The 70044-nt window shown below is 53.0% G+C and overlaps 2 protein-coding genes across 9 annotated transcripts in view; both read left to right on the forward strand.

The window, feature by feature from the left end:
* The first annotated feature begins 11715 nt into the window (after positions 1-11715).
* Positions 11716-33683, forward strand: WNT9B (Wnt family member 9B). The gene is made up of 4 exons (XM_058703966.1): positions 11716-11834; positions 29597-29853; positions 31762-32027; positions 32869-33683. Exons 1-4 carry the CDS (start codon positions 11758-11760, stop codon positions 33340-33342), a joined length of 1074 nt encoding a protein of 357 aa, XP_058559949.1. The 5' UTR covers positions 11716-11757; the 3' UTR covers positions 33343-33683.
* Positions 33684-68087: 34404 nt separating this feature from the next.
* Positions 68088-70044, forward strand: part of GOSR2 (golgi SNAP receptor complex member 2) — a 16230-nt gene continuing 14273 nt past the window's right edge. For 4 of the 8 annotated variants that reach the window (XM_058703176.1, XM_058703181.1, XM_058703177.1 and 1 more), the window contains exon 1: positions 68088-68218. In XM_058703176.1, the coding sequence (XP_058559159.1) occupies positions 68190-68218 (29 nt within the window). In that variant the 5' untranslated portion in view covers positions 68088-68189. Of the gene's footprint in view, positions 68219-68309; positions 68477-70044 lie in introns of those variants that run through there. The other 4 variants (XM_058703178.1, XM_058703175.1, XM_058703180.1 and 1 more) reach the window with 4 other exon arrangements.

Below are 70044 nucleotides of genomic sequence, written 5' to 3' on the forward strand. Positions count from 1 at the left end.
TTGGCATGGGGGTCTGGGCAGGTCTGGGCAGTTCATAAGGGGTGGTTTCCTTTACTAGTGAATTTCGAATGAATTTCCACGAGTTTCGAACATTATTCTTTAAAAATTTTTTAATGCTTTATTTTTTCAGAGACAAGGACAGAGTGTGAGCAGGGGAGGGGCCGAGAGAGAGGGAGTCACAGAATCGGAACCAGGCTCCAGGCTCTGAGCTGTCAGCACAGAGCCCCACGCGGGGCTCAAACTCAAGAACCGGGAGATCGTGACCTGAGCCAAAGTCGGACACTCAACCGACTGAGCCACCCAGGCACCCCAACGAACATTATTCTTTATAACAGTGTTTATTAAATGCTTATGCTATTAGACATGCAAATACATCCGTGGCCATGCTTTACAGCACATACCCTGTCCCCATGACCACAGCCAACTGGACCAAGTGTGGACACCTGACCCTCCGGCGGCCAGTCCACCATGTGGCCAATAGGCCTGACAGGTCCAAGCAGCACCAGCGTGTCTGTTTTTCTCAGACACTGCAGATGCCACTGGGTTCCGAAGCTGAATGGCCATAGCATTGCGAGGGTGTCATGCAAGCCATCAAAGGCCCTGTGCTGGCTGTAAGTTCTAGGAAACAGGAACCAGGAGTTAACAGACAGAAGCAGCAGGGGGTGTTGAGAAAGAGTGCAGGGCGAGGAAGCCAGCAGAAAGGGGAGCGAGAGAGGCAGACCCAGGTGCCTGAAAGTCACGTTCACCGTGGCTTGATTACCCTGCACTGATCAGCCTTTCCTGGCTTCTAACAGCAGCCCCCTTTCCTGGGGCCCTTCCCTGATGCTGCTCACAACAGTTTGGAAGGTTCACATCCAAGAAAGAGGGTGCCAGATAGAGGGATGAGGCCAGCCTCAGGCTCCTTGGAAATCTGACTAATCAACCCTGCCAATGATTGAGCACCTACTATGTTCTAGGCACATTTTTAAACGTCATTTCATGTAATTCCCACAACCAGCCTGTTGAATAGCTTTATTTCCTATTTTATAGTTGGGAAACTGGGGCTCTGAGAGATTTAAAGTGACTTGCACTAGGTCACAGGCTAGAAAAGAAAGCCCCAAAGCCAGATAGACATCCTGGCCGTCAGCGCCTTAGACACTGCCGGGCTGCTTTGCAATGGGGAGACGAAAAAGACATTCATCAATGTGTATCACCGAGTGTGAGTTTGGCCCTGTATCCCGTGGTGGGATACACGCTGGTGCTGCTTGGACCTGTCAGGCCTATTGGCCACATGGTGGACTGGCCGCCGGAGGGTCAGGTGTCCACACTTGGTCCAGTTGGCTGTGGTCATGGGGACAGGGTATGTGCTGTAAAGCATGGCCACTGGGTGCGGAAGAGTTGAGTGGATGAGTGGAGGATCCAGATGGAGGATGCCTCATCTCTGGTCCTCAAGATCATGCCAGCAGGCTGACAACGCCTCGCCCGGAACTGAAAGCCATTTAGACCTGCGGCCCCCGGAGGCAATAGGGCTTCGGAGCAGGGGGACTTCTGGAGCTGCCGGGCGGGACGGTTCCGGGAGGAGGTGGGCTGGTGGGGCGGGACAGGACTGGGGAGGAGGGGAGGAATGAGGGCTGGCCCCGCTTAGGGAGGGAACGAGAGGCCCTCTGGGCTCGGGAATGCGGGGTAGGAGTGGGGGGGAGGTGGAGGGCTCTGAAGCGGAGGCGGGACGACTGGGAGACCCGCATCCCTCCCCCCCTCCCCCCGCTCCTGCCCGGGCCGTTCCTGCTCTAGCTCCGGGCGAGGGGGTGGTCTCCGGTCCTCTAGACACAGACCCTCCAGCGCGGAGCGTCCTCCGGGAGCGGCAGCACCGGTGACCAGCAGGGGGCGCTCCTGCAGAAGGCTGGCAAGCAGCGGCAGCCCTCCGCTCCTTTGGCCTGGCCCTGGCCGGGGTGTCCGGCCAGGGAGGTCCTCCCTTCGTCCCTCCTGGCCCGCTCGGGTCACTTGCCTTTTCACAGTGCCCCTTCCCACTCATGTTCTGGAATTAGCTGGCGGGGAGGTTCTTGGAATCCAGGTTCTTTCTTGGGCAGGCCGCTTAGCTTCTCTGTGCCTCAGTTTCTCCATGTGCAAACTGGGCCATGCGAAGAAGAGATGGGTTAATTGGGTGGGGGAGGCTGGCCTGCCGCTTTGTCCCTCATCATTTTCCCAGGGCAGAGGATGCTGCTTTTACTGCTCTCCAGGGAGAGCTAGAAGTCCTCCCCGCTCCCCCATCCAGTGTTACAGTCGGCTTTAAAACTTTTATTCGAAGTCCTTTTATACGAAGATAGAAATAATTTCTGGGTTCCATATGGCACCTGGCAAGATGAGTGATGCTCAAAAGGTGGTTGTGAAGTGACTGGTTATTTGAAATCATCTGGGCAGGAGCTGCCTCTTCTGAATCACGCTGGAAGGTGTCCACATTCATCCTCACAATTGTCACCACTGTTCTGTGAGGAAGACAGATAGCAAGTGTTGTATCCCTTTTGTGGACGAGGAAATGAGGTCACAGAGGAAGCCAAGGAACAAGGTTAAGGTAGGACCCAGAGTTCTCGCCATTCGACTACAGGTGTCCCATCCTCTCGGTAGTCAGCGACCCCTATTGGAGACACGTGGCATTACATCCAGGTTCTAGTAGACACTGAATGCCCCCCAGGCCGTGAGAGGAAGAAAGGTAGGCACTTCCTGGGTGCTGAGCCCAAAGAGAGACTAGGGTAGACCTTGATTTTGGAGCTGGAGGGTCTGGTGTGAAAATGAGATTCCACAGTCAGAAATACAAAGTGGCAAGGCTCAGCAAATCTCAAAGGCATTTCCTATTCTAAAGTCCCCAGTACCCTTTCTTTTTTTTTCTTTTTTTAAAAAGTTTAATTATTGGGGTGTCTGGATGGCTCAGTTGGTTGAGCGTCGAACTTCTGCTCAGGTCATGATCTCAGGGTTCATGAGTTTGAGCCCCACATCAGGCTCTGTGCTGTCAGCATAGAGCCCCCTTTGGATCCTCTGTCCCCACCCCCACCCCCGCCACTGTGCTCTCACAAAAATAAATAAACATTTTTTTTAACTTTATTTATTTTGGGGTACCTGGATGGCTCAGTCGGTTAAGCATCCAAATTCCGCTCAGGTCAACATCTCACGGCTTGTGAGTTCGAGCCCTGCATCGGGCTCCGTGCTGACAGCTCAGAGCTAGAACCTGTTTTGGATTCTGGGTCTCCCTTTCTCTCTGCCCCTCCCCTGCTAACTCTCTCTCTCTCTCTCTCTCTCTCTCTCTCTCTCTCTCTCTCCCTCTTTCAAAAGTAAATAAACAAAAACATTTAAAAGTTTATTTATTTTGGGGCGCCTGGGTGGCGCAGTTGGTTAAGCGTCCGACTTCAGCCAGGTCACGATCTCGCGGTCCGTGAGTTCGAGCCCCGCATCAGGCTCTGGGCTGATGGCTCGGAGCCTGGAGCCTGTTTCCAATTCTGTGTCTCCCTCTCTCTCTGACCCTCCCCCGTTCATGCTCTGTCTCTCTCTGTCCCAAAAATAAATAAAAAACGTTGAAAAAAAAATTAAAAAAAAAAAATAAATAAAATAAAAGTTTATTTATTTTGCGAGAGAGAGAAGGAGAGAGAGCACGAGCAGGGGAGGGACAGAGAGAGAGAGGGAGAGAGGGAGAGAGGGAGAGAGGGAGAGAGGGAGAGAGGGAGAGAGGGAGAGAGGGAGAGAGAATTCCAAGCAGGCTCCATGCTATCAGCAGAGCCCCAGGCAGGGCATCATCTCATGATCTGAGAGGAAACCAAGTGTTAGACGCTTAACCAACTGAGCCACCCAGGTGCCTCCCCCCTACCAAGTACCCTTTCAATCTACTCCTGGCTCCAAAGGTGGACTCAATATAGCAAAGGAGGGTCATCCCTTAGACTTGCAAGGACAACCGCTGGTAAAACTTGACTCCTACTCAAACATTTATGTGGCACACTAGGATGGGTGGTTCCATTTGGTAAAGTGCAGGAAGATGGAATGAAAAAGCCACTCTGAGAGATCCAGCTCAAATATAACCCACCCTGGTATTGTCCTAGACGCCCCTCCCCTGAACAATGAGTGAATTGTCCTCTGGCCACTTCCCTCTCATTTGGGACTTTCTACTCTTTACGGCAGCACAGTGTTGAAATTCGGAGCCTCGGCTGCCAGCTCTGTGGGTTCTAATCCCGAGTCCAAGCTTCCTAGTTGGCCAGCTTAATCTGTCTGCGCCTGTTTCTTCATCTGTAAAATGTGAGGATTACATGAGTTGATATTCCTAGAGGACTTAGAACAATGCTTGACACGTCGTAAGTACGAAGTTATCAGTTTGCACTTAGAAAGAAATGTCAAAATGCTGTATGTATTTGTTTACATATCTTTCCCAACAAGCTGCCTGCTCCTTCGGGACAAGGCCTGGCTTAATCATCTCATACTCCCCGGGCTCCACACCAGAGGCTCAATCAAAGTTGGCTAAATTGAATATTATATAATCACACTTTATATGAAACGCAAATTTTTCAGTAAAATGGAGTGAGTCACTTTTTTTTTTTTTTTAAGAAGTAAAGTCTGAGCTTACTGTTTCCCAGATATAAGTCAAGGTTTGAGTCCCCTGCAATCTTATTTGTACCTGTGGTTGTGAAAACGCGGCCTGGAGGAAGCGGTCTGTGCTGGCTTTTCCTACAACCGCAGGGGAAAGTGGGCCTCGGGGCGCCAGAGGCATTGAGAACTTCGCGGCTCTGTTCCCCTCACCCTTCCCTTCCAGACAGCAAGAATGTACCCAGATGACAACCAACTAAAGAGAAGATGTTGACAATGTCTCTGTTCGGAGTCAAATCTTTGGAAGGTTGTTTGTAACAAATTCTGGATTATTTTTCATTTCTATTTGCTAAGAAAGTTGACTTTGTTGTTGTTGTTTTGCCTTCCTCTTTCCTTTCTTCCTTCCTTCCTTTTTCTTTGAGCTGTCTCGGTAGCTGTGCCTTGTGTGGAACACCTTTTTGTTGTAAGACATCCCAGAACAGAGTCTCTCATTGGTGCTTTGTCCACAGGAAGTCCCTGTAGGGGATCCACAATTATCCACGACAGAATGGATGCTGCCTGTGCCGCTTGGCCAGTCATCTTGCTGTACCCTAATGTTTCTAGAAGCGGGGACCCAGGGGGGTGGGTATATTCATGGTGAGTTCAGTGTCCAGGCAAAGCAGGGACATATATGTCACTTAACGGTTATGATTTACATATGGGCACAATGGAGCAGGCATTAAAATTTTTTTTAACATTTATTTATTTTTGAAAGACAGAGAGAGACAGAGCATGAGTGGGGGAGGGGGAGGGAGAATGAGGGAGACACAGAATCCGAAGCAGGCTCCAGGCTCTGAGTTGTCAGCACAGAGCCTGATGCGGGGCTCAAACCTATGAACCGTGAGATCATGACCTGAGCCAAAGTCAGATGCTTGACTGACTGAGGCACCCAGGCACCCCTGGAGCAGGCTATTCAAATTGGGATTGTCCTTTCAGATTATTATCTGACTTCCTAGCCACCCACCTACCTACAAACCTGTGATCCCTCGACAGAACTGGACTGATCAGAATACGCACCCCCTGCCCCCAGTTCTAACCATGCTAGGGTTAGGGTTAAGGCTAGGGTCAGGGTTTCGGGTTAAGGTTGGGGTTAGGGTTAGGGTTAAGTTTAAGGTTGGGGTTGGGGTTGGGGTCAGTATGGAGTGCTGAACATCTTGTCTCTTATGAAGATTATAAACTCAAGGGGAGATATGTAGCTATCATTACGTCAGGTTTGACCTCTCCACGGTCCATCGTTTATTCATTTACTATTTCAAACATTTAATGATTACTGCTGGCTGAGCTTAGGATATATAAGAGGAGTAGGAGCCTATGTCTTGTACCTTGAGAAAACTGTAAGCTACGCATAACAGGTGCATCTAACATACCTGCTCACCCAAACTCAGAGACAATGTGCATAAACGTCATTAGTACAATAGAATTAAGCTGTGCCAGTGTATCGTCGGTGTCCAAAGTGGTGAGTGAGCCGAGATAGGAGTGGTCAGTCAAGGCAGGTATTCCTTCCAGGAGTGACGGTTCTTCACAGCAGGAAACGCGCTGTTCTTGGCAGGGGAAGTGTGGCTGGGTGGGAGTATGCCAAGGGGCACCCCTCTGCATGTAGAGTTCCTTGTCTAAGCTCAAAGATGCTGCTGTATCAAGGGCTGGAGAAGAGCCTCATGGGGTCAGGGGTCATAACATCCTCCACCTAACACACCCTTTTCTTGGGGTGTTGTTCTGGAATGAAGAAAACGAGGAAGGGAAGGAGGAATTGAGGCAAGAAGGCCTTGAATTGGAACCGCCATGGGTGAGGAAAATCTGCCAATGTTGCAGTGAGCTCCCGGGAGTGGACAGGGGCACTTCCTACATGGACGGGTGCCATAGGAGGACATCCAGGAATCCTTTCCCCTGTCCCTCTCCCTCCTCTCCCAAATATCTTTCCTGCCAATGTTTCAAGTCCTATCATTTGAGACTTATTCTTGGGTATTTGTCCCATCCCCCTTTTAAGAAATTTCCATTATAAATGTTAAGAATGCTTTCATTATAATAGAAGATTTGGAAAATACAAAGAGGCTAAAAAACATTTTCTACCTGGACTTTCAACCTCCTGGGCACCCACATTTTTTTTTTTGTTTTAACATTTTGGTATCTTTCTCCGCCATCTTTTTTTGTTGTTTTCACGCACAGCCATGAGCCTCCTGAGCGTGGGATGTGGTAACCCATTGTCCCCAGTTAGTTTCCGTCCTATCTCAGTCTGATGTTCGGGAAACATCAAGTCCTCAATCATCAAGTGCCATGAGTTTGAGGAAGCTACTCAACTTTCAAGACTTGAGTGTCATTTCTGAACAGTGGGGACAGTGATGGCCAGCACACTACCTCACAGTGAAACAATGCAGGCGAGAGTTAAGTCTGGTTCAAATGTGCAGAGGTAGGATGATTGGGAGTGGTCAGAACGGAAGGAGTCAGCATAAGGCCACAGCAGAGAAGGCTGGGTCACAAGGAGGTAGGGAGGACAGAGAGATGGGTGAGCCTCCACCTCTCCTGAGCAGCCATGCCTTGGACTGGCCTGGGTGCTGGTGGCTCCCCTCACAGCTGCCGGGGCATCGCCTGCCCCACTTCCTGTCGGGTTAAGTCCATTTCCTGTGCAGCCGTGAGGGCGATTAGAGGGAGATAGGCGGTCTGGAATTCCTCATTTCCACTCACTCGTGGCTTGGTTATGAGTTTAGGGGACGGTGTGTTTGCTGGGCTCTGCCTGGGGCCTGGGTTGAGCTGGGGTTTGGAGTCCTGGGGGCCCTGGGGCCAGACAAAGATGGATGCTTCCTGAGGGTTAGAAGCAGGCAGGGGCAGCCTGGTCTGGGGACAGGGTTCAGGGAGAGGAGGGAGGTCTGCAGACACCTGGGAGCTGGATTTAATGCAGCCTTTGCAAGCCATTCAGGCACATGCCTGCACCCTCCAAACTGTGTGTGTGTGTGTGTGTGTGTGTGTGTGTGCATGCAGGGGGAGGGGAGGACACTATCACTGAGCGTGGCTGCCTTGGGCTGGTTAATGGAGACAGGTAGGTGCATGTGGATGTCTAAGAATGCTTCTCCTGCATACCTGTGTGAACCTGTGGGTCCAGGAGCAGCTGTGGGTCTGCCTAGGAATTTAGACATCCGTGGGGGAGGTGCAGGGGAGTCTGTGTGTCACTGAATGCCTGGACTTGTGTTGCACAGTGTCAGAGTTGTGTGTGTGTGTGTGTGTGTGTGTGTGTGTGATGGAACATGTGTCTGAGCTTAGGAGGGGATGCTGTGAGCATGCATTTTGTCAGTATAACACTTTATATATCTCTGCAGCCCCCCACAAAGGCCACAGCCCAGTTATAAGCCGGCAAGAATACATATTTTCTGAGCACTGACTATGTCCTGGGTCCTGGGCGAGGCTCGGGCCTGCCCTTAAGGAGCTCACTGGGTGGGAGAGCAACGGACCACTTATGGCTTAAGGCTATGAGTCCTGAGGGCCGCCCCTCATGTCCTTCCTCGGGGATGCCACAGTCCCACAACTATGGAGGTGATATGCTTTCGGCACACACCTCCCCTCCGGACGGGAGCCCCTTAGGAAGTACACGATGCTTCTTCGTAAGGATGAATTATGGAAAGGCCACCATGAGTGAGGCTATGCCTGGGCAGTCCTCAGCCAGCCACCGCCGATCACAACCAGTGTGACCATTTTACTGGGGCTGTGCTCAACTCCGTGTCTGGTACTTACATGGTCACCCTCATTGGCTACTTAACCTCTCTGAACCTCCAGCTTCCTCACCTGCAATGGTGATCATGATTGCCCTGACCTCACAGTGGGTGGGAGGCTTCAGTGAGACCAGGTACCAGACCACACACACACACACACACACACACACACACACGACACACGGGGGCTGCTGCTGGAATTATTATCAGTAATAGGAGCTGCTGCCTGGGTAATTCTTTGAAGCCCTGGCGTCAGAGGCGGTGGGAGGCAGAAGCGTAACTCTGATGCCTTCATGGGCAAGCCAGGAGTCACCCCAGCAGGCAGAGACCTACGCAGTCCTAACATCAGGAGGAAGGCACCAAGGGTTGGGTCCGTGCCATTGGCTGGTGACGGCTCAAGAATACCCATCCGGATATTTTCTATGTGTAGCTCATTTTCTAGCCACTACTGTCTCAATCCCACCTTGATGCTTTTCCTCCAATCTCTGCACCACAGACTTAACCAACAGATGTCAACATGCAACTTAAAAAAAAAATTGGGGGGACGCCTGGGTGGCTTGGTCGGTTAAGCATCTCACTTCGGCTCAGGTCATGATCTCGCGGTCTGTGAGTTCAAGCCCCGCGTCGGGCTCTGTGCTGACAGCTCAGAGCCTGGAGCCTGTTTCAGATTCTGTGTCTCCCTCTCTCTCTGCTCCTCCCCTGTTCATGCTCTGTCTCTTTCCGTCTCAAAAATAAATAAACGTTAAAAAAAAAATTGTGTGTGCGGGAGTGGTACCTGCGTGGCTCAGTTGGTTGGGCATCCGACTTCAGCTCAGGTCATGATCTCGAAGTCCATGGGTTTGAGCCCCGCATCAGGCTCTGTGCTGGCAGCTCAGAGCCTGGGACCTGCTTTGGGATTCTGTGTCTCCCTCTCTCTGTCCTTCCCCTGCTTGCTCTCTGTCTCTCTCTCTTTCAAAAATAAACAAACATTAAAAAGTGATTTATTGGGGCGCCTGGGTGGCGCAGTCGGTTAAGCGTCCGACTTCAGCCAGGTCACGATCTCGCGGTCCGTGAGTTTGAGCCCCGCGTCGGGCTCTGGGCTGATGGCTCAGAGCTGGAGCCTGTTTCCGATTCTGTGTCTCCCTCTCTCTCTGCCCCTCCCCCGTTCATGCTCTGTCTCTCTCTGTCCCAAAAATAAATAAAAAACGTTGAAAAAAAAATTAAAAAAAAAAGTGATTTATTTATGAAAAAAATTTAATGTTTACTTATTTTTGAGACAGAGCGCGAATGGGGGAAGGGGAGAGAGAGAGGGAGACAGAATCCAAAGCAGGCTCCAGGCTCTGAGCCATCAGCACAGAGCCTGACGCGGGGCTCAAACTTGCTAACCGCAAGATCATGACCTAAAGTTGAACCCTTAACCGACTGAACCACCCAGGCGGCCCTCAACATGCAACTTTTATGAAACGTTGAGAATGTGTCACTTTGGGAGAATGTGTTCATCCCTCTCCCCCCCTCCCCCCACCAGGCGCATGCTCACTTGTGTACGTGCTGGTGTATAAGGGCGTGTGCTATGGGCATGAGGTTAGGAGGGGTTGCTGGATCTGCTCCCTCTTCACCTGCCCAAACTCTGGTGGTGCCCACTGGGTGTGGTGGGGCCTGGTGGGGGCTCTTCCTCTTCCCTGACTCACACTGGTTTAGCTTGTCCCTCCCCTCCTCTGAGCCTCCTTGAGCCTGGTTCAAGGTCTTACCAGTGGTGTGCTGGGGCCAGCTCTGACCGGTTTGCAGAACCAATCGTGCAAATCTCTTCCTAACTCAGGAGCTCAGGGATGATGCCACATTGGCATCTTGAAATCAGCCACGGTAGGAATATTTCCATCGCGGGAAGTCAGCAAATGATACAAATCAGACACCCATCCACCCCCCCCCCCAAAACGTGTAAAACACCAGCACACCACCAGTCCTGCCTGCTGTTGTAACAACCCACTAGCCCCTGGGAGGCCTTTGGCATCATACTTCTCTGCACAAAAGTCCTGTGAGATATTCATCATCATCTCCATTTCATATCCAGGGGTTGCGATTTACATGATTTGACTCTAGGTCTCCACTCAGCACACTGGGCTGTGCACCTCAATAAACAGAACCATGCGAACTGAGAGGACTGACCGAGTTGTTAAAGATCATCGATCATCTAATTCCTCCACTCAGTATGCAGGGAAACTGAGCTCAGAGAGGCTCACTGTGGCAGGGGCTTCCTCTGCGAATCCTGCCTGACGTGGAAGCTGCTGTCTCCCCACCAGTCTCCCAGGCCCCCATGACACTGGTGTCCACGGCAAAGCCAAGGTCACTGTCACCTGATGTTCTACACGCGTGGCTGAGGGTTGGGAAACTTTACGCACAGATCTTGACATTGGGTGCAAGTTATATTTTGTTTTGCTTGATTTGACCCAGTGTTCAAGACCCTCAAAAGCATTTTAAATCTTGCTTGGGTCATTGGTAGTATGTCTCTCTCATGACGTGTCACCTGCTGCTTTGATCACGGCACCTTCGCTGGAGGAACTGGGGTTAAACTTGCGAAAAGGATAAGCAAGACAGAGCTTTGTGGCCCAATAATGGAGATTCTTATCCTGTTTGACGGAGGTTCTGGCAGCCATATACTTTGGAAAGCAGGTTCCTCCCCGGCCCTCCCATTCCCACCCATGCTTTTCCTGCCCCACGATCCAGAGAATCTGGATTTTTGTCCAGTGAACAGCAGCACTTTGTCAGACGCCCACTGAGGCCCGCGCTGTGCACCTTGCCCTTGACACAGTCTCCCTTTTAGAAAGAGGGATCCTTCCCCCTCACCCCTGCCCTAAGAGACCACCCCCTCCCCCCCCCCCCCCAGAGACGCCCCTCCAGGATTCCCTTTTCCAGACAGCAGGGGTGTCCCCCAGCCATTAGACGTGGATCTCCCGTTTCGGGAGGGCGGCCCTGCCCCTCAAAGTCCCGGGGCCGGGCGGAGAGACCCACACCCGCCGCGCAGGACAGCGGACACCACACGGCTTCTCCGCAGATTCCAGGAGCCGCCCTTCTTCAGGGGACCCCCACTCCCGTACCTCGGGCGAGAGACTCTTGCGCTTCCCTCCACCCCGCGGGGAGATGCAGAGACTCCCCGGTCTCCGCCGCGTCCCCCCATCCCCGCCTCTCCACGCCCGGGGGGCTTTCACGTTCCGCGGCGAGCGCAGCGACAGGTGAGCTCTCACCTGGGGCCGGTGGGACGGGAGGATGGGGGCGGGGCGGGGGCGGGCCCCGGGCGGCGGCCCCACCCGCGACGGGGGCGGGGCGAGGCCGGCGGGGCCAATGGGGCGGGGGGCTCACCGCCCGGGGGGGGGGGCCTCCAGCGTCGCTCCCTCCCCCACCCCCGCTCCGCCCCGCCCGGGTTTAAAGCTCCACGGGCGGCTGGTGGCGGCGCTGCGAGCGCTGAGCGGCGCGAGGAGATGCGACAGGGCGCCGCGCCGCCGGCACCATGCGCCCCCCGCCCGCGCTGGCCCTGGCCGCGCTCTGCCTGCTGGCGCTGCCCGCCGCCGCCGCCGCCTACTTCGGGTCAGTGCCCGCCGCGCCCCTGGCCCGCGTCCCCGGCCCGCCGGCCTCCCCTCCTCCGGCTAGAGCGGGGCCAACTTTTCCCTCCCGCTGGCCCCGGCCGCCTTGGGAACCTCGAACTCAGACCTTAGCCCCCGGCGGGCCCCGGTCCCGGCCGGCTGTCGGAGTTCGCGCCCCGAGCTCGGTCTCTGGCTTTCCCCCCCTCCCCGCTCAGGCCCCGATCGCACCTTCTGGTGTCCCACTCTCCGTCCTCTTCGCCGCCGCTCTTCCCACCCCGCCCTGTCCGAGACCACATCCCGCCCGCTGCGCGCGGTCTCGGACCCCCGCCCGAGCTCCCGGACTCTGCACAGGTTTCGGACCCCGGCCCCATCTTCCCCGCGCACCCAGTCCCTGCGGGTCCAGGCGTCCCTCCCGCGCGCTCTGATGCCCTCGCTGGATCCTCACTCTGTGCCCTGTCTGCTTGTAACCTGGTCTCCGTCCAGCCACAGTCCTCGCCTCGGGCTCTCTCTCCACCCTCTCTCTGCCCTTCCCCCTGCAGAATGGAGACCCTGCGGGCTGCGTGGCTGGGCGGGGTGGGGTGTTACCCCGGCCGGGGGAGGGGATCGCGCGGATACCGAGGGGACGCGGACCTGCGGACCCCGGGCAGTGTCAGCTGGAGATGCAGGAGGGAACCTTCCGCTAGGGAAGCCCAACCAAATCTCAGCCCCGGCGTCGGGTGAATTCCGGGGAGAACGACCGAGCGTCAGAAGGGAGGAGGCGTACGTGATTGGAAAAGGAGGATCAGAGTTGGGGAGACACCTGGGGAGAGAGCCGCGGGAGTGGCGGCTGAATGCAGTGCGAGTTACAGGGCAATTGTCCCTTCTCTCTGACCCTCCTTCTCTGACCCAGGGACCTGGGTGGGAGGTGGGGTCGTGGCTGCCAAGGCGCTTCCCTGACCTCCACCCACAGCTCGCTCCAAATGTGTACGGTCTGTGACTTTAATCTTGTCACTTTTTGTGATCTTCACTCCAAATCAGGGTGAGGTTTACAGTCTGACTAAAGCGAAGGCAATGAAACACCAAGCCAGTGACCTGCCACAGACTGTTCTTAAGGACCTGCCAGAGAGGGCGAGTAAGGATCTGAGAAGTCCCTGCACAGGCCCATCTAAGGGCTGTGGGCTAATTTCCGGGTCATGACCCCTGGTTAAAACGTGCCTTGGCTGTGAGCAGGGGGCCTCTCCTGAAATATAATGGGTGGGGGTAGGCAGGTCAGCCCAGACCCTAGGTCTGAGCTCAGCTTGCTGGTGACCTGGGAAGACCAGTCTCTGGGCCTCGGTGACCTCATTTGTACAAAGAAGGGGCTGAGCTGGATAGAACTGAGCTCTATTTCCGCACTGAGAACAGTGTACCAACCTGTATGCCAATGACTTCAGGCTTGAAGGCACAGTTGTTGCCTCAGCAGGCAGGATATAATCCTGCTACTTGCTAGCTGTGTGCTCTTGGCCAAGTCACTTAACCTCTCTGTGTTTCGGTTTCTCATCTGTAAAATGAGGAGAAGAGTGCCTATTTTGTATGAGCATTTTGTGCATTAGTACATGTAAAGCACCTAGGACAGTATCTGGCACATAGTAAATGCTCAACTAATGCCAGCAATTATTATTAGTATAGAGATTGGGCATAGTCTCTTGATATCCCGGCCCTGACAGGGGTTTCTGAGCTGGGATGGAGAACAGGAGGACGAATGTCCCTGCATCCTCTTGGACCCCAGCTCATTTCCACAATTGTTTGTCTGGGTTTGGGGGTTGGAGATGGGGCGAGGGCCAGATGGGGTGAGAGGAGAGGGGCTCCAGGAGACCTGGACCAGCCTGGCTGGTGTGGTTTGAAAGGGAAAGGAGTTTGTAGCAGTGCACAGGGGTAGAATTTGAGACTTGTGAGCGGGGGGGGGGGGGGGGCAGCCTTGGAAATCGGGGTGGGAGGGCATGGTTGATTAGGCCTGGGTTGGGGTTGAGAGGGATCATGTGAGTATTGGAGCCACTTCTTCCAGGTCATGAACCCATCTAGGCAAAGCTGACCAAATAGACTCAAGCCCCCACCACCCCAGTGTGGGGAACTGGACAAATACTTAGAGAATAAGCTAAAACTGAGGCTTTGCCCTATTATGTGTTTAGTCTCAGAGACTGGACAGGATTCAGCCTGAGTTCCCACTGAGGAAGCCCTAGTGTAACTCAGTCAGGCCAGATTTTCCAGCTTCCCATCAGAATTTGCTCTCTGGAAGGAATCTGGTATCAGTCATCCACACCATAGTGAGAATGAGAGGCAATCTGCTTCTCCTTTCTCCAGGTCATTTGCATTTGAAATCTCATTTCTGATTATGAGATGAAGTGTTTGGGCATTTGATAAAAGGAAATTCAGGGGCGCCTGGGTGGTTTAGTTGGTTAAGCGGTCGACTCTCGATTTCAGCTCAGGTCATGATCTCATGGTTTGTGAGTGCGAGCCCCATGTCGGGCTCTGCACTGACAGCACAGAGCCTGTTTGGGATTCTCTGTTTCCCTCTCTCTCTGCCCCACCCCAGCTTGCTCTCTCTATCTCTCTCTCAAAATAAATAAACATTTAAAAAAAAGAAAAAAAATTCAAACATCAGGAGAGCAGGTGAGGCCAATCTTCTTGGGGTCTTTGAAATCATAGAATCATAGATTTAAGAGTTGAAAGTGTCCCAGAAGCATCTGGGGTCCAACTCCCTGTTTCAAACAGGTCATGTATTATTATTTCCATTTTTCAAATGAGGCAGCCATCATCCCCCAAACCACACTAAGCCAGCAATTGCTTCTGGGGCTTTTGTATGAACCCAGAGCTGAATTGTGGTCATGCTGATAATGCCCTAATAACTAGTGTTTCAGTTTACAAATCACTTTCTCATACGGCCTCTCTCTCTCTCATCTGATTCCCAGAGCCATTCTAAAGGTATACAGGATGCTGTAAATAGTTCCCTAAAGGAAACCGAGGGTCAGGAAAGTTTAGTGATTCACCCTATGTCACACAGCAGGATAGAGGCAGGATAGACACCAGGTTCTGCCTCCAGTCTGGGCTCTTTGCCCTCCAAAGCTAATACTGTGTGACCATCCAGGGGAATGGCAGACACAAGGAGCTGGAGGGGGTCAGGTGTGGAGGGCAGCCCCCTCCCCTGCTTGGTCACTTAGGTCACTGCCTCCAAGGTCTATGGCACCTGGAGGTCCTAGATTTCCTAATTCTTTAAAATTTTTTTAACGTTTATTTAATTTTGAGAGACAGAGGCAGAGCATGAGCAGGGGAGGGGCAGAGAGAGAGGGGGACACAGAATCAGAAGCAGGCTCCAGGCTCTGAGCTGTCAGCACGGAGCCCGACGCGGGGCTCGAGCTCACGGACCGTGAGATCATTACCTGAGCTGAAGTCGGACGCTTAACTGACTGAGCCACCCAGGTGCCGTGTGGTTCCCTAATTCTAATGGGCTGAACCTGGCCTGGAAGTCTAGGATGACTCAAGAGCTTCTATGTTGGCTTGGATGGCTTGGAAATTCTGCAAATATTAACTTGTGTGGTGTTTTATAAATGAACATGCACTGTATCATGTGAAAAGTGGCTTTGTAAGCAGAAGTCGTTCCTGTGGATGCACCTTTTCAAATCCTGGTTGACTTTGGGGGTGCCTTTTAAAATGTGTGATCCCTGCATTACTTGGGTTTCTTTCCTCTCTAGGGATGATACAGAGAAGTTTATGAAAGCACAGGCTTTGGAATCAGCTAGACCTGAGTTGAAATCCCAGCCTCCTGTCTTGCTGGCTGTACGACTCTGGGTGAATGTCTTAACCTTGCTGAGCTATGGGTGATACAATACCTACCTTAAAGACTGATGCAAGGCTTAATTGAGATGATGAATGAAAGGGCCTGATTGGGTGCCTGTACAGGCTCACTTTGGGTGGTGGCTGGCCCTCTAACCATCTTCTTGGGTTGTAGAGATGTCATCATTGTTAAGAGGCAAGACACAAACTTAACCCCCACCCCCCCATCAACATTACATACAGTAAAATGCAAGCATCCTAAGTTCACAGTTTGGATTCTAACAGATGTATACCCCGTGTGCCCACCCCCACAACTACTAAATGGAACATTTCCATCCGCCCAAAGGATCCCTAGGCTCCTTTGCAATCAACCCTCCCCCACCAGCCTCAGACCATCACTTCTCTGCTTCTGGTCTTATAGATTTGTTTTGCCCGTTGAAGTTCATACAAGCGGAATCATACGGGGTATAGCTTTTGTGTCTGAATTCTTTTGCTTACAATAATGCTTTTGAGATTCACCCATGTTAGGCATATCAGTAGGACATCCCCCCCCCCGCCTTTTTTTCATCACTGAGTAGTATTCCACTGTATGGATATACTATAATTTGTTTATCCATTTGCCAGCTGAGAGACATTGGTATTGTTTCCAGCTTGGGGCTATTCCAAATGCTGTAAGCGTTTGTGTACATGTAAGTATGCGGGTGTATGTTTTTATTTCTCTTGGATAAATACCTAGGGCCTGATTGTTGGGTCGTATGGTATGCCCGTGTTTAACTTTATAAGAAACAGCCAAATAGTATTCCAAAGTGACAATACTGTTTCACACAGTAATGTATGAGAGTTCCGGTTACTCCATACTCTTGTCAGCTATTGTTCATCTTTTAAAAAAAAAATTTAAATAAATGTTTATTTACTTAGTTTGAGGTGGAGAAGGGCAGAGAGAGAGGGGGAGAGAGAATCCCAAGCAGGCTCTGAACTGTCAACGCAGAGCCCGACATGGGGCTCGAACTCACAAACCGCGAGATCCTGACCGGAGCCGAAACCAAGAGTTGGACGCTTAACAGACTGAACCACCCAGGTGCCTCCCTGTCCATCTTCATTTTGGCCATTTTAGTGGATAGGTACTTACTGCTATCACATTGTGGTCTTAATTTGCATTTTCCCACTGATGAATGGTGTATTGCACATTTTTTCATGTACATGGTAATCATTTGGCTATCTTTTTCATTGGGTAATTTGTCTTTTTATTATTGATTTGTAAGAGTTCTTTGTATATTTTGGATACAGGTCCTTGGTCAGAAAGTATCGGCAATATTTCATCCCTATCTGTGGCCTGCTTTTTTCTTTTCTTTTTTTTTTTTAAATATATTTTATAATGTTTATTTATTTTTGAGACAGAGACAGAGCATGAATGGGGGAGGGTCAGAGAGAGGGAGACACAGAATCGGAAGCAGGCTCCAGGCTCTGAGCTGTCAGCACAGAGCCCGACGCGGGGTTCAAACTCACAAACCGTGAGATCATGACCTGAGTCAAAGTCGGACGCCCAACTGACTGAGCCACCCAGGCGCCCCTGCCTTTTTATTTTCTTAGGAAGAATATAAGTTCTTAATTTTGAGGAAGTACAATTTTCATCTTCTTATGTGCTTTGTGCTTTTTTCGTGTCGTATCCACGAGATCTCTGTCTACTCAGAGGCTGTAAACGTTTCCTCTTATATTTTCTTTTAGAAACTTTATAGTTTAAGCTCTTAACACTTAGGTCTATTGTTTCTTTCTTTTTTCCTTTTTTTTGGGGGGGGGCACAAGTGAGCAAGGGGCAGAGAGAGACAGAGACAGAGAGGGAGAGATAGAGAAATGGGGGTCACCTGAAGTGGGGCCCGAGCTCACCTGATGAGGGACTCAAACTCATGAACTGTGAGATCATGACCTGAGCCGAAGTCAGAAACTTGAGCTACCTCTGTTGTCACTTTTTGGTACATATTAATTGATTCAATATATGAGGTCCTATTTCTGGGCTCTCTATTCCTTTCCATTAATCTATATATTTATCCTTATGCCAATACCATACAGTCTTGATTATAGTAGCTGTGTAGTAGGTGTTGAAGCCAAGTTCTCTCTTTTTAAAATTGTTTTGGCTATTCTCGGTCCTTTGCATTTCCACATACATTTTGAATACACTTTTTAAGTTTATTTATTTATTTTGAGAGAGAGTGCAAGCTTGAGTGGGGGAGGGGCAGGGAGAGGGGGAGAGAAAGAATCCCAAGCAGGCTCCGCATCATCAGCACAGAGCCTGGGCTCAAACCCACAAACTGTGAGATCATGACCGAGCCGAAATCAAGAGTCGGATGCTTAACTGACTGAGTGACCCAGGCGCCCCTCCACATAAATTTTGGAATCAGCTTGTCAGTATCTATAGGAAAGCCCGCTGGGATTTTGTCTGGGATTGCCCTGAACCTATAAATCAATTTATAGAAAGAATTGATCTTCTAACAGTATTGAATTTGCTGATTTATAAACAGGCGTATCTCTTTATCGGGGGCTTTTAAATTGTATTGCAGCAATATTTTGCAATTTTCAGTACGCAGGTCTTGCGAATAATTTAAAAAGATGTATTCTTACGTGTTTTTTATATTTGGATGGTATTGTTTTCATTTGAGAACATTTTTAGAAGTTGATTGGGTCCTGAGGAAAACAGGGTTGGAGGGAAGAAAGGGTAGAAGAAATTTTACTGCTTTGGGGTGTTGGATTGAAAGGCAAACATCACTGATAAGAATCATTGTGTTTGGGGAAGGAATTTAGGCCGGCTTCTCTCTGGCTAAGCTGTAACCCCTCCCACCCACCCCCCACCCCACCCCCCCACCCAGAAGTTGGGCTGTGCCGCTGGGCTCAGGGTCAGACCAGCCTCTTCGTGGATAGTGATGGATTTTCTAAGGCTCAGGAGGGCAGGCAAGGCAGGGGGACTCCTGGGCTGGAACCCCCTAAGGAAGAGAGCCTGGTGCCTTTAGGATTCTGTGATCAAGTACAGGTTGGGCTCGGGAGGAGGTGGGCCGGGTCCTGTGAAGGTGAACCCCTCCATGGCATCAGCCTAAGCAGGGAGAGAGGCAGCCCAAGGCCCTGCCACAGCGTAAGGAGCACTGGACTGGGAGTCACACAGATTGAATTCCAATCTTCTATCCAAAGGTTCATTAACTGTGACCCAGGGCAAGTCGGTTAACTGTTCTAACCGCAGTTTTCTCATCTATAAAATGGGCGAATCCTTACCTTGCAGGGTTATTGTGACAGTTAAATGAGCATATATAAAAGTGCTGAAATGCTGTCTATGTATGAGGAGTTCAAGAAATCGAGCAATCTGATCTTAGAGCCTCCCAAGTCAAGGAGCCTCTTCGGTTCCTTTCTCCCTTCATCTTTGCCCTCGTCATTGTATAATGTGACTCCTTCCTGTGCTCAGCATTTTATGTGCATGATCTCATTTAACCACTGTGACATCCCAGGAGGTGGTGCTGGAATAATTATCTTCATACAGGTGAGTGGGGAACAAAGCTCGGAGAGGCCAAGTGCCTTGCCCAAAGTCGCCTGGCACCAAAACTGGAATTCTAGCTTGTCAGAATCCAGAGCCAACCTCGTCCTCCCTGCCTCATGTTGACCTGGGGCTTGATGAGGTCTGCCTCCCTCTGGGTGGTTCTGACCCTTGAGGCCCTCCATTCCATCACCCATACCCTTCACCTGGCATATCCCTGGGCATCTCTTGCACTGCATGTCTTAAACTCTTGTTTTGTTGTCCGTTTTCTTTTCCACGTGCTTGTGTCTTCAACTCACGCATAGCTCCCTTTAGGCAAGGGTCTTGGGGGCCCTGTTTTTGGCTGAGTCTCCCACAGTTCCTGGCATTGCCTCATGGTGTTCAGTGAATGTCCAAATGGGCAGCCCCTCTCCCTTTCGCTGGCCCTTCCTCTCCTCCAGAACCTTCCTCTGCCCCATCATGTTTGCTCTTTCTTCTGCTTACACTTGACTCTCTTGAGCACACACTATTTGGTCATGACCTGGCCTCTGTCAGGATAGGAAGTAGAAACAAAGCAGAAAGCAGAGACTTGCCTCATTCAGACTCCAGAAGTCAGCCACAGCAGGCCTTCCATGGGAATCCTGGTGGCAGCTGAGATGGGTTGGGGGATGGGACAGACCCCCTCACTGGAACGATGAAGACCCAAAGGGGAGGGTGGAGAGTCTCAAAGAGCCAGAATATTCTTAAACCACCATGTTCAGAGTCCTGGAAATTATTTCCTTCCTTCCTTCCTTCCTTCCTTCCTTCCTTCCTTCCTTCCTTTCTCTCTCTCTCTCTCTCTTTCTTTCTTTCTTTCTTTCTTTCTTTCTTTCTTTCTTTCTTTCTTTCTTTCTTTCTTTCTTTCTTTCTCCTTTTCTTTCCTTCCATAAACTCTATGCCCAATATGGGGCTTGTACTCACAACCCAGAGAGCAAGAGTTACATGCTCTATCCACTGAGCCAGCCAGGTGCCCCCAGAGTCCTGGAAATTCTAGAGAGACTGGTTTTAGGGCGAGAGCAGAGAAGGTCTGCTTTCTTGACAGTTACATTCCCTTTAATGCCAGGTCATGTCAGAATTCAAGAATTTTTAATTATTAGAGAGACAATATAATGCATATGCCATGTCTAGGGCAAGACCCCATAATCAGACACTTTACTTTTTTGCAGAAAAACATCTGCGTGTGGGGATAAATAAAGACCATAAATACTCTCATTTTGGTTCAGGTCAGGACTCGCTGCCATATGAATTCACCATAACTGCACCAAAGTTTGTAGTCGTCTGAGCTTTCTGGAGTTGGAATTGTGGATAAAGGTTTGTAACCTGTGGTAAACTTTTAGCACGTGTCACCTCTAGAGGTTGTGCCAGCTGAGTTCTATTTATTATTATTTTTTGAAATATAACTTATTGTCAAGTTAGCTAACATACAGTGTATACAGTGTGCTCTTGGTTTTGGGGGTAGATTCCCGTGATTCAGTGCTTACATGATACCCAGCGCTCATCCCAACAAGTGCCCTCCTCAAGGCCCATCCCTCATTCCCCCCCCCCCGCCCCCCATCAACCCTCAGTTTGTTCTCTGTATTGAAGAGTCTCTTATGGTTTGTCTCCCTCCCTCTCTGTTTGAAACTACTTTTTCCCCTTCCCTTCCCCCGTGGTCTTCTGTTAAGTTTCTCAAGTTCCACATAGGAGTGAAAACGTATGATATCTGTCTTTCTCTGACTGACTTATACCATCCAGTTCCATCCAAGTTGTTGCAAATGGCAGGATTTCATTCTTTCTCATTGCCAGGTAGTACTCCATTGTATATATAAACCACATCTTCTTCTTTTTTTTAAATTTTTTAATGTCTTATTTATTCTTGAGAGAGAGAGAGAGCAGGAGCAGGTGAGCGGCAGAGAGAGAGAGAGAGAGGGAGACAAAGACTCCGAAACAGGCTCCAGGCTCTGAGCTGTCAGTACAGAGCCCGATGCGGGGCTCGAACTCACAGACCGTGAGACCATGACCTGAGCCGAAGTCGGACGCTCAACCGACCGAGCCACCCAGGCGCCCCCCCACATCTTCTTTATCCATTCATCAGTTGATGGACATTTGGGCTCTTTCCATACTTGGGCTATTGTTAAAAGCGCTGCTGTAAACATTGGGGTACATGTACCCCTATGCATCAGAAAGATTTGGGCCAATTCTTGTCTGGTTCTCACTGGGTATCAAAGGGAGGCTTCAGCTGCCTGGCACAACTCGTTCCCAGGAACTGAGGTTGAGAGGGAATAGACCGGCTCTCCCACTCTCCTCAGGGGCTGCGCCGGCAGCCAGAGGATTCGGGGTCCGACTGACCAAGGCTGGGGGGCCCTGAGATCTGGCTCTGGGGAGAGCACGCATCAGTGATCCGAGTCTGAGAGCCACGCCTTCCCAGTGCCTGCAGGGCCGAGCTTGGGAAGGTTGGGGTGTGGGGTGGCCCCTGCAGCTTTGGAGTGAGACCCAGGGAGGACAAGGGTGTGGGAGTGGGGGCGGGGCAGGCTGAGGGACAGCCTGGAGCTACACGCCCCACCTGGCGTTGGACATCTAAGGGATTTATGTGGCCTTCAGGTGTCTGAGGAGCACCCGCTTGGGGTAGAGGATCTGAGCTGGGGATGGGGCACCACCGGATATGAGAAACCAGGACCTCTGCCAAGGGGCTTACAGCCTACTTGGAGAGACCTGTCTGCAGCTCTGAGGAGGAATAAAAAAGTGTCAACCAGGCAGAACTAAGGGTGTTATATTTGTAAAAATGAGAGAAGACAAAGAAAGGGGATGGTTAGAGAGAGAGAGAGAGATGGGGCTGGCAAGTAAGGAGGGCTTCCTGGAGGAGGCAGATAAGTATTAGAGCATGCTGGCACTGGACGGGGCCTTAGGATCACCTTTCCTATTCCTTGCATTGTGAGTCAAGTGTTGAAAAGGGCCGTGGCCATAAAAGAGTCCAGGGGATCCGGGAGGGCTTTTGGACTGGGAGAGGCGTCCCAGGCAGCGGTTACAGCGTGAAGGAGGGCTTGGAGCCATTCCAGCATGGAGCAGACTGTGGTAGCCAAGACTGGCTACCCTGAGGGGAGGGACCCCCCCTGCTACAGCCGTGGCTGGCCCTGAGTCCAGAACAGTCCAAGGTGGGAAGTTGTTCTGGTCCTGCCCCGGGGGTCCCTGCTCTGTTCCCGAGGGAGCTCCTTACACCTTCATCCCGAGCGCTGTCCTGACCACTCTGGGGTTCCCTGGGCACACTTAGGGAGTGGCTCCTTCACCAGGTCGGGAGGCTGCTGCTCCCCTTGGAGCTGAGAGGGGAGGTGTGGGGTGTGGACCATCCCTGGGCCCTGCGGGGGAACAAATGGACGTCTCTTCCTGGAGCAGGCTGCGAACAGTGGAACTCTCCTCCTCACACAGTGATCACGCGCAGGGCATTCCCCCAGGGGTCTGGCCCTTCCAGGGTGCCCAGCCCGGCCTGAGCCTGCCTGCCTGCCTGTCCGTGGGGCAGAGGGTGACCCCTCAAGAGCCTGCCAAGCTGGTTAGTTGGTCAACTTACTATGGTTCAATAACTTGGCCGAAGTTACCCAACCCTGGAGGCAGGGTTTCATGGGGGGCAGAACTGGGTGGGGGCGTTGCTCGCCCCAAGGAGAGACTCAACGACTACTTGCTTTTCCCTAAAGCCTCCGTCCCATGTTCCCTAAACTGCTCCTCCCCTGGGTCAGGGCTGGGCCTGTGAACCCAAGAAGCTGGGGGAGCCTGTCTTAAAGCTTCTAGCACCCCTTTTCTCTACCCCCTCTCTCCTTACTCCAGGCTTCCCCTTTCTCTTTAGCTTCTTCATGATCCCAGACCCTCTCCTTTGATCTTCCTTCTATCTAGCAAAGTATGTTCTCAGGCACTAGCATTATATCAGACTCTCACATTTTAGTATGAATAGGCAGGCCACTTCTCTAAGCTTTATTTCTGATTTTTAGCCAAACAAAAACTGAGCATACACCTCTCCTCCCTTTAGCTGCCCAGGGGCTCAGAGGAGTCCTGACCAGATTGCCTTCCTTTCAAAGCAACCTGTCTTGTGTTCCTTTCATCCTAGACATTTGCTGCGGTGGTGACTGAGTTTTGCTTCCTTGAAGTGTTATGTTGAAACTGAAAGCAGAAACTGCCAGGTCTTGACAGAAACACTCAGGAGACCCGGGGCACAGTCCTAGTCCCGCCGTGAACCCAGTGGGTCACCTTGGACAATAAATATTACGTGAACTCCCAGGGCACCAGACAGAGCAAAGCAGAGACCTACACTTGGCAAACCCCTTGCCCTCCCCTTGCCCCAGAAGCCTCTGGAATACCTCCCAGGAGTCCTCAGTGCAGAACCTCTGGACCTGGGCCATCTCAAAAGGCTTCTCCAGCCTTAAACCACAACGATTCAAATGGTGTGCATTTGCACCCAGGCAGGGAGCTGGGGGAGACGTTCCTGACCTCAGCCCCTGAGGGGGTCCTCTGCACAAGGGGACCCTCCACGGCCACTGTGCCGCCTGCCCCATGCACACCAGGGACGAAGGTTCCCCCTTCCCAGCTCTGCCTGAGCCGGAGTGGAGAGGGAGAGAGAGTCAGGAGGAGGGGGCAGCATCTCCTCCGCAGATGTTGCACTGGCCAAGCTCTGAATAGCCGAGATTGTTGAGATGCAAAGCGCGCTTGCTGAATGGGCTGCTTGCTGCCCACTTAGCTCTGAGCACACGTCTCCCCGATGCCACCCTCAGCGGGCAGCCGGGTCTGCGGCTGTAAAACAGGAAGTGGAGCTGTTCTTGGAGAGACAAAGCCCACAGCTGGGCCAGGTTCTTTTCTGTCTGAGCCAGGGCTGGGCTGGGCTGGGAGACACGGCTCCGGGGATGAGCTTTAGCCGGGAGGTGGTGACCAGATTCGGTCCTCAGGGTGGGTTCACGCAGCTTGACCGGAAGTGGGGAGAGAAGCTTGGGTGTTGAAGGTACCCCCCCCTTCTGCAGAAGGACTGTCAGAGCCCCTATGCCTTCTCTTCTTGGGCCAGGCACTGCCCTCAGCAACCCTCCCCTACTGGGAAGAGATGGGTGGTGGAGAGCACAGGGTGGGGGTGGGGAGTGTGTGTGTGTGTGTGTGTGTGTGTGTGTGTGTGTGCGTGTGTGTAGGGGGATTTAGTCAGGGCTGGGAGCGGTGGGCTGAGATGTTTGGGATGAAAGCTCAAAGGGAACGCTTACCATGCAAATGGCCCTGCAGCGGAAGCCTGTTATCAGGAGCATCTAATGGGGTTTTGCAGGGCCAAGGCCAATGCTTCAGGCAGGACAAAGCTTTCCTGGTTCCCAGGCAGCTGCCCACAGTTGGCATGGTCCCTGGTGCCAGGCACAGCTCCTGGCCCCTCCAGCGAAGGGTCCAGACAGGCTGGCATTACCTGGTGCCCTGGGAAGTGCCAGCTTTGTCCTACACTACCCACCCACTCAGTCACCCACATCCTGGAACCATCAAACTTCTCAACCAGAAACAGGGGTGGGGGTGGGGGTGGAAGAATGGAGCCTGGAGCACCCCCAAGTGATGGGAAATGCACTACAGCTGCCAGGTCTTCCCCAGCTAGCCAGGGGTGCTCCCTGGGAGCTTCCTCTGCCTCCTCCCCACCCCCACCCCCAGGCCGCCTCCTACAGGCAGGACAGGACTGGCCAAGGTCAGGTTCTCACCCAGATGGAGCTAAGAGTTCTGATCCCTGAGCAGCTACTGATTGTTCCATGGGGAGCTGGGCTGGTTCAAAGCCTTCTTCTCCTTCTTCTGCTTCTTGGGGTCTTGGGAAAGTCTGGAGTACTCCTGAGTGCAACCAAGTTCCTTCTAGACTGTGAGCTCCTCGAGGGCAGGAGCAGGTCCCAGCAGCCAGCTTGGCGCCTGGCACATAGCGAGTGCTCAAGAGTGCCACTTGCCTGGAGCATACGGTGTTGGGCACTGTTCTAAGAGCTGTACAAAAGTGAACTCATTTAATCCTCCTGACAACCCTGTGAGGTAGGTACTGTGGTTATCTGTGTTTTATAGATGAGGCACAGAGAGGTGAAGTGCTTCGCCCAAGGTGGCACAACGAGTAAGAGACGGAAGTGGGACTGGAACCCAGGCAGTCTGGGCCGGTCATGGTCTCCCACTGGTCAGTGTGTATTTGTTAGATGGGATGAGCTCAGGGGCAGAGTGGATGTGCCCAAGTTCACCAGTGAGTGTGGGCAGACTGGGACCAGGCCACCCAGGCCAGAACAGCTCTGGGGGCCTGAGATCCTTGGGTCCCTCTACTCCAGCAGGTGGTGGGTGACCGTTCCAGGGTGAGCTCCATTTCCTTTCTGGGGTTTAGTGGTGACTGGGGTCCTGCGGAAGGTAACTGAAAGCAGTCTCCTGGGACACTTTCTCCAAGTCCTGGGAGAACCTTCTTTTCCTTCCTTCAAGGTCATCCCAGATGGGGCAGCTTCAGCCAAAACTGTGGATGGGGTGAGCACTAGAGAGTGAAAGGAGGGCCAGGGCAGGAGGGGCCGGGGTGCGCAGAGGAGGCCTGGGGGTGGGGGGGTAGGTGAGATGAAGTCCCCAGGGGCACCCTTGACTTTTCCCACGCTGGGTGGAGACAGGGTGGCCCCGGGAGTAGCTGTGGATGCTCTGGAGTCAAAGCCAGGGACATCTTGTTGTGTAGGGGTGGGGGCTTGTGGCCTTATTATTACACTAAGGGCTTTGGGCTGAAGGTACAGAGAGCAGAGAGTCACAGGCTGGACGCAAAGAAGGGAGGAGAATGGAGTTGGCCACATGGGGTTGTTGCTTTCTTGACAAGAGAAGAGGCGCTGGAAGTCCGCCTTGAGGAGCCCGACTGGAAGCAGGAATGGGGGAGACCAGCTGGGCTAAAGCAGATACAGCGGGGGGCGGTATGGTGTGGTCCCAGAGGGCTCAGGAACGCGTGAATCAGGCAGAAGCCTGAAGGAACTCTTGTCCCACAGCCCAGAAGAGCAGCTAGCAACTTCACAGCTTACTCAGCCCCTGCTCTTCAGCTCAGAACACTGACTACTTGTGTGGCTGATGGCATCTGACCTGACCACAGAGCAGTTTCTTTATGAAAACAAATTTTGTCTGAATTCGTAAGACTGATGAGGCTCACTTGATCTCTTCCGGGTGTACGGCTTACTCTCATGGGGCCCGACTGACGTGTAGGCAATTAAGTTTTTGCAGAGAGGCGGGTGGGTGGGGTTCTCGGGCCTGGGGTGCCGGGGAATGTGGCTTCTTCAAGGGGAGGGGATCATGCCCACAGATCCTGAATCAGACTGGAGCCTGCAGTGCCTGGAATGCTCCTGAGGTCCGGGAAGAAGCCTTCCCTAGTAGCTGCCAAGGGAAGGGCATGTGGAGGATAGCTCACTAACACATCGGAGGAAATACGGTGTTTTCCAGATTTGATGTCCTGGCACTGTCTCGTCCAAAGAAACAGGATCCCAGCCCCGATACAGAAAATAAATAAAAGGCAAACTGGGTCCTGGAAGACCTCCCAGCTGTCTTCCTAGGTCCTGTGGGGGTCCCCAAGGCAGTGCCAGAGAGCTTTCTCTGAGAGCAGCCCTGGGCAGACCAGGGCCCATTGTGGCCTGAGGCCTCTATGCGGTTGGCTGCCTTTCCTGACCATTAATCGCTACTAAGTGTCATTACTGCTAATAAAATTAACCGACTTTATACTGGACTTCTGGGGCCATCAATCACAGGGCCTATTAAACGAAATTAAAAAAAATAGGTGCCTATGGATGGGGGAGAGGGTGTTTGCTGAGCCTGGCTCACAAGTGCAGGCGAGGCCATGCTGGTACTCCACAGCTGTCAGAAGGTCGTGATCAGTGACAGCATCCTTAGTTGGACAGCCAACTCCAGGCCTTGACACTGTACTACAGATAGGAACGTCTAAGGCAAGAACACAGCTGCCTGTAGGAAGACTCTGGGGCCAGGGCTGAAAAGCTCCCCAAATTCTCCCTCCCACTCTCACTTCTGCTTCCCTCTATGTGTTTGGTTCTTTCTTTTTCTCTCTCTCTTTGGGCCAGCTTCCTCTTTTTATCTCCTGAGTTACAGGCCCCATTGCCCAAAGAAAGGAAGAGAGAGAAAGCAACCGTATGCGCTCGTCATTCCAATTCCTAATTCCCAGAGAAAGGACTGATTGGCCCAGCTTCGGTCATGTGATTCCTCATTGGTCCAATCAGTAGGCCAGAGCAGCAAGGTCATGTGGTATGAAATGGCCGACCCCATGGTATCCATGTAGCTGGGAAGAAGCAGTGGGTAGCCAACTCAACAGATGTCTGCAAGCTAAAGGTCTTAGTAAGAAGCATTCAAAAAGTGATAATAATATAGACTATATAGGATAAGATATAAGGTATCATATAGCTATAATGATATAATAGTATTGTTCTTAGAATGCCGTTTGAGACAGGCCTTGAAGGATGTGCAGCCCCATTGGTCCAAGCTGCCATCACTCCCTGCTTGTTCTCTCACCTGTCAATCAGCTGCTACAAGGGAGGTCCCAATTTCCAACACACAGGAACAGTGTGAGCAGCTTTCCCGCACACCAGCACCTGCTGCGGGGAGGAGGACATGTGAGGGGCTAGATGGCTCCTGCTCCCTTTGCGCCCTTCACACTGGAAGCCAGTCAGGGTGGGGCCTCCTCAGCTAGAGCTGACATCTGGACCTGCCAAGGGTCAAGCTCTAAGGGTTTCCTGCCAGGCTGCAGGGAGGGGTTTGGGTGTAGACCTAGTGGGCCGGAAATTTACCCATTTGCCCCAAGATTAATGATTAACGGGTCCCTGCCCTCACCCTGTCTAGCAGGGGAGCCTAGGGCCAGGCTGGGCCAGGAGGAGCCTGATAGCATCTGTCTCTGCTCAGGGGTTTCGGAGATATGCTCCACACTGGGTTGGCTGCATCTGATGGATTTAGAATCTACAGGCACTTTCTGGGGGCACCTGGGGCCTGGCCAGATCCCACACTCTCCCTGGGGCAGTGTGGCATCCAGCCAGATGTCCTGGCTGGGTCAGGTGGCTCTAAACAGGAGACCTGGGCCCTTGGTTCCACCCAGTATGTGCCTCTCTGACCACGCAGCTGGGCCAGGGCTTGCCTTGGCCGTGGCGTATAAGCAAGAGTGACAAGGGCCACATCCAAGCAGGAGCTTTAGGAGCCATCACCTGGTTTCATTTTTGCTCATTATCTTGGCCATGAGGCTGGCGTGTTCCAGAAGGTGGCTGCTTCCTCTAGCCTGGGTCTGGAATGGTATATATTCTACCCATGCTGAGGACCACCAGGGTACAGGATAGGCAACAGGAGAACTGTCTCAGAGAGCTTCTGGGGAGAGTGAAAAGGAACTCTAATGTAGTCCCTGCCTTGCTGCTCCTCTGCTGTACGGCTCGGGCTAGTCACTGCCTCCTCATAAAACTGTTTCCTTATGTGGACAAAGGGAAGACTCTGCCCAGGCTAGAGAATAAAGCACCTTGCAAGAGGAAGGAATCTTGAGAAACTCTAACCGGCAGAAAGGGGAACAAGAGTGTCCCAGGCACTGTGGTGGGTACTTTCCATACGGTCCTCCTAGCAGGTCCAGGAGGTAGAAAGGATCCTCTTTGCACTTCCCAGAGGAGAAAACCAAGGCTTCAAGGTTTACACAACTAAGAAGTGGCAGCCTGACTTCAGAATCCATGAACTTCAGATATAGTAGAAAGGCAAGACTGGGGCTGACGGCCTGATGGAAATTCATCCACCCATCGGTCAGTTTATCCATCCATCTGTTCCTTCCTTCCTTCCTTCTTTCCTTCCTTCCTTCCTCCATCCATCCAGGTATTCCCTAAGGATCCCTTTGTAACAGGCACTGAGTGACCAGATGGTTGAAGATCTGGGAATTATGGAAACAGGCTAGGTCGGCATGGGATTACATGGGCAGCAATATAACATAAGGGAGAGAGGGATCTCAGAGAAGTTGCTGAGTGTTTGCCCACCATCTACTCCTGTCCGCCTGTCCCCTCTTAGGAACATGGCTCTACCCTCCAGGCAGCAGTCACGCTACATGAATTTTTTTCCCAAACTTTCCTGATCATAGAAGCCGCCCAAGGTATATAGTAAATACAGATTCCCAGGCTGCGCCCCAGACCAATAGAGTCAGAATTGCCAATCGTAGATTCTGGGCATCTGTATTTTTAATACGCACCCCAGATGATTTTTATGATTGGGCAAAGTTGGGACATAGAATGGGTAACAAGAGCAGAGACTTTGGCATCTGGAAAACTTGGGCACTAGACCCTGTTACAAGCACTTGGGTTTTCTACTCTGTGAAATGGGCACATACCCCATGGGGCTGGCCTGCCTCTCAGCAGGGTATACATGAAGCCCCCTAGGAGGTCCCTTTCCTCTTGCTTGTCCCATGTCTTCCTTCCCCCCTTCCCCCATCATGACCCCTGAGGGTCACTAGCTCCCTCTTTTGCTCTCTCTAGCCTGACCGGGCGGGAGGTCCTGACGCCCTTCCCAGGGCTGGGCACTGCTGCGGCCCCAGCACAGAGCGGGGTCCACCTGAAGCCGTGTGACCTGCTGAAGCTGTCCCGCCGACAGAAACAGCTCTGCCGGAGGGAGCCCGGCCTGGCCGAGACCCTGCAGGACGCCGCTCACCTCAGCCTGCTCGAGTGCCAGTTTCAGTTCCGACATGAGCGCTGGAACTGCAGTCTGGAGGGGAGGACAGGCCTGCTCAAGAGAGGTAGTGGGGGTGCTGGGGAGGAGGGGGTGGGGGAGGCAGGGGCTAGGGAGGACGAGGCTTGGGGAGAAGGGACAGCGGGGAAGGAGGGAGCCGAGGAGGACTGCAGAGGTGGAGGCACTTGGGGAGGAAGGGGCTAGGGAGGATGAGGCTTGGGGAGAAGGGACAGCTGGGGACGAGGGGGGCTGGGGGGCTGGGGAGGACTGGAGAGGAGGAGGGCTGGGGAGGAGGAGGGCACTTGGGGAGAAAGGGGCTAGGGAGGAGGGGGCTGGGGGGCTGGGGACAAGGCCCCCATTCCTGCTCCCCTGGCCCCTGGGCCCAGGCCACACTGCCCTTGTGAACCTAGCATAGTCCCAGTGAGAAGAGTCCTGGGAGTTAATGAGGCCCAGTCTTTCCCTCAGCTTGGGGGGAGTGGAGGAGCAGGGGAGATACAGGGAAAGAGGAGGCCCAGCCCATTCCTGGATCCCGGAGGACCCCACAGTTGAGCTGGGTGGCCCCCCAGTCCCCTCCCTCAGGCTCCTGCGCACACACACATGCACACACACGCAAAACAAGGTGCAAGAACATATAAGGGTGGAAGGCAGGGAATAGTTGGCCGAATACCCTGAGACAGGCCGGATTCAGGTGCTTACTCATGCCCGTGACTTTGTTCATCGCATCCGTTGGTCCATCGTTTCCTCCTCCCCTTCCATTCACACCCGGCCTTCTTCCCTCCTCGCTGCGTCCTCCCACCCCTCGTTCACTAAGTGTCCGGTGAGGCTCGCAGCGAGCCAGCCACGGTGCTGGACGCTGGAGACACCGAGCTGCACGAGACCCCCTCTGCCCTTGGAGAGCTTACAGCCCACGGGGGAAACAGGTCATCATGTGACTCTGTCACCAAGTAGCAAGGGGCTTTTACAAAAAGGCAGCGATGGGGGCAGCTAGGTGGCTCAGTCTTAAGTGTCCGACGTCAGCTCAGATGGTGATCTTGCGGTTCGTGAGTTCGAGCCCCACATGGGCTCCGCACTGACCGTGCAGAGCCTGCTTGGGATTCTCTCTCTCTCTCTCTCTCTCTCTCTCTCTCTCTCTCTCTCTCTCCCTCTCTCTCTGCCCCTCCCCTGCTCACACCTGTGCTCTCTCTCTCTCTCAAAATAAATAAATAAACTTAAAAGAAATAAGGCAGTGATAGTACATGGGAGGCCAGCTGCTGTCCGTGGTGGGGAAGGGCCTGGGACGGAGCTGCTGTTACTCCCCAAAGGGTGCTGCCAGCACCCAGGTACGCTGGAGAGCAGGCGGGGTGGGGGGCAGGTTTGCGCCACGGCCCACAAGAACACGAGAGAAGTGACGGTCCCGGAAGGGCGTGGGATGGTCAGTCTGGAACAAGTCACGTGGGAGACTCAGGGTCACTCCGTCATTAGGTCCGCTCCACGGTAGGTAGCAGAGAGCGACATTTCAGAGGCGTCCTGAAGCACAGGGAGCCCACAGAGCATATTTCAGGGGACCGGGGGCCTCAGAAATGGGTCCAGCTGGCTCACACGCGGGCTTCGGGTCGAGATCAGTGGTTTGGCCCCCTGCTCTGCCTCTCGCCAGGTGCCGAGTCGTTTCTCTTTGCATCTCAGCCTTCTCATGTGTCCCGTAGAATCAGGCGTTCCTGTCTGCTGCCCTGGGAGCCCGGGCATACGCTCCATAGTGAATTTGAAAGTTCCGTCTAAAGGGCAGCAGCTTGCAGCCCGAGTCTCAGGCGCGGGTGTCACAAGGGTGCCCCGGGCCACGTCCTCAGGTCCATATGACCCTCATCCGGCTCGTCACGGCGCCCCCCCCACCCCCCCCCGTCAGCTCTTCTGCCCTCAGAGGGCAAAGGGCAGCCTCTGAGCCTCCTCTCTCTCCCCTCCCTCCTGGATTCCCCCCCCGCCCCCCGGGTGCCCGGCCCAGGTTTCAAGGAGACGGCCTTCCTGTATGCAATGTCCTCCGCTGCCCTCACCCACACTCTGGCCCGGGCCTGCAGCGCCGGGCGCATGGAGCGCTGCACCTGTGATGATTCTCCGGGCCTGGAGAGCCGGCAGGCCTGGCAGTGGGGCGTGTGCGGCGACAACCTCAAGTACAGCACCAAGTTCCTGAGCAACTTCCTGGGGCCCAAGAGAGGAAGCAAAGACCTGAGAGCACGGGCAGACGCTCACAACACCCACGTGGGCATCAAGGTGAGCACGTTGCCGGGAGGCCCGAAGCCCGGCCCCAGCCAGGGTGCAGGGCCGGGGAGCCGGGTCGGCAGGAAGCCTGCCTCTGCCGTGCCCCTCAGTGCACACACAGAGCTGTCCCAGGAGGAACTTCACCCCTTCAACCAGCACACCGGTACCAAGTAGCGGGAAGTAGGGAAGGGTGCTGGGCGGCACGGCGGGCTGGGCGGTGGGTGGGAGCCAGGCTTGGGATGCGGCCGTGATGAGGCAGAAACCTGTTTGCAGAGGGGTCCCCGTGCCAGAGACTGTCCTTCCCGGACATCCTGGAAGCCAACGTCGTTTGAAAACTTTGATATCTTTTGCAACATCACCTCTTCCTCCATCTTACAGATGGGACGATCGAGGAGGCCCACAGAAGGGGAGGGACTTAGCAGAGGACACACAGTAGTGGGAGGACTGGAGGGGTAAAAGGTGTCTAAGCCTACCGGGACGAGAGGCTGGGAGAGGCGAGGGTTCAAGCTCTCTAGCAAATGGAGTTCTGTGTCCTCATCACTGAGTCGGGGTAAACCAGGGCTGCCGCGTTCAGTTGTGCGGGTTTTCCACTCCACGAGAACTCTGGGCCAAGGGAGGGAGCTGGGACTGAGATCCGGCCCACATTGCTCTCCGCCAGGCGGGCACGTTGGCCCGGCGGCAGGGTGGCCTCGAGCTACTTTGCACAAAGGTGGCCTGCGGGCTAGCCTGGGTCCCATTCACCCTCTTCCCCCCATCTCTTGCCCGTCCTGCTGCCCCGCCCCCGACGGGGTCTACACTGGCCTACACCGGTGCCATGGCCCTGACCACGCCTGCTTTCCCTCTCTCCTCGCAGGCAGTGAAGAGTGGCCTCAGGACCACATGTAAGTGCCACGGTGTGTCGGGCTCCTGTGCCGTGCGCACCTGCTGGAAGCAGCTCGCCCCGTTCCGCGAGACGGGCCAGGCGCTAAAACTGCGTTATGACTCAGCTGTCAAGGTGTCCAGTGCCACCAACGAGGCCTTGGGCCGCCTGGAGCTGTGGGCGCCCGCCCGGCCGGGCAGCCCCACCAAGGGCCCGGCCCCGCGGCCCGGGGACCTGGTCTATATGGAAGACTCGCCCAGTTTCTGCCGGCCCAGCAAGTACTCGCCCGGCACGGCGGGCAGGGTGTGTTCCCGGGAGGCCAGCTGCAGCAGCCTGTGCTGCGGGCGGGGCTACGACACCCAGAGCCGCCTGGTGGCCTTCTCCTGCCACTGCCAGGTGCAGTGGTGCTGCTACGTGGAGTGCCAGCAGTGCGTGCAGGAGGAGCTCATATACACCTGCAAGCATTAGGCCTGCGGCCCGGTGTGCCAGGGGGGCGCTGCCAGGACCCCGCGGTGCTCGGCCACGTCGAGGCCCCCCAGGCAGGCGCACGCGGTGCGCACTCCTCTCCACTGGGCCTCGGCAGCCCTTCCCTCCCTCGACACCCAGCAAAGAGAGGTTGCGGGGGGACTGGAACTGAGGGTCCCCAGCCACGTTGGAGCAGGAGAGCAGAGTGGGAAAGGATGCGGGGGGAATAAGGGAGACCAAAGGAGGAAGGACTGAGGGTTTTTTGAGGGGGGACCACCTCGCTGTCTCAGTTCCTCGGATGAGTGGCCTAGAGCCAGCCAGGCAGCAGGGCGCTGGGAGGCAGTGTCAGCCGGAAGCAGAGGCTGGAGCCTGGCAGGGGACAGGTCGGTCCAGCCCTCTGGCCCCGCTCAGGTGGCAGTGAGCCCCGGGGGCCACACAGCTCTGCCACCTGTGGCTTTGCTGGGCTAGAGGTGGGGGCAGGGGGCGGGGGGCGGGGGGCGGGAAGGCCAGGTGGCAGGGGCTGTTTGGAGAAAGGAAGGCTTTCTGGGCTCGAGGGAGGCCAAGTCCGACACCTGCCCCGGAGCCCGGTGTACTTGATTTGGCTTTTCAAATATGCACTGAGGCGTCGTTCTTGCCTTGAGAGCTGAGTTATTCACACCCACTGGGCCCTGCTGGATAAGAGCACCAGTGAATGCAGGACTGGTAGGGAGAGCCAGCTAGTGCGCTGAGGTTGCACAGAGAGACAGTGACCCCTCGCCGTTTTCTGGGTGTGGACCTTTTAGTCCCCGCGCAGGAGAGGGTGGCAGCCTTCTGGTTCGAGGCGGGGACGCAAGGAGCTCCGTTTCTCAGCCTCCCCTTAAGCCCGGTTTGATCAGCTCCCCTGTGGCTGCGGTCCACCCGTGCCGTGAGGCCCCAACACAGCTGACGGTCGTGACACAGTAGAGTCCCGAATCTGGTTACGTTTCTGCTCTTGCAGCTACTCATCTAATTAAGGTTTTTGCCCTGGGGTTACAGGCGCAGGGAAGTCTTCGCTAAGCCTGGCTCCTGGGGGGCCCCCGTCACTTACTGATGGCCCCCACTTTGGCTCCTACCTGAGGAATAGAAGTCACTTTGCTAATTTCCTCTGATCCTGTGGACACTTCCAGTGCTACCTTCCAAGGCCCTGTGTGGGAGGAGGAGAGAGTAATTGGTACATATATACAGGCGTGTGCGCACACACGCACACACACACACTCACACGCTCCTTGGACCCGCCAGGCTGAGGGTTCCCACTTAGCCGCACACTCTCTCCGGTTCAGAACCAAGACCTTTCAGGGGTCACTCTGCTGGAAGCTGAGTGCTTCCCCAGAGCAGGGCCCACGGCCAGCCAGGAGGAAGTGACCTCCATCGGGAAGCCCTTGGCCGCTTCGCCGACCTGCCGCGCCCTCCGTCAGCTTCCTTTCTCCCTAGAGTTGCTGACCTGCAGCTGAACGGAAACTTCAGAATCAGCTGTATGCTCCGAAACCACCAGCGTGAGCCCAGGAAGAAACCCCGGGCTCCCTGAGATCTCCGAGGGTGAGACGTTGCCCTAGCTTTGGCGGGTCAAGGCGGCTTGTGAGATGCTGGAAGGATCTCTGGCTGCAGAGGTTCTGATGAAAAGCCAAACTTACCCGAGACCCCCTCCCTGGACTGACTTTGCCGACCCAGGCAGCTGGCCCACATCTTAGCAAGAAGAACAAAAAGGAGAGAGAGCTGCTTTTCTCGTTTCTTCCATTCCCCCACCACACGGAGACTTTCTCTTTGCCAGCCCCATCCTTCTGGTTCCTCTGAGACCCCAAGTCTGCCTCCGCCTTGCCTCGGCCCTCGTCATAAGGCAGCAGAGACCTCACGGGCAGGAAGAAGAGACCCGATGCGCCCATACACCATCTGCACCCCGACTCCGTGGCCGGCAGTGCCGGGGTTGCGGAGGATAAAGGCAGACACCAAGGGACTGAGGCCATGGCTGGCCACCAACACTGATGACCCAGGCCAGTGTCATGGGTGTGGGCTCTGAGGGACCCTCGGCCTGGGGGGGGTTCCTTTCTGTCTAGCCCCCTGTCTCTTTCCTCCTTCCATGCTCCCGCCCCTTTCTCTTCCAGGTGCCCCCAAAGATCCCCCTCAGCCCTGCTGGGACCCCTGGGGACCAGTGGCCACTGACCCCTCATTCTACAGCTTTAAGGGAAACACTCACAGGGTATTTTTTTGTCTACCTCACATATATAGTTTTTAGGGCAAAAGAGAATAATTTATATAGCGAAGGTATATGAGAAAATATTTATGTATAATATTTATATAATTTCTATATTTCATGGGCAGCCCCTGGGGGGTTTGTGTGCTCTGTGTGAAGCCATCTGTCTGGGGAAATACAGCTTGGCCTGACCGGGGCCGCCAGTGAGCCGTCCGTCAGGTGGCTGGGGTATCTCTTAGGTTCCTGTGACCGGCCTATCTCGGAGCTGGTGAGAACGCATCTTCTCTGTGCCCGAGCCCTGGTGGGCTTGATCCATATCTTCCTTGTGAAGTTTTTGTAAATTCTCTGTTTTTCTGGGTCCCAGGCCCATCTTCTGCCCTGGCAAAACTGTCTTGCTCATAATGATAATGACAACAAAGACGCCCACGCTTTGCATTTGTAAAAAGCACTTGCGGTCTTCAGAAACCCTCTTGTCCCTTTAATCCTGCTGGATACCCCTGTTATCCCTGTAAGCTGTGCTGGGTTTGTGGATGCGGCCCAGAGGTGGAGGGCTGTGCCCAAAGTCACACTAAGGGGGATCGTCCACGGAGTATTTACTGAAATTCCACACAGGCCAGACACCATGGGAGCTGGCTTGCTCTGAGCCCAGGAGCCCAGGGAAGTGGCCGCTTCCCTGGCTGTGTCTGACCCTGACCTTTTGGACCTGAACGGCACGTCAGCATTTCTTCAAGTGGAGTCCTGTGTCTCAGGGGCTGGGACTGCCCGAGAGGCCTGGAGAGAAAGGGACCTCACGGGAGCCACTCCAGGGACAGCCTGAGAGGCTTGGGCTCCATCACGAGGCCCCTCCCAGGCCACAGATGGATGTCGTTTGCTCTCATGTAGTGTTTTTCTCTTCAGAATGAATCGTTTTCCATTAGATTTCTGGCTTGCCTGGCAAAATCAGTTGTGCTCGCAAACGGGGCCCGCACTCTCACCCGGCCACCGTCAGCTACACACAGGGAGCCCTACTGGGCCGCGTGGGGGTTCCCCACTTGGCCAAGTACCCCCACTCAGTCGGCCTCACTCATGGACGTTCCTGCTTGGCGCTTGTGGGCGCATCGTGTCCATCCTCCTGTCCAGATAAGCCCAGAGTCCCTGTGTCTTTCAGAACCCGGCAGATGGGTCCACAGACAGACCCACGCCAGCCTTGAAGGTTATTTCTTGCTTTCCAGAGTTTCCTTTGTCGACAACCATGAAGTTCAAGTGCTTTTAGTCTCAGCACGTTTTAGAGTCGCAATGGGAGTTATCATACATCGAGCACCTGTTACGTCCATCCATTCAATCAGCGATTGCTTAGGGAGTCATCTCCCTGGGTGCTAGGGTGCAGCAGCGAGTAAAACCAATCCCTGCCTCGTGGGGCTGACACTCTAGTGGGTGGGTAGAGACAATAAACCAATAAACTCCATGTCAGCTATTTGCACCTGCTTTGTCTTGATTTATTGCAAAGACCCTGCGTACTGGACACAACCAGTAAAGGCCCTCGGATGCCACTTAGGAAGCAGGGATGTCAGGATCTGAGCACAAATCTGCTGGTCTTCAAACTATGGCGTGTTTCCTCTCTGGACTGCTGCCTCCCCTCAGAGAGAGGTAGGGCAGGAATGGATCACCCCCTTTTATGGATTCTGGGTAAACCGAAGCCTAGAAGGTTCCACCCAAGGTCACATGCTAAGTCAGACCACTCCAGAGCCTGGGTGCCCTCCTGGAGTTGATTAAGTATTTCTAATACCTTCATCCCGTGGCCAGCAATGCAGGCTGGGGTGGGGGTGAGATCGTGCAAAGCGGGAACTTTCAGGGCTTTACGGCCCAGTAGAAGAAATGGGAGGCACAGCTGTGCAATGGTTTGGGTCCTCTTAATCAACCCTAGGGTTCCTCTCTGGCCATCCTGCCTTCCCAGCATGCTTTGGGAAGTTCGTGTCCTTAACCAGCACTGGTCCCAGGGGTCTGATGAGGGAGGAGGCTCCTTTCTGAGCAGAGGGCAGCAGAGAGGGCTTGGCACCTGCCCCAGCCCTCCCAGCCCTGCTGGGATCCACACCAGGCCCCCGGAGAGGGAGACAGAGGGCACCTACAGAGTCGAACTGTGAGGGCACCTACACTTCCACCTGCAGGCCTGTCTGAGCACGTTCCTTCTTCCAACCAGTGCTCCTCAGGCCTGGAGACCGGCTGGTTCCGAGCAGTGACACAAGCATCCACGCATGGCCACACGGTCCAGTGTCCCCACGGACTTCTTACCTGTTTTCTTTGTTTTTCAAGTTTATTTTTATTTACTTTTGAGAGAGAGATAAAGAGCAAGCAGGGGAGGGGCAGAGAGAGAGGGAGACAGAATCCCAAGCAGGCTCCGTGCTGTCAACACAGAGCCAGACACGGGCCTCGAAACCACAAACCGTGAGATCATGACCTGAGCTGAAATCAAGAGTCTGACCCTTAACCGACTGAGCCACCCAGGCGTCCCTTACATGTTTTCTTACTCAAGCCTCATGAGGCAGGCAGCTTTCTTCCCTTTCTACAGATAGGGAAACTGAGGCACAAAATGGTTAAGAGACCCACTGAAGGCCACATGGCACATAACCTGTGTCTTTGCCTCCAAACCCTACATTGTGTCCACTCTTTACTGCCTTCAGCCTCCCCCAACCCCGTTCTGCACCTGCCCATAAACCTGTTCCCAAACAGCCCCTCAGGCCTCTCCCCCCTCAGCTGCTCGGTGAAGGGATCTCTTCCTGGGGACCAGTGCTTGCTAGACAATCACTGGGTGGTACTTGACCTATGGTATCTCCCCTTAAAAGAATTTTTTTTAGTGTTTATTTATTTTTGAGAGAGTGAGAGAGACAGAGTGCTAACGGGGGAGGAGCAGAGAGAGAGAGAGAGAGAGAGAGAGAGACGGAGACACAGAATCCCAAGCAGGCTCCAGGCTCCGAGCTGTCAGCACAGAGCCCGACGCCGGGCTCGAACCCAGGTTCATTTGCTGTTTCTTTCTTTCTCTCTATACCTACATATTTATTTTGTAGAACATTTGTGAGAACAATGCAGACACCAGGATACTTAAGATACGTTATTACATGTCCCCTAAGAACAAGAACATTCTCCAAAAGAACCACAAGACCGGCCAGGGCGCCTGGGAGGCTCAGTCGGTTAAGCATCTGACTTCGGCTCAGGTCACGATCTCATGGTCCACGAGTTCGAGCCCCGCATCGGGCTCTGTGCTGGCAGCTCGGAACCTGGAGCCCGTTTTGGATTCTGTGTCTTCCTCTCTCTCTGCCCCTCCCCTGCTCACGCTCTGTCTCTTTCTCTCTCAAAAATAAATAAACATTAAAAATAATTTTTAAAAAAAGAACCACAAGACCACATCACCCCCAAGACACAATATTATCTACCACACACTCCCTATTCAAACTTCTGCAGGTGTCCCTCAAAACATCTTTTTAACTTTTTTTTTCATGATCTGGGATCCACTAAGACAATCTTGCACTGCATTTTGTTGTCCGGTTTCTCCAGTAGTCTAGAATAGTCTCCTTGCCTTCTTTGTTTTCATGCCATTGATATTTTAAAGAGTTCAGACCAGATGTCTTGTAGAATACCTCTCCGTTGAGATTTTTCTGATTGTTTCCTTCTGACTAGGTTCTGGTTAAACATTTTGGCAAGAATTCTCCTGGGGTGATGTGTGTCTTTCTCTGCGCCGGCTGTCAGGAGCCGGGGGATGTCTGTTTGTCAAATTACCAGTGATCTGGGGCGCCTGGGTGGCTCAGTCGGTTAAGTGTCCGACCTCGGCTCAGGTCATGATCTCACGGTTGATGAGTTCGAGCCCCGCATCGGGCTCTGTGCTGACAGCTCAGAGCCTGGAGCCTGCCTAGGATTCTGATTCTGTGTCTTCCTCTCTCTCTGCCCTTTCCCCACTCATGCTCTCTCTCTCTCTCTCTCTCAAAAATAAATAAGCCTTAAAATTTTTTTAAAAAAAGCATTACTGGTGAGGTTGAAGTTCATCACTTGGTTCAGGTGGTTTCCACCAGATCTGTCTGATGTAACGTGCCCATCTTCCCCTTGTGATGTGTGATTCACCTGCGGGGTGATGTTTTGACATGACGCGAATATCTTGTTGCTTAACAAACATTTTACCAAAAACTTCCAGCATCCACTGGGGTCCTTGTCTAAATTGATCACAAATGGTGATTTTCTAATTCCATCATTCCTTGCCTATTTGGTAGGTTGTCTTCTTCTTCTTTTCCTTTTTTTTTTTTTTTTTATTTTGAGAGAGAGGAAGCACAAGTGGGGGAGGAGCAGAGAGAGAGGGACAGAGAGAGAATCCCAAGCAGGCTCTGCACTGTCAGCACAGAGCCCGACTCAGGGCTCGAACCCATGAACCATAACATCATGGCCCGAGCCGAAGTCAGATGCCTAACTGACTGAGCCACCCGGGTGCCCCATAGTTAGCCTTCTTCTGTAGAGTTTTCCCTTCTCCCTTACCCCTCTGGTATTCCTTTGAATCTTCACAATCACCCCGCAGGGTAAGAATTGTTACCCCCATCTTGCAGATGAGGAAACTGAGGTTCAGAGGGCTTCAGGCATTGGCTGAGTGAGTGGCAGAGCCAGGATTCAAATTCGGTCCTTTCTCATGTCTGAGCTCTCACCCGCTGCCCTCTGGAATCTTCTCGCATTTCTGGGTTTCCTCTCTGATGACTCGACTCTGAGCAGGGGTGAGGAGCAGTGCCTTCTTCTGCAGAATTCCTGTAGCAGGTGGGAGAGGCCTTTAGAGCAGCAGGGGTGGGGTAGGAGGTGGTGGGCAGAGATTTCCTCTCTTGGAAATCATGAGATGGCCTTGTTCCTGCCTCCCGGGCCCGCCTCCCACCTTAGAGGCTCTGCAGTGCTGACACCTTCCTCTTTGCTGCTCCTGAGGAGCCCCACCCCCTGCGGGCCATTCTCGGGTCTTCGCTGGGTTCCTAGCTCTGTGGAGCATGACTGTGGTGACCCCAAGTCCTAGAGCCCCCGAGAAGGGCCCAAGGTCAATGACTCTGCTCCACTGACTCCTTTTTTGTTTTTTTTGAGAATTGCATTTTATTGAAATCTTTTTTGTTTATTTATTTTTGAGAGAGAGAGAGAGAGAGAGAGAGAGAGAATCGGAAGCAGGCTCCAGGCTCTGAGCTGTCAGCACAGAGCCCAACGCGGGGCTCGAACTCACGAAATCATGAGATCATGACCTGAGCCGAAGTCGGACACTTAACCAGCTGAGCCACCCAGGCGTGGGCCCCACTGACTCCTAAAGACACACAGAATGATCCCACATCCCACTGTCTACCCAGCAAGCATAAGCTGCCTAAACCCTGCTCCGGAAGAAAAGCTGTAAAGGACCAGAGGGATGGCCTGTGATTTTGGGGGGTGGGGGGGGGCCTTCAGGAGTGAGAGCTGCTGAGTGGGTCCTCTGTCTCTACCTCCTGCCCTTCCCATTCATTCTCCACTTTTACTTGGCATCGTCCTCTCACCTGGTGTCCCTTCATGTAACTGCTCCCTCAGCACATTTGCGTGCTAGGCTTTGCTGGGGTGCCAAGGAGGCAGGACGAGGAGACGGGCAAGGAGAGAGGTCGCTAGTGTTAAGCTTGGTGAGGGACGCTGGACTGCATGGGAAGCACGGGCTGCTGCCGGGACCATCTCCCTTATCCTCCACGGCAACCGCAGGGACACGTCCAAACACGATCCCCATTTTCCAGATGAGGAAACAGAAGTTCAGAGAGGTTCCCTGCCAAGCCCAAAGCCCTACAATAAGTGACAGGGCTGACCATTAAACAGCCCTTTCATGACTCTTCTCCCAAGTGCAGGGCACAGCTTGTGCAAAGGCCGGGGCACCGGGGGGGGGGGGGGAGGCGACAACAGGAAATCGAGGGTTCAGTGTGGCCGGTGGTGTCCCCTCCTTCTTCCTAGGTCCTCCTCCTCCTTGTCTTCCTTCTCCCTTCTCCCTGTCTCTCCTCCCTGCATACCTGCAGCGGCTGAAGCTGCCTCTTGGGTGTCTGATCCCCTCTACCCGCCCCCCCCCAACCCCGTCCCTCCTCTAGTCCCCAGGGGCTGTGAGGCCCACATTCCTCCCTGGCTCTCTCGGTCCCATTAATGTGTTTACGCTGGAGCGGGCCCAGGGGAGCCAGGCCGGACTCTCCCCACCCTGCCCCCACCAATGGAGAGAGGACAGGTGAGAAAGTCGAGGCCGGTCGGAGTCGCAGGAGATCCTGACCCAGAGTCCGAATTCCTGCCCCCGTCTGAACAAGTCCAGGGCGGCCAACGGTGGCCCCCGGGTCCCCGCACCCCTTCCCGCACAGCCCCTCCAGTGGCTGACAGGCCCTAATCTCAGCTGTCTTCATGCAGCCAGCCCTCCACGCCTGGGGTCACCTGACGCCAACACAGTTTAATTCAGAAGCTGATTTCTGCTTGTTGGCAACATGTCATTTCTGAAATTGCTTTCTGTGCCCAGAGGCGGGAGATGTCAGAGCCGCGCAGGTGTTACAGCAGTGCCGCCCCCACCCCCCCATCCCCCACCCCAAGTTCAGGAAGGATTAAGGGGCGTGGGGGGCGCACATTAGATCCTCGAGCTCTGCTTCTCATGTTTCCCCCAAGGGGGGCAGGCGGGATGGAAGATGCCGGGAACTGCCTCGGCTGTCCTCTCCTGCCCGAGGACAGAGGCCCAGAGTTGGGTAAATGAAGGGGCTGCTGCGGCTGCTCCCGACGATATCAACAGTACATTGTTTGGAGCCTGTTCCACGAGGTCACACAGCAAGTATGTGGCGGGCCTAGGACTCAGACCCAGCGAGGGTGCAACAGTTAGACTGGGGTGTGGAGGCTTGGGGAGAGACGGGCCACAGAGCGGGGGAGCCCTCGGGGGCTGGTTTCTATGCCTGCTTCATGGCTTGGCCTCAATATCTGCAGTGAAATTTGCCTGCCCCCTTAACGCCCCCATTCCTGCAACCCACCAGAGAGTAGGTATTTTTTTTTAAGTTTATTTACTTATTTTGAGAGAGGGGTGGGGGCAGAGAGAGAGGGAAAGAAAGAGAATCTAAAGCAGGCTCCGAGCTGTCAACACAGAGCCTGACGCGGGGCTTGATCTCATGAATCATGAGATTGTGACCTGAGCCGAAACTAAGCATTGGTCGCTTAACCGACTGAGCCACCCAGGCGCCTCCATCAAATAGTAGCTTGCCCCCTCGTTTACATTGACTTGGCATTCTGCATATACCTCGATTAGCAAATATCTCTCAATCTTGGCATCCTTTGCTTTATTGGATGAATGCATGAAAAGATGAATGAGAAATGAGTTTATGAGTCTTGCCCTCCATACTGATCACTATCCCCAGTTCCCTCCCTAGAGGCGTCCTCCAGCGACCTCCAGAGCAGGCTTCCTGTTTCAGCTGGCGCCATGGCCCTCCCTGACACACTGGCTCATCATCTGTCAAGTTCCCTGTCCTTTGCTCTCCTCCCTTTCCTTCCCCTCACTCCCTCTTGCCTCACCTTCCCAACTCCCAGGACCCCTGGCTGCCCAACCATCAGTAACAAGGCCATGCAGAAGCCCAAGCCTGCTGGTCTCCTTATAAAGATGGCACCTGGGCCAACCCGCCCTCCTGAAGGAGGTCCTCACCCCTCACCTCCACCTGCTCCCCCAGGGTGAGCTTCTCCCTCTTGCCTGTCCACCCCCACCCCCGGTCTTCAGAGGACCCACGGCTGTGTGTACTCGATCCTCGGCCTGGGCCAGCGCTAGGACCTGGCCGGATTGACTGGTGTCGAGCCCAGGACAGACAGAAAACGGTCCTGACCCACCTCACACATTTCTTGCAATAGTATCGAGCGTTCGCTTTAGCCAAAAAGCCTTCATCGCTCCCATTTCATCTGAGTGCTGGCATAAAGCAGTACCAGCTGGACGGGGTAAAAACAGGAAATACATCAAAGACCCACAGAACTTCAGACCTAAACGGGCTTCTCCCACTTTACAGATGAGGAAACTGAGCCCCCAGGCGAGCAGCAGCGGTAACATTCTGAACGCAACAGTGGGGTCAGGGACGGGCGGGTACCAGGGGCCTTCTGAAGTGGGGAGACATTCCATTTCTTGACACATGGCTCTTCTCTTGCAACCATCTATTGAGGGATACTATTTATGTTCAATTACACATTAAGGTTTAGAAAAATGAAATCAGGATCAATTTCACAGAGGATGATCAAATGTCCAAGAAGAAGGGATAGGTAGGCTTTTAAAAAAAAAAAAATTCATTAATATATTTTGAGAGAGAGGCAGAGAGAATCCCAGGCAGGCTCCCCACTGTTGGCGCAGAGCCCAACACAAGGCTCGAACCCATAAACTGTGAGATCGTGACCTGAGCCAAAACCAAGAGCTGGATGCTTAACTGACTGAGCCACCCAGGCGTCCCAAGGGGTAGGTAGTCTCTAAAAGGCAGATAAACAGAGTCCTGCGTAAGTCAAGTAACATGTTACCTTTCTTCTCAGAGCCTCACTCACTAAAACAAACAGGACAAAAACCTCTAGGTAGGTATCCCTAGATAGACAGACAGATAGACAGATAGATAGATGATAGATATATAGATGATAGATAGACATATAGATAGATAGATGATAGACACACATATAGATAGATAGATGATAGATAGATAGATGATAGATAATAGATAGATAGATAGACAGATGATAGACAGATGATAGATAGACAGATAGACAGACAGATGGATAGATGATAGATAGATAGATAGATAATGACAGATAGACAGACAGATAGATGATAGATAGATGATAGACAGATAGATAGCTAGATAGACAGATGATAGGTAGATAGACAGATAATAGGTAGACAGATTGCATGCATAGTTACTCCTTTATGTACCAGGCACTGTGCTGGGCCCTGGGGATGAAGCAGTTAACAGGGCAGGCACAGTCCCAGGTCCTAAAGGACAGAAGACAGATAAACAAGTGACCACTATGCAGCAGGATGAAACCGACAACCCTGGTCGCCCCAGGCAGCTGAACTCGGTGGCTGGGGAACAGGGCGGGGAGAACAGAGAGGCTTTCCACTGTATTCCTTGCTGTTGCTTTTGGATTGTGAGCCACGTGAATGCATCACTTACCCCTCAAAGCAAACACAATAAAAAAGAGAAGAAAAATAAAGTGCGATGGGTGTTGACACGGGGTCAGTACGGGGTGCTCAAGGGGAGACTGTGGGAGTGAGCGGGGCGCAGACCTGGCCTGGGGAAGTGAGGGAAGGCTCCCCGGAGGAGCCGTAGCCCAGCTCCAGCCTGCAGCTCCTCCAGATGAGGACTTTGAGGGGCAGGATACTGGAGGTGCCGCTGGGAGGATCAGAGGGTATTTCTCGCAAGTGCCTGGCACACAGGATATGCTTAATGTACAGCGGCCTCTACTGCCATTGCTGTCCAGTGATGGCTGCTGCCACAGCCAGGGGCGAGGGAGAGGGGGCCCTCGTGTTGCCGCGGACTCTGCCCGGAGCCTCTGGGCGTCCCTTGGTGACAGGCAGTCCGGGCGCTGGCTGCCGCAGCATCTTATCGTTCACACGGATCCGGCCCCAAGTGCAGGCAGACAGGGAGCAGGCCTGAGCTGAGGGTGCCCTGTTCCGGGAGCGGGAGCTTGGCTCCCCTGGCGTCAGTGGCCCCTCGGACACGGGACCCAAAGCACCACGGACCTCTGATGCAGAGGACACCTGCTTGGGTGCTTTCACGCCACAGACCGAGAAACCTCCCCGTGCCGGGAAGGCACAGAATCCCCTCCTAGCCGGGGGCCCAAGACGGGATGTGGCCACGAGGACCCGTGTGGTAAGCAGCGACGACGCACTAACCCCTCAGCCCCATGACCCCCATCAGGAACAAGGGGCTATGATCACTACCCCCGCTTTGCAGATGGGGAAGCTGGGCATGCAAAGGTTAAGTCACCTTCGTGAGGTCACACGGTCAGACTTTGACCCCAGGAGGCCTCTTGGCCACTCACTGGCCCTCAAGAAGAGCTCCGGTGTCTCGGATTCTCTCTGCTTGTCTGCTCTGCCCTCCCCTCCGAGAGGAAGACAACGATTTCCTCCGACTCAGGAAAGCCCACTAAGCACAACTCAAACTTTGTGTTCTAGACTTAGAGCCCCTGGTCACAGCAAATGCAGTTTTGGAAGTCTGATTTCCAGGGAGGCCGGATGGTCAGGGGTTGAGGACATCTAGACATAGGATGGAGTGGGGGTGCACAGCTCACTGTTCCCTTTGGAGTCAGGACCTCTGGGGTGTGACAGCCTTCCCCTGACAGGAAGTGCTTCCCTCGGGAGGGGACTCAGCATGTCTCCCGTTGGCTGGGGGCCCGAGGGGAAGAGCCCTGACCCCAGGCAAGCTGTGAGCTGGTGACGCTGGTGACCATGGCCCCTCGCCTACTTCTCGGAAGAAAGCAGGAGTCACGTAAGCACATGGCTTCATCAGGGCCTTGGCAGGATCTAGCCAACTGTCAGTGGTCATGGCCTCCAGCACCTGGGTTGGCTAAAAATGCACCTCTGATCTCTGGCTCCTAAAGCCTCATTCAGACCTCTGACCTCTGCGATCCTGGCCCCCTTTCTCCCTGGCACTCACCCGACCCCCCGAGATCCGTGCCTGGGTGGCAGTTATGAGAACATGTCTTTTCTTCCCTTCCGGACCCTGGAGGGAGGAGCCCCATACACTCCTCCCTGTGGTAGTTACATCTCACTGACTCCTGAGTGGGGCCTTTGACTTTTGACCTTTAAAGAGCAGAAGAAGGCCTCTTAAAGCAGCAGACCCCGGCCTTGCAGAACAGGGTCAGTGATCTCTATCTAGACCTCTCTGTGCCGTAATTTCTACATCATCTGTGAAATGAGGAAAGTGATATTAACACCTACATGGTGAGGATAACGCTCACTAATATGGGAGCTTAGAACAGGGCCTGGCACACTATCAGCTCTAAGCCAGCATTAGCTGCTATTATTATTATTATTATTATTATCACTGTTATTACCAGAGGACTCTGCCCCCAAGGTTCCTGGGCTGCCCCCTTCATACCACCACTTTGGCCCTATCTGAGCCTCCAGCCCCAGGGCCCTGCCTCCTTCCCTGTCTGCTCTGTGTCTCTGTCCCCAGTCCCCCCTCCCCCTGTGTCCCCTTCCCACCCTATAAACCCACTGCTCCTAAGGCCCTTGGCCAGCTAATAATGCTGCTGTCAGTTCAGATTAGAGCCCATTACGTTCCTTCATCTCAGCTTAAAATTTTTGTGGTTTCCCAGCTCTGCCTAATGTGCTCCACAAGGGGCAAGGGCTGCCCAGCTGGAGGAAGCTTCCGGAGAAGGAATGCGGGTCTGTGAATTCCCCAGGTGGGTTCCTGCCTCATGTGGGGCTGCAGCGGGGGTTGGGGGCCAGGAGGCGCAGCCCCTCCGTGGGCTGTGAGCAGGAGACCGGGGAGCTGGGGGTCTTGGAATCTTGGCCTTTATAGCCCCAGGGTAGACTCTCAGCCCAGCGTCCTGTGACAGACCGAGCCCACTGGGGACTGTGTGCGTCTTGGGCACTCAATCCAAGAGGAGTCTCAGAGTCACGGAATTCTGCAACTGGGAGACTCCTGGCAAAACCACTGGGCCAGGCCTTGGGGCTGGGGTCCAGCGCCCCAGTCCCAGATGCTGCCTCTCTCCTCAGCCCTGCTGTCCCTCACCTCCAGGGGTCACCAGCCACGGGCTTCCTCAGGAAGAGACAAGAGCCTGAGCAGGGGGCTGGGAGGGGGCTGTATGCAAGGTCACTGTGGCACATGCTCCCCGCGGCCCAGCAGTGGGTGTGCCGGGACTCGGCAGGCCTCGACTTCCTTAATTCCTACAACAGCCCCCTGAGGTGGGATCTCCAGTCACACAGCTAGGAAGGGGGAAAAGCAGGATCTGGATTCAGGTCAATCTGTCTCCCTTGCAGAGCATCTAGTGAAGGGTGACAGAGGAGGGCCCCCTGCAGGCCTCGGGGGCTCTCCCTGACTAGTCCCAGCCCCTGGCAGGGTTCTGGGTACAGAATCCCGACACACCTGCTCTGTGACTCGGGTATTACATCTTACGAATCACGTGTAACTTTTGTGTGGGACTTTTCCATTTTCAAAGTGTCTTCCATGGCTATTGTTCATCTGTTGAGTCCACCAGTAGCTCCCAGGGGAGGCCGGGACTCAACAGCCCTTTTGGCAGATGAGGAAACTGAGGCTCAGAGAGGTGAAGCCCCTTGCAGGTGGAAGATGGCAAGCCAGAACGCAGAGCGAGGTCCGCAGGGGCACCACACTCTGGTGTCTAGAATGGGAGAGTCATTCTTTAGCCAACCCTCCGTGGCGTCCCTAGCCATGCTGCCCTAAGAGCTGAGAGGGCTCCAGGGGGTACCCAAGTGGCAGGGGTTCATCTGTCCCGCCCCCCAACCTTCCCCAGCCCCAGTCCACCCATTCAGTCAGGAAGATGTCAGTTTGTAGAGGCTGTCAGTGAGCAAACGAAACGCTTCCCATACTACCTGGCCGACAGCCTTCCAGCTGTGATGTCTTCACCCACGGGCCGGTCTGGCCCTGACACCAGGTCCTGCTCCCTTTTTTTTTTTTTTTTACGTTTATTTATTTATTTTGAGACAGAGAGAGAACAAGTTGCAGAAGGACTGAGAGACGGGGAGAGAGAGAACCCCAAGCAGGCTCTTCACTGTCCGCACGGAGCCCGATGCAGGGCTCGATCTCACAAACTGGGGGATCCGTGACCTGAGCTGAAACCAAGAGCTGGATACTTAACTGACTGAGCCACCCAGGCACCCCAGTCCTGGTCTTCTTTGAGCTCTGCTCAAGAGGGTGAGAGGATCGCTCTCTGTAGAGCCTCAGCGACCCCAGAGCTTTCTTGGCTCCAAATAGAATAGTCTGTGTCTAGTGAAGGTTAATGCCAGTCCTCAGAATTTCAAAGCCCTTCCTTACACTTCCTATGGGCTGGATGTGTCACAGCCCTGCTGAAAATCTTGGCTGTTACCCCCAGGCGTGGCCCCTCAGCCTTTCCCCACCGTCCCAGCCCACATCTCCAGGCCCCAAGCAACCGAGTGCTTCCACTCTCCCTGAACGTGGCCACATTTTCCCACCTCTGCGTGTCTGCTCACGCCTGTCCTGACGAGAATGCCTTTCCTGCCTTTGTCCACCTCAGTCATTCCTGCCCCACCTTCAAGACTCAGCTCTAGAAGGTTCCCACTGCTCCCCAAAGTGAATCATGCCTTCCTGGGAGTTCCACCATCAGACTGTTTTTTCCCGTCGTGTTCGCACTAACCGCCTTGCACTGTGGGCAACAGTGCGGCCGTCTCTCTCCCTGACTGGACTGTTGAGCTCCTGGGAGCGAGGCCTAGCTCTCATCCACCTCGATTCCTGCAAAAGCTCTTCCCTTTCTTCCTTCCTTCTTCCTTTCATCCATTCCTCCCTCCTTCAACAAATGTTTATTCCAGGAGGGTCAAGGCCTGCCCAGCTGGCAGAAGCTTCAGGAGATCTGAATCATAAATAAATTGTTATTCACCCTGGGGAGAGGTGAGAACAGCACCAAATTTCGAGTTGAGGTCGGAAGCCTGAAGAAACCAAACGGGGGGCGCCTGGGTGGCTCGGTTGGTTAAGCGTCCGACTTCGGCTCAGGTCATGATCTTGCGGTTTGCGAGTTCAAGCCCCGCATCAGCCTCTGCGCTGACAGCTCAGAGCCTGGAGCCTCCTTCGGATTCTGTGTCTCCCTCTCTCTGCCCCTCCCCCCTCCCATGCTCTGATTCTCTCTCTCTTTCTCAAAAATAAACATTAAAAAAATCAATAAAAAATGAAAAATAGAACCAAACCGGAAAGGCTCTGGCTTCTAGAGGCTAGGAGGAGAGAAAGACGCAAGGAGCCTAATTCATCCTTCTGGGCCAGGGGCAGATGCTCAGAAGAGCCAAGCTGGCCACATAGGGCTCTGGGTCACTAGAGGGGCCAGAGAGTGGACACCATGCTTCCAGGGTCTCTGTGGGGGTGGAGACGTCTGCGTGGACGTCTTTGTCAAGACGCACAACAGGTACTAGCACGGGTGGCCGCCTTAACGCCATCTGCCTACAGCCGGTCTGCCGTGGCACTCAGCAGCCCTCCTCCCCAACCCCTGCTTTGGTTTGTTCTAGTAACTCAAGACTGTAAGAGCCACCTACATCCCTTCTTCGAGACCAGTGGATTCGCTCCCAAGATTTGGAGAATGCTCCAAATGGCCATGACGCTGCTTAGGTGCTTCCTTTTTATCATCCACATGACAAACACGCATTCACTGAACACCCAGTGTCTTTAAAACACCATTGGGTGGCAATGACGTAATGAAGTTGCCCTGCCCTTGATTACTCAAAGCGAATCCCTCCAGTTCCTTTAGGCATAAAGAGGAGAATTGAAGACGGAGCATACATCCTTAAGGGACTTACAACCTCCTGGGATGAAGCACACAGTTAATGTGATTGAGTGAGTCCCTTTCCTTCTCTGGGCCTTCGGCTCCTGCTTCGTAATAACGAGGAGGATCAGACGCCCTGACCTTGAGTCCTTGCCAGGCCTCATATGATTCGAAAGTAGGTTCTACATACAAGGTCACTGAGTGATGTGCAGGGATCATTTCAGTCCCCCAAAGACAGGTCCCAGGAAAACTACCAATTGGGTAATTAGGCTTGCCCCGACCCCTCATCCCTTGAGGGAGCAGATGTGGACCTCAGCTGCCCTCCCCACGGTGGCGGGCGGAAGTGTCGGGCGCTGCGGGGGTCCCCTGGTGGAATGTGGCCATGGTGGGCGCTGGGACAGAGGCCTCGGCTGACAGATCTAAGGCTGCCGCCTGCCACCAGGTCTCTGTAGGGCGGCCTGCCGGCCTCCCTCCTGTGGAATGACAGCCCTGCTCCCCCCTACCTGGCGTTTAATCTTTAATGCAGCCCCAACTGCCCTCGGGCAGGACCCATCAACCCACCCGCTCTGATAAAAGCGATAATTAGCTCTTTTTCAACTTTTCACTTCTCCCCCCTCCACTCTGATGTGTGAGCATTGGGAGAATTCCAGCTAATGGGTCTGCCCTCAGCCAATTCCCTGGCCCATGCAGGCCGGAATGCACGGGGTCATTAGCCGGGCCTCCCGGGCAGGGGCCTGCGCTTGGGACGTGCCTGCCTGCCCGCTCTGGGGTGCCCCAGCCACCCAGGAGAGGGCCCGGCCTCGGCAGAGCAGACCTGCCCAGACCTGCTGGACCCCACCGTCCTCAGCGGTGGCCCCTTCCTGCACCTCAGTAGAGCCCACGGGAAGGTGGCCTTAGGCTCCCATGGGGCCAGGCGGAGAGGACACGAGGCCATCCGTCCCCAGGCATCGCCTTGCTTCAGGGCAGGGAGCCCAGCCTGGGTTCAGCCATCGGTCAGTGTGGAGGCTGCTGGCTGGGATCCCCCCAGTCCCGCCCCGCCAGTGACTTGTAATAACTAACTTGTACACAGTGCCTGTCCCTTTCAAAGTCCCTCCAGATAGCTTAGCTCAGAGGTTGCCACAGCCCAGGGCTTAACCATGCAGGCTCAGAAGCTGCCCCTCAGGAGCGGGGCGGCAGAGGGTGGGGTGGGGACAATTCTGGCTTCGTTCCTCTTCGCTTCTTCTCTGACCAGCTCCAGCCAACGCTCACAGACCCGTTGGTCACCTAGTACCAGAGGCTGCCAGCGCCTAGAACCATGGGGCCTCCATCACTAATGCCACAGGGTCAGAAACACCCAGATTGGCCACCAACGTCTAGAGCTGCTGCCTTCAAGGGTCATAAATAGAGTCACTGACCCCTAGAATCAGAGGTTACCATAGATCAGGGCTACCTTCATCTAAAAACCCAGGGTTACCTTCACCTGCTGGTGTTGACATCTAGAACCACCTAGGCCCACAGGACACAGGCCCCTAAAACCCAGCAGAGCCCAGCCAGGGATGCCATAAACTAGAACTCTAGTATCACCACGAGCCAGTAACCACAGAGTTACTGGTGTCTAGTCCGTCCTTGGACTTTTGTTCACTTATTTTTAAAAGTTTTATTTATTTATTTATTTATTTATTTATTTATGAGAGAGACAGAGAGAGACAGAGAGAGAGAGCAAGAGGAGGAGGGGCAGAGAGAGAGGGAGGCCGAGGATCCAAAGTGGGCTCCATGCTGACAGCAGAGAGCCGAACACGGGGCTCGAACTCGCGAACCGTGGGATGATGACCTGAGCAGAAGTCAGACGCTGAACAGACTGAGCCACCCAGGCGCGCCACCCCCTCCTGCCCCCCATCCTTGGACTTGTATTGGATTGAGGAACTTTGTAGTAAGGTCACGCTGGCACTTATGCATGGCTTTCCTCGCATGGGCTCTGGGTGTATTTTCCTTTACTGACTCTGTACGGCAATAAAATATCACAGAGTCTTCTCGGCTGCTTTTTCTACCTCCTGAACCAAAAGGCTTCCTGCCCACCTGGGTCCTGGGTTCTCACTGTGAACTTTTCAAAGAGGAAAACAAGAGATAGTGTGTACAAGGAGCATATGGCCCTTTAATATAGTCTCCTCTTTTTGCAGAAGGTATTTTGGGGAGTCGAATCAAGGGACTTCCTGGAAGAGGCAGCATTAGTTTTCCAGAAACAGAGCAGACCATTATCAGGGATGGGGGCTCGCGAAATCACATGCTCTCAAACCCACCCACTCAAAGGCTAACATTTCTCCACACTTTTCAGCCTTGGACACCACAGTGACCTTGTTGAGATACCCCACAGAAGATGCAGAAGAAGACTGTTCTCTTTCTACTTCCCCATCCTGTCCTAGCCAACAAATACACAGCTTCGGAATATCACAGATGTACCCAGAGAAAGTTCCAAGCTTTTAACACCTGACATCTTAGTAATTTCGATTTTTAAAAAAGGTATACATTTTCAATAATTCCCCTGGGATCCTTGGCCTGCTACTGTAAGTTTCCACTGCCAAGTTCAAGGGCCCCCCAGGAAGTAAGCTACTTGGCTGCTCTGCTCTTCTCTGGCCATGGCCTGTGCCCATGGCTGTTGTCATGAGACCTGGCCTCATCTCTGGCCCACTGGGGCCTCCAGCTGCCCCACTGTGTGTGTGTGGGGGGGGGGTGGGGGAACAGGTGACACCTGCAGGGATGAAAGAGCCAGGGGAAGAGTTAGGACTCAGGACAAGGAAGAAAATAAGGAGGCAGGTGAAGAGGAAAAACAACAGAACAAAAATAAAGGTCATGCTGGGGGTTCTTGCCTTGTGGAACCTCTAAATTCAGGGAGGATCCTTGCATAAGGGAGCCAGCCTCAACAGAAAGTCAGACAACTGTCTTTTTCAACAGTAATGATAGCAGCATCTCGAATCCCTTGTGCATTATAAACCTCATAACCTGCTGGTAGGAACATAACAGGTGCAACTGCTTTGGAAAACACTTGGGCAATTCCTCAAAATGTTAAGCATGAGTTACCATATGACTCAGCCATAGCATACCTAGATATCTACCCAAGAAAGGCAAAACACGCATCTGTACAAACACTTGTACGGGAATGCTCTCAGCAGCACGATCCCCCATCGTGTGAAGATGGAAACAAGCCAAGGCCCGCCAGCTGGCGAACGGATAAACAAACGTGGTCCATCCACACGACGGAATAGTATACGGCCATCAAAGGGAATGACGTGCCGATGCGCACTGCTCCGTGGGTGAGCCTTGAAAACGTTCAGCCGAGTGAAAGAAGCCAGTCACAAAACGCTGCATAGGCACACTGCACAATGCCGTCTGCAAGAAATGTCCCCAATAGAAAAAACCACAGAGACAGAAAATAGAGCAGCGGTTGCCTAGGACGAGGGGGGAGGGAGGAACGGTCATGGTTGCCAATAGGCATGGGTTTTGGGGGGAAGGTGGTGAAAATTCTCTGAGAGTAGGGGAGTGGCTGATGGCTGCATAACTCCGTGAACATACTAAAAACCACTGACTCGTGCACTTGAAAAAGGGTGAACTGGGGCGCCTGGGTGGCGCAGTCGGTTAAGCGGCCGACTTCAGCCAGGTCACGATCTCGCGGTCCGTGAGTTCGAGCCCCGCGTCGGGCTCTGTGCTGACAGCTCGGAGCCTGGAGCCTGTTTCCGATTCTGTGTCTCCCTCTCTCTCTGCCCCTCCCCCGTTCATGCTCTGTCTCTCTCTGTCCCAAAAATAAAATAAAAAACGTTGAAAAAAAAATTTTTTTTTAAAAAAAAGAAAAAGGGTGAACTTCATTTATGTGAATTCTCTCAGTACAGCTGTTATCTAGAAAATGCTAGGCAACTGTGTCCGGTAAGCTGATTGTTACCTCACTTAAATCTTACGGTGACCCACATCAGAGGTGGGGAAGTGGCTAGCGGAGGAGTTCAGAGTGCAGAACTTCCAGGCCAACTGTGAGAGTCTAACCCCAACTCCCCCCTCTCCTAGTCCAGGGACCTTGAACAAGTCCCTCCGCCTTCATGAGATTCAGAGTCCTCATCTGCAAAATGGGCACCGCGATCCGAATCCCAAACGCACAGCACAGTGCCTGGCACACGTGGGCATCATTGCTGTTACAGACCGTATACAACCGTCTCCCCTTCGTTTCTACTTCGCAAGCCCCCCAAAGTGCAATCGCTGTTAGAGGATCAGATGAAGAATCAGGAGGAGAAGCAGTAATGGGGGTCTTACACTTGCTACTTTCGGTCAATTTGCTCCCGCGTGTTCAGCACTGCGGGACGAGCAGAGTGGGAAGACTGTAATTGTAGCTAATCTCTGTCTGGCACCTTTGATTTCACTTTTCTCATTTTTTTAATGTTTATTTTTGAGAAAGAGAGAGAGAGAGAGAGAGAGCGCGCGCACAAGTGGGGGAGGGGCAGAGAGAGAAGGAGACACAGAATCCGAAGCAGGCTCCAGGCTCTGAACTCTCAGCACAGAGCCCGACGTGGGGCTCGAACTCACCCACCCAAGATCATGACCTGAGCTGAAGTCGGACACTTAACTGTCTGAGCCACCCAGGCGCCCCTCACAACAATTTTTTTAAGTAAGCTCTATGCCCAGAGTGGGGCTTGAACTCACAACCCCAAGATCAAGAGTTGCCCGCTCCACCGACTGAGCCAGCCAGGCACCCCAAAATATCAGGCACTTTCCCAGCAGATTGATGTTTGCTTGTTTGTTTGTTTTTCATTTTATCCCAGAGAAGTGGTCTGGTCTGGAGATATCGTGAATTCGTTCATTACTGAGCACCATCTATAGGCCAAGCTCTGTGTTCTGGGATAGAATGGGGACCAAGCCTGTCCAGGGTCTGGTCCTCATGGGGCTTCTATTCTGAGGGTGGGGGAGGGGAGAGAAGTAAACCTATAAATAACTTGTTTTCTGTCCAGCTATACTGCAACTGAAAGAAATAAAATGAAGGTAAGAGGGACTGCTTTATACAGGTGTTCACTGAAGTTTTCTCTGAAAAATTGGCTTGTGGGCTAAGATAGGATGCGGGCATTTGAGGTAGAGGGAATTGAGGCAGGAACAAGCCTGGCACGTTTCAGGAGCGGCAAGAAGGCCATGGTGTGTCTGGAGCTGAGAGGGCAGCAAGGGGAGACCCCCGAGGTAGGCGGGGGTCCTATTACACAGAGGAAACAGGTCTGCATCAGGAACTTGATTTTTGTATTTAGTGCCGTCAGCTGCATGGGGAGTTTCTCCAGACTTCTTGTAGGGGCGGACAGGAAGGGAACAGCAGAACCCCAACCCACAAACCTAGTATAGCATCTCCCTATGCTCATAGCAATGGAGTGGGACTGGGTCATTTGCCACGAATCTTTTGGTTCCCTCCGCAATGTCCAGCTACCAGGCACCGCCTCGGGGCTGTCTGGAGCAAGATTTTTACCACTGAGATTCCTTCTGGTGCCTGCTATGGACACAGCTAGCTAAGCTGCGGCCCCTGCCTGAACGTTGCCTCGTAAGCATCCTCCTTCCAGTTGGGCCACGTGGAGCATGTGAGGTTAGGTGTCATTTTGCCTTTGCTTTAAATCAAGCCCAGAATTTGGCTGTGAGTAGTTTATGAAAAAATGGAGATTCGTAGATGCCTACTTGTGCCAACCTTGTCAGAAACAGATGGAGGTGGTGTCTGTGCCGGGGACTGGGCAACACGCCGGAACAGGCATTTTGCTCCTACATATGTGGGATTCAGAGTAGTTCAATGGACACTAGAGTGTGTGTGTGTGTGTGTGTGTGTGTGTGTGTGTGTGTGTGTGTTTAAGACAGAGAGCGAAAGAGAGAGAGAGAGAGAGAGAGAGAGAGAACACTATGGCAGGAAGTTTTCACTTGGCCAAGTTTTAACAACAAACAAGGAGAAGTTTGTGGCCAAGCAGTCCTTCTAGAGGGAAAAACAAACAAAGCAGGGAGCTGAGAAAGCCAGGGATGGGTTTAGCATCCTGGGGTGGGGGGAAGAATCACAAACTCCTAGATCTTTCTTCTGATTGCCAACAGACACTGTGAGTAGCCAGCTCCCCTGTCTTCTTGGTAAAAGAACACTGGTTCTGGTGAGACACCCCTTCCCTCTGGAGAAGGGATCTCCACCCCCAGCTCAGGAGTAAATCCAGGTGTGATCATCCCTTTTCTGTTTTCAGAGATTAATTTGAACACAGGCAGGTGACGCAATGCTAGCCAAAGAGACTTGAAGGCAGGTTCTGCTGGGCTTGTAAGAATGGCTCCCTCTCTCTTAAAAAGGGACATAAGAAGAAACTGTTTCTCTTATGCTTCAGGCATTTACCGTATTGGTCAGCAGTCCCCGGGGGTGTGGCAGCCACTTTGACACCATGAGGTGAGCTGGCAAGCACGTGGGGAGTAGTCAGGCAGAAAGATAGAAAAAAATCTTAATTCTCAGTGGTGCCATTGAGTCCGTGACCATGAGGCCCCTTGCCCAGGGTTTCCTGCAGAACTCTGCCTCTCCCTTGGAGATGAAGTGCTCCCATCTCCCGGGCCCCCTCCCTGGGGCTCTACCTCCCCAAACACAGAGCAGGAGATGCCCACTCACACCACAAAAAAAACCAGCTCTGGGAGTTTGGAGCAGGTCTCCATGTGTCTTAAAGTTTCTATTTTTTTGCACGGCGGCCCTAGTGAGATGATCTTCACCTACATCACAGAACCCAAAGGTCCCCCATGAAGATGATGCTTAGAATAACCCACCCCCAGCCGGGGTGGGCAGCAGCGAGAAGATGCAGTTTTCTCCTTCTGCTGAGTCATCGCTGATCCCTTTTGTACATGTTGCACATGGGTGAGAGAGGAAGCCCCGGTGCGGGGTGGCACCTGTGGCTATGGAAGAGAAGGAAATCTCTGGCCCTATCTAAGGACTGACCCGTGACCTTGACTTCTTGGGCAATGAACACAGACAGCTTCACTCCCAGAAGTCCACTGTGCATCCAGGCAGTGGGCCTTACTTACAGCCTGGGACAACCCAGTGGAATGTCAAGCAGATGGCCAAGTCAGAAACTGGTTGCTTTGTCCCGCAGGCTCTGGACTGTGTGTATGGGGGGCCAGGGAGTGCAAGGCGGAGAGATTTTGGGCCTCTGAGTGTGTGCCCAGCCCTGCAGGCCAGAGTCCTCCAAGGGACCAGCCCCAGCGTGAAGGAAAGACCCCGCCCAGCAATGACAAAGTGACTAGGACATCTTTCCATAGCATCTGGGAGGAACAGGCAGGGCCGGATGTGGGCTGCTGACCTTCTCCCTTCCTCCTGGAGAGGAAGCTCCTCCTGTAGCCACCTTTGTGCTGACCACTGGGCGGTTACAAATGCATTCCCTGCCTGTCGGATCTCTTCCTGAGAGTGAGGGGCAGCCCACCCAGCCCGGCCCAGCCCCCACCCTGGAGAAAGCCAGCCCAGGAAAGGAGCAGCAAGCCCTGGATCCTGACCAGTGCTGATGGGTGGGAGGCGAGGACCGGAGGCCAAGCCAAGGCCTTCCCCCCACCTCTCTGGGAGCTCGGCTCCCTCCCCTCTCCCATAAGAAAATAGACACAGGGTCAGAAGGGACTTCCCTGAACTAATAGGACAGAGCCCAGCCAAAGGCCTGAACTGGGGCCAGCAGATGGATGGTGAGCATCCCTGGGCAAGGAAGGTGGTCAATAAATTTGATTGATTTATTTTATTTTTAAAAAGTTGTGTTCATGTTTACTTATTTTTGAAAGAGAGAGAGTCAGAGCGTGAGCAAGGGAGGGGCAGAGAGAAAGACACAGAATCCGAAGCAGGCTCCGGGCTCCGAGCCATCAGCACAGAGCCCAGCGCAGGGCTCGAAGTCAGGATCCATGAGATCGTGACCTGAGCTGAAGTCCACCACCCAACTGACTGAGCCACCCAGGTGCCCCTCCAAAGTGACTGGCCTAAGATTGCCCATCCAGTAAGGGGCAGAGCCGGCTTTTGAACTCGGGCTGCAGAGTCGATGCCCTTAACTCACATGCGACCCTACCTCCCAAAGGTACAAAAATAAGAGCACTGCTTGAGCGCCGTATGTATACTAGGCGCTATCACAGTGTCCTGCCTGGAACCCACCACCTGAGAGACCAGCATATAACTGCCACAGCTACATTGCAGCTAGGGTGATTAGGGTGATCAGAGCTATATTGTGAAGGCACCAAGTGCAGTTATACCGTGAAGTGGGGGGAGGGCAGGAGACAAGGGGATGAATTGCATCTGGTGGCGCCACCCACCGTGCGTTGTGCCAGGTACTTTCAAACATGTGATTTCACGTCATCCTTGTAAAAACCTCATAAGGAAAATGAAGGTCAGAGCAGTCAAGTAACCTACCCAAGGATGCACAGCATGCCACTGGCCCCACTCAGGCCTCTCTGATAGCCAGACCTGATGGCTTTCCACTATACCAGAGCGTACTAGGTCTACTTGCCAATTAAGGAAACGGGACTTGGAGAATTCAAGTAGCCTGTCAAGGTCAACAGGTGGCAGGGGGCTGAGCCAGGATCTGAACATAGGTCTTTCTGATGCCTTGATGAGCAACTGTCAAGGTGTGGGGTTCTTCCTGGCCTGCTGTCCTCTGGGTCCCAGTGTGGAGGGAAGGAGACAAGGGAGCCTGTGCTCTTGACCTCCTGGCAGAGAGACCTAACCATGTCCATGAGCACTCAGGCCCCCTGAGGCTGGCTGATCCCCAGTGGTTGTGGACGGTCAGCCAGTGCAGGTGTTGGTTTCAGTGGGGAGGACCGCACTGGTCCTCTGCTCTTACCTAAGGGGCCCTTTCCACTCTCCAGCCCCAGCCCTTGGCTCTAACAAGGCTTTGGAGACCCCCGCTGCGACCCACCTCTCCCGATTTAAAAAAAGAAAAGATAGTAAATATCGCCTCTCAAACTGTGTGCTATTTTCTTAAAAGCAGGGGCAGACAAAAAGGCCCCACCAATTTCTGCCTTGCCCTGGGCCCCATAACCGCAGCTCCAGTTGGGGGGCGGTGGAGGGGGGGGTTCAGTCCCAGCACCGTGGGTGAGCAGGCAGGGGCCAGCCCGGCCTGGGTTGCCAACCCCCTAATCCCTCTCCGGTGGAATGTGCTTGATTTCAGGAGGCTAAGGTTTTGGGGTGGGGGAGCTGCAGAAGTCCCCTTTAAAAAGCCTAACGTTCAGGCAGGCTTGTGGCCCTGCTGTTTGATGGTTCTTGATGGATGAGCCCCCGACCCTCTTGTCGAGCCTCCTTGTCCCCCCTCCTCACGCACCCCCCTCACTCTGTGAGGTCTGGCTTGTGCAAGGAAGCCTGTCAATGTTGGGACACGTTGGCCCCATGGCCTGCAGCGGGACGGAGGCCTCTGAGGGATGCCTGCTGTCTGGCCCTCTCCTCAGAGAGCTCCTGTAGCCCCCACGCCTCAGGGTTTTGGGCGCTTCCCTTTCAAAGCTGCAAAATTATCGCCATTAATGCCGCTTGAATCCTGGAGGCACTCAAAGTACAGCGAAGGGGCCTGGGATGTGGAGGAATCGGGGCTGAATCTGGATTATATGCGGGGTTGACTTGGGGGGTGTTGAGTGGGGGGTTTTGCCCTGGAAGGTGGCTGTTAGGATCACCCCGGGACTGCGGTGAGTTTAGCTGTGGGCCCCTGTGGAGATGTGGTTCCCGCCTGGGGCCCTCTGAAGGAACCATACCGGAGGCTGGCAAGGCTGCGAACAGGACAAGTGACAAGTAAGGTTTCTAGCCCCATCCTGAGAATGAGTGATTCAGATTTTGTGCCCTTGGCACCCGGCTTGCCTTATCCTGGACCCAAACCCAAAGCCCCATTCATCTCCAACGGAAAGCCTGCCTTGATTGCTCCCATACCCAGTTCTGAGACTCTGTGGATCCAAGGCACCCCAGAGGAGCCCATATGGACAGGCTGTGCAGTCTGGAGAACTAAGAACCCAATTTGTGCATCAGCACGTGCAGGTCCTGGGATGCCGGACTTAGAGGGACCACTTGAATGGACAAGTACTATTCAAGGCAGCTCTCTGCCCTCTAGAGCCTGCAGTCTCAGAGGGAAGCCAAGGCCAAGTACCCTGGACCAATGCCGTCCTGACAGAAGCACAGCAGAAGCTACAAATGTGAGCCACGGATTTAATTTTAAATTTCCAGACGTCATATTAAACAAGGAAAAAGAAACAGGTGAAATTCATTTTAATAACGTTATCATTTCAACACGAATTAACGTTAAAAGTTAAACACATATTCTACGTATTTTTGCGCTAAATTTTGTGAAAGCCATTGTGTCTCTTACATTTGCAGCGCGTATCAGTGTGTGTTAGCCACACTTCGAGTCCTCGATAGCCACAGGTGGCTGGTGGCTAGTGACCGCCGTGTAGCTAGGGCTGTGGGGACGGCACCTTCCTTTCAAGGGGAGAGAACAACCAGATGGAACGCACCAAGGTGTGGCAAATTTGGGGGTCTTGGAGAGGGGCCTAGGGACTCCTTCTTGGATACTTTTCAGTCTGGATTGGCCTGTTTCGCCTCTTGGCACGTTGAAGAAAATCTGGGTTCTGAGCTCCGATTCCCAGACCTGCGCTTCTAGAACCCCTGTTTACAGGGCCTCATCACGTGTGTCACTCAACAGGCAGCGTGAGGTAGGGGAGTTAAGCCCCGGACAGGAATCAAGACATGTAGCTTCCCACCCCAGCTACGCTTTGAACTCTCTGATATGGGTAGGTCATATCCCCTCTTTGGGCCTCAGTTTCTCTGATGGGAAATGAATGGGTGGATTGGTTATCAGTTCACTGTGTATGAAGTTCATTGAAGGAGATTTCTCCATGCCTCTCACTGCCCATGCCACACCTAAATCCCAGAGGACTCATTGGATGGCAGAAGTGAAGGGATGATACAGGGGCTCCTGCATGCTTAGGGCAAGCCCACGGGGCCATAGAATAGAGGCCTTTAGATTGGCACCCTTTGCCAAGGCCCACTAAGTTGCCACCTGCTAAACACAATCCCTGCCCCCCACACACACACACACACACTGCCACAGTTTTGGTTAACTCATGGGTGTATATTGAGTGCTCCCCTAAGCCGGATCCTCAAAGTACTACCGTTCAAGGGGCTGAGGTGTTGAGGTAAGGCACTGTCTCCTGATATTCAGCTGGATTGATTCCTGAGGACATCCCCTTAAGCCCACTGCCTCTCTAGCCTAGATTGGTTGAGCAGATTCGTTGAGAGATACAAGCAGGTCTTTGTCCCCAAGAAGCTTATGATCTAACCCGGACACTGATTATCCATGGAGAGCCAAGACTTCCACGAGGTGAATGCTCAGGCACAGAGGAAGAAAAAGACAAGAGGGTACAGAGGCTGCTGCAGGATGGGTGGTCAGGAAGTCCGCTGCAGGACGGGCTGGGATCTGAGCCAGTTCGGAGGAGGTGATGGATCGGCCCAAGGAGCCACAGGCCCGCAGATATGAGAGGATGTGAACACACAATGTGTTTGGACCCCCCCCACCCCCACCCTACCCCGGCCCAAGTGAGAGCTGTGACTCAAGCCCATGGTCACGCAAGGAGGCAGAAGCTCTAGGTTTGGGCGCTCGTGATGGATGAGACCAGGAAAGGTGAGTTCCAGGCCAAGGAAGCAGTAGCAGGGAGCCACTGATGGTTCCTGAGCAGGAGACATGCATAAGGAGGCGTTTTAGGCAGGTCGATCTGAAAGCAATATGTCTAGAGAGGCGGGCAGGCTGCGGGGAGAAAACCGGAGGCAAGAAATGGACTCAGAAGGTCCCACGACAGTCACTGTGAAAGTCATTAACACTCAAATCTTGTGCGAAGCCCTTCATTCCCCTTCTCTTGAATCCTCTTTCAATTCAGTAAAAGGACACGGAGTGTCCCCATCTAACAGATAAAGAAGCTGAAGCTCAGAGGAATGAATTGATGTGTCCAAAGGGTCAAGTTGGAAAATCAAACTCAGGCTGTCTTTATCAAATCCTGAACTCTGCCTACTACCCTTTGCCTCGATGGTCCGGGAAAATGGGAGCCCGAAAGGAAGAGACCGGAGATGACCAAGGAAAGCTCTTTGGGTGGGGGAGGTATGTTCAGAGGGAAGTAAAACCCCGTGGAGCCAAGCATCCCTCAAAAGTTGTCACACTCAAGTACCGACCTGGTACACACCTGCTCCCACTGGTGCTGAGGTGCCCTGGCTGCTAGCTAGTGAGGCCACCCACTGGGTAACTTTGGGCACTTAACCTCTCTGAGCTTCTGTTTTCTCGTCTGTAAATTAACATACCTGCACACAAGGGGCTTGGAAAGAATGAACGAGATCATTAGGGTCCAGATAGCAATCTCTCGGTCGGTTCCTCAAGTCTAAGTTAGGCCAGTCGGTTCCTCCATGTGCTGGCACACGGGCCTCCTTGTCCCCCACGATGAACCAGGAGATCACCGCCCTCCCCCTGCAACTTCTCCCAAACCTTATGCCACCTCTGTCTTCCTCCGACCTCCCCTCCTCCCAAGCATACCCGCACATACACCTTGTTCCGTGGGGGCCCAAAGAGCTGAGGACTCAGAAGGCATTTCTCCAGTCTGGCAGAGGGCCTCCTAGAAACTGTGCTGATCCCCATGGGAATCACTTAGCAAGAGGAAAAGCCAGACCTTTGCCCTGGCTCTGCTCACAGGTGATGGGGTTAATCGGGAATTCTCTTTCCCTTTGCTCAGGGCTGTCGGTGAGGGTCTAGCTCCCTGATGACCTGGGGACACATTAGTCAGTGATAAGTGGGGCTTTCCAGCCCCTTTTATCCTGTTTACAATACATTGGCTCTCCTTGGACAAAACCCTGCTCCCCCCACCTCGCTTCTGGCTGTTATGGCTACATGAGACAATTTGCTGATGGACTGTCCATGAAGGGCAGCTTCCTTGGAGACTCCTCCCCACCTCCTGCAGCCCCCGGGGCAACATCCCCTCCACCTGGTGGGTCCTGGAAGGAGCCACACATGCCTGGTGTTTTTTTTTTTTTGTTTTTTTTTTTTTAGCTTCGTTGCAGCCCCTGAATGCAGAAATGCCATCCTTTCTGTCTGCTCAGCTTTAATCGAGGGAGTTTGGGAGCAAACCCAGAGGCAATGAGATTATGTTTCTCTGGCTTTGGAGAGTGACTAGGGTTTTGTTGCTGTCCAAAGCAGAAGCCATCAGAGGCATCTTAACTTATCTGTGGCAAGGCCCTTTTTGGGTCAAAAGGCAGGATAGTACTACGTAGCCTGGACCTTGGCTCCCCTGTCCCACCGTCAGCTTGGCCAGGCATGTTCACTTCTCGAAGCTCAGCACACTTGTCTAGAAAACCAGGGTCCTGCCTCTCCCAGGTAGTTAGGAGCACAGAGTGAGAACCTGCCGAGAAAGTACTTAAGGACGAGGCATTGTGTTCAGCACTCCGCATCGATTTCAAGTGACAAGCCTTTCAGCAAGAGTGGTTCCTCTGATGCAGACAGCTTATAATCACCTAAAAGTCAACCTCAAATAATTCTGGGCCTCTGAAACGGCAGGCAAAGGTTCCAGAATATGTATGACAGCACATCTCTGTGTTTTACGGATCTCTTGGGCGTCATTCAAGAAGATGATGGAAAAGGGGAGGGAGTGGTTGAGGAGTGATAGGGTGTCTCAATGGGCTCTTATAGGCTGGTAGGGGAAGTGAGACATAGTCACAGCTGACACAGGGGTGTGTGAACATCAGCACAGGTGGGATGGACAGTAGGGGCAAAGGGGGCTCAGGAGGAAACAGGACCAGAAGGTGCACTGGGAGGGAGGGGCAGAGACCAGGGTGGGGGAGCATAGGGAGCACTGACCGTTTGGGAGAAGGACTAACAGAATTGCTCTATTCAATCTCAATTAGGGGGCCAGAGACACACAACAGATTCATTGGGTTTCAGAGATAAGAATTAAGTTCCATCAAGTTGGACAGATCACTTCCCTGCTTGCCAAGAATGCCCGGGGCCCGCTTCTCCATACGTCTTATCTTTCGTGTATTTCAAGGTCCAGCTGAAATCTCGTGTCTTCTGGAAAGCCTTCTTTCATCATCCACATTCAAAGAGATCCCTTTCTTCTCTGCATTGTGACAGAACTTAATTGTCTTCACTGCGTCATTGCCTTTTCATAAGCCCTGTACCCTGTCTCTCCATCTAGATGATAGACCTTTTTTTTTAGATGATAAACTTTTTGAGGTCAGGGGGCTATTGCTGCATAACAAACGACCTCCAAACTCAGTAGCTTAAAATACCACCCATTTTGCTATATCTCTTGATTTCCTGGGAAGGAATTCAGGCATAGACTCAGCTGGGTGATTCTTCTTTTCCATTCTTCTTCCTGGAGAGGTCACTTGAGGGGTTCAGCTGGTGGATGGACTGGTATAAAGGTTACAAGCTGGCTTCACCTACATGTCTGGGCCTTGGCTGGTAGAGTTGGCTCAGTTGGGGCATGTTGAGTGAAGCACCTACACATATAGACTTTCCAGAATGATAGCCTTAGGGTAACTGGACTTCTTCCAAGGTGATTTGGGGTTACCAGCATAAGCGTTCCAAAGAGCTGGATGGAAACTGCAAGGCTTCTTATGACCTGGCCTTGGAAAACACAGAGTTTCTCTTCTGTCACATTATATTGATTAAACAAGTCACTAAATCCAGCTCAGATTAAAAAGGAAATGGAATCAGTCTCCATCTTTTAATGGGAGCAAAAAATATGAAACCACCTTTATTCAACTACACGATATAGTCCTAAAACCCAGGCAAGTAAAGTCCCTGGCCCAGGACCCAGGCCTCAGTGGGCCCCACACTTTGGAGTGCTATTTTTGAATCTTTCAGTGGAGGCAATCATTCTAGTCTGTTTCTCCTCTTCAGGGTACTCTCCAGACTCCCGTCCCATGCATGGGATTGACCAAGTGCCCTGAAAAGCTTCAGGGCCCATGCCTGTGGGTTGTCCAGGGAAACCTGGTGAGCATATTGCTTCTACCCACCGGCACAGTATTTCTTTTGTGGCATTGCATAAGATCAGGCTGCCTGCATGATAGTGACTTGCTGATTTGGGGTGATTCCCATTCACATTGGATACAAGATGAGTTCAGGATTCTGGGGTACTGACAGTCGACCATTGACCCTTGGAGTTAAGCCACCTGTTTGGGTCTGTGCCATGGCACTTGCCAGCCTGTGTTCTGACCACAAGGCTGCCTCCACTTTACAACACACCAGAATAGTGGGGCTCCCCACCTCCACCTGGTAAGGGTGGTTATCCCACGCCCACCACAGGCTTTGCACTGCATGTCAGGCAGTGCTCCAGAGGTGGCCATGCCTATCTTCTGCTGGAGACCATTACTCTGCCAACTGGCTTTTACAATCAATGTCTTTCCCTTCTTTTGATCACTGTACTGACGCCATGAGCCTCTGGGTCAGTCTTAGGTAGGGCGAGGTGAGGGCCATGTATCCCTTACATGAGTGGGACTTCTCTTTTTGCTTCACCCATGCACCTCTAGCCTAACTACCCTTTGCCCTCTGCCAAATGGTTTCAGTATGTGGAAAGCAGTGTTGCACTCAACACTGAAAGAGATCATATTCTAAGAAAGCAGTGATTAAGGCCTAAAAAATTTCAAGAAAAAAAAACATAGTTGGAAGATATATTATTGTAAATTTATACTGAGTAATTCTGAACAGTGAATTATTATTCATATTTTCCTGCATACTCTAGGGAAAACGTGCCATTAGTGTCATCATCAATGAAGCACAGTGACAAACTTTGGGTCACTGGAAGTCAGCATTCACGTTCAGTGTGAAGGATGACGCAGCATCACGAGTAATAATGTAATTAGCATTAAATAAATAAATCAAGACTCAGTTCAGGTATCATCTCCTCTTTGAAGCCCTCTTGAATCCCCAAACTAGGCTAAGTGTCACTTCTCTGTCATCACACAGTTCCTAATTACCTCTATCCCACACTAGCTACATAGTATTCTAATTATTTCTGTAGATGGTTCCCTCCTGTGTAGATGTGTATATTAAAGAACTTCTATGGCAAGCTGATGTATGTTTTACTCATCTTTGTGCCCCAGTCCTTGCACTGTGCCTGATACGTAGTATGAACTCAGTGAATACCTGTATGGAGAGTCATGGAAAGACACCACCGGACTAAGTCAGGTAGACTCTGGTGAGCCTAGAAAAATAGTTCTAGTAGAACAAAGGAGAGGTTGGAAGGCAAGCTACCCACAGAGATGTTGACAGGGTAGATCTGTTGTCTATGTGGAATGAGAAGAAATGAGAAGTTTCAAGCGCAGCAAGATGGGGGATGGAGTTTTCTTCTCTTTAGAGAAAGGCCATGTCCATATAAACACCTTAGAGACTGAGAAGCAGAGGGGAGGTCTTCTGGACCTCAATATCCTTATCTGCCTAACCCACCTCACCAGGATGCTGTGAGGTCCAAAGAAGAGCAAGATATTGGCGTAAAAATTCTTTGAGAAAATTTAAAATTTCTATCCAACCTCTAAAGGCGTCTAACTACTTATAGAATTAAAAAAGAAACCTATAGGGGCGCCTGGGTGGCGCAGTCGGTTAAGCGTCCGACTTCAGCCAGGTCACGATCTCGCGGTCCGTGAGTTCGAGCCCCGCGTCAGGCTCTGGGCTGATGGCTCGGAACCTGGAGCCTGTTTCCGATTCTGTGTCTCCCTCTCTCTCTGCCCCTCCCCCATTCATGCTCTGTCTCTCTCTGTCCCAAAAATAAATAAAAAATGTTGAAAAAAAAATTAAAAAAAAAATAATAAAGAAACCTATAAATAAAAATCTAAGCATGACATTTAAGATCCCCCATGATCTGGCTCCAACTTTCCTTCTAACACTATTACTGCCCCCAAGTCCCCTAAACCCAGCCACAGAAGGTCTATGTTCTTTCCCGCTTTTTTCCTTTTCTCAAGCTATCCCCTTAGCTTCAAATGCCCTTCCCTTCATCTCCATTAGGCCAACAAGATCAACATTTACAGAGTAGTGAGCTTGTGTAAGATACTGTTAAAACTCTATTGATTCTTGAAGGCCCCATTCATAGGCTGTTTAGTCCATGAACCCTTCTTGCTTTTCTCCAGAATATCAATTGTAGTACTTACTCGACCTGATAATGTTGCTTGAGGGCGTGACTAACCCTCTCAACAGGCTATGAGAGATGAGAGATTTGAGGGTTATATTACTTGTATTCCTCCCCCAATATCCGTGCCTGGCAATAGCAGGTGCTCATTAATAAATATTAGAATAAGCGGGAAAATGTTAAGGAAAGAATGTACATGGGTGGACGGTCTCTTAGGACACAAGACTGGGTGGGCTCCAGGATACAGGAAAATAAAAGCATCAACTTGTCAAAGGAAGAGGAACATCTCCTCCCTTGGGAGGAACTGCAGATAAGCCTGGAGGGTGGACATGGGTTAGGTCCACGTGGAGAGACCGAAGCGTCCAAATCCTTCAAGTCTTAACTCAAATGCCACCTCCTACATTAAGTCTTTCCTGAATCTCCGACGGGGCTGACCCTAGCTCGGCTGTCTCTTTGGACTTTCTCCCTTTCAGCTGTTTATTTGTACCCTTATCTCACTTCCTTTCCTAGACCGCGACCTCTCTTGAGGGCAAGAGGAACCCGGTTTCCCCACAGCACACAAGACACGGTTACCACTCATTCATTGGGAGTTTATTGGAAGGATAAACGGGGGGGGGGGGGGGGGGGGGGGGGGGAGGGGGGGTAGTAACCAGACATATTTGACATAGGAGATGCTTGCGCACAAGAGCCCAGCGGAGCGAAAGCTCCAGACCCACAACTGAGCAGTTTACTGCGAAGCAGAGCGAGAACAGCCCCCCAGCCTGCCTCCGCTGGGGAATGGCAGGTGTCCACCAGCTCTCCTGCAGCTTTGCTCTGAGGACCTCACGTCCCTACTTCTCCGACTGCCCTTGTCAACGCCTGACTCGATGCCGAAGCCCGCCCCCTACCCAAAACTGTGCTTCCTCGTCCCCGATCTGCGGCAGTGCCTCTGACTACCCTTAGCCTTTTTGTCCGGGCCTCTTCTCCCGTCGTCCTCCTCTTCTGTCTCCATCACCACCGGCAGGGCGCGCGCCGGGGCAGCCCTGGCCGGCAGGAGGGGGCGGGTCCTGCGACCGGAAGCCGGTAGTCGGAAGCCGGAAGGGGGGCTGTGAGGACGTGTTCCAAGGAAGCCAGGGCCGGACCCGGCGGGGTCGGCGACATGGAGCCGCTGTACCAGCAAACGCACAAGTGAGGGCCGCGTCGGGGCACGGGCGGGGGCGCAGCCAGGCTGGGCGAGGCCGGCTCCCCTGGCTGGGGCCTCGGGCGCCCGCCAGTGTGGAGGCCGAGTCCTTCCGCCGGGGCGCTGCCGGGGGCGGCTCGGAAGTTCTGTCTCTGGCGGGATGCCCAAGTCGGCGGCGGATGGAGTGTCCGGCCTGATGCGTGGGGACGTTGGGCCGGACGGCTCATGGGATCTTCGAGGCCGCGACTACCTGCTAAGTAGACTAGGTGAAGGGAAAGTCACACTTACAGATTATAATTGTTTGTCCAGCACCTGCCACCTCACTGCTCTGGGTTGGTAGAGATGGTGGGAGTCAGGGCCCCTACACATAGTTTACTATTCACTTGGAGAGCCCAGGGAGGTCCGAAAAAAACCTAAGGTGTGGCAGGATTGGATGGAGTGCAAATGAACAATACAAACGGAATCTTCTTTAGCAGTTTAGAAAGATCCATCATTGAGCTAAGGTCGTCAGAATAAGTTTCATTGTAACTCACAGCTCCTAAATGACGTCGGCCCCTACTCTTGATTGACACTAATCTGTTGTTGCTGCTACACTTTTTTCCCTTTTCTTTTGATTTGGTTTATACTAGAGACCATAATGATAAAGTGTTTGGTTTGAGTGCAAATATAGAACCTACTTTGTAACAGTATTAAAACGACAGAATTTGCTCTTACCCTGGGAGCCCTATTCTCATATAAAAATTATAAGAAGGGACGGGTCGCCTGTGTGGCTCAGTCGGTTGGACATCTGACTCTTGATCTCAGCTCACGGCTTGATCTCTGGGTGGTGAGTTCAAGCCCTGCGTTAAGCTCCAAGCTGGGCGTGGAGCCTACTTTAGAAGAAAAATGTTATATCTATATATATGATGGAACTTAAATAATCAGACCTGTGAGTCCATTGGAAAAGGAATGAAATAGAATTATTTTTGTATTACTAAGAAAGGACAGATCTTTTAGTCTGTCTTTCCCCTGAAGTATTGAACCAAGCCTGGGAGTTCTGGTTCTAGACTTCTTTTTCTGATCTATAAAATGTTAGTTTGGAGCTCATTAAACTTTGAGGCTCCTTTCAGCTTCATGATACTGGTGATTGAGTGTCTTAAAAGGAAACACACAATCCTGCGAGCGTCAGCAATTAACTTTTGCAGTTGCAGAAATTAACGATTGAGGCTGAATTGACACAACAGTAACTGAGCATATTAATTTTACTGGAACTTTGAACCCAATTTGTAGTTATCTCTTGCCATGTCCCTGACAGTACATTGGAATGAAATCAGTACTTGAAAGTTCTGGATCTTGAAAACTCCTTAACTGCCTGAGCAATGAGTGGGGGAGGGAGGGGAGGTGAAAATCAGAATAAACATTTTATGATTAAATAATACTGCATTAGGATGAACTTTATAGACGAATAAGTGGCCAGGCTTCTATTTTTTATATTCAAGTGGTTGTAGAGGTGTCTATATTTGTCCCCTATATAGCCTAGGATCACTCAGTGCCCTGGACCTTATTATCTCTAGAGATTCTTTTCGTTTTTAATTTTTTAAAAAATATTTATTTATTTTTGAGAATTAGAGTGTGAGTGGGGAAGGGGGAGAGAGAGAGAGGGAGCTACAGAATCCGAAGCAGGCTCTAGGCTCCAAGCTGTCAGCACAGAGCCCAAAGCGGGGCTCGAACCCACAGATCGTGAGATCATGACCTGAGCTGAAGCCGGACACTCAGCCGACTATGCCACCTAGGTCCCTCTATCCCTAGAGCTTCCGATTCAGTGGGTCTGGAGCACAAGAAGCTCTATTTTTAA

This window comes from Neofelis nebulosa, chromosome 16 (genome assembly GCF_028018385.1).
Source record: "Neofelis nebulosa isolate mNeoNeb1 chromosome 16, mNeoNeb1.pri, whole genome shotgun sequence".
In the NCBI taxonomy this organism is placed as follows: domain Eukaryota; kingdom Metazoa; phylum Chordata; class Mammalia; order Carnivora; family Felidae; genus Neofelis; species Neofelis nebulosa.

Bases quoted from the DNA above. Each gene is read 5' to 3' on its own strand.
- WNT9B (XM_058703966.1), top strand. From the start codon at position 11,758: ATGCGCCCCCCGCCCGCGCTGGCCCTGGCCGCGCTCTGCCTGCTGGCG. The intron at 11,835-29,596 runs GTCAGTGCCCGC...TGCTCTCTCTAG, and splicing joins GCCGCCGCCGCCTACTTCGG to CCTGACCGGGCGGGAGGTCC. The intron at 32,028-32,868 runs GTGAGCACGTTG...CTCTCCTCGCAG, and splicing joins ACACCCACGTGGGCATCAAG to GCAGTGAAGAGTGGCCTCAG.